Source organism: Spermophilus citellus, assembly GCF_964194105.1.
Source record: "Spermophilus citellus genome assembly, chromosome: 1".
NCBI classification, from domain to species: Eukaryota; Metazoa; Chordata; class Mammalia; order Rodentia; family Sciuridae; genus Spermophilus; species Spermophilus citellus.
The window spans coordinates 284,241,268-284,313,356 of NC_138182.1; the positions used below are offsets into that span (position 1 = coordinate 284,241,268).

Below are 72,089 nucleotides of genomic sequence, written 5' to 3' on the forward strand. Positions count from 1 at the left end.
CAGCCCCACCCAACTCCAGATTTGTTTGCTGTATGGTTCAAATCAAACAACACTACAGCAATGCTCTGCTTGGTTACTAGAAATTAAGTTTAAAATTCTTTTAACCTTGGAAGGGTATGGAGCACACGGGCAACTCCAGGCCTACTTATAATCAGCCCACAGCATGGAGCAGATCCTGACTAGTGAACTTGGGGTACCACATTGGTTGAAGTGCAGCAACCAGGAGTTCTCAGTGGCAGACGATGGCAGTGTGCCTGTTCTCCTTGAACTAAAATCACAGAATGCTGCTGAGATTAAAACATTAGATCCACCTGATACACTCACACAGGCAAAACCTCACAGCTGTGTCAGCAGACTGCTCCTCCATCTCCTACTTGCCTCCCATTCACAGTAAACCCAGCATCCTGAGGGATAAGCTCATCAAGGTCACTCCCACCCACTGATGCCTAACCCCACCCCCCCAACCCCGGGCCTGGAAGCTCCTGGCAAGGGCAAAATCCATCACCCAGCTTCCCCTAAACCTGCCTGCCTGCCTTGTTTCCTCCTCCACCCTCTCCCATACCACCTCAAATTCTAGGTCGGCCAAGGGAGGTTGTTTTTCTCCTAACGTGAATACACAAATATAGATCTGTAAACAGCCTCCATACGCTGCCAACTTCCAAACCTCTGCCCTGGTCCTTGGGCAGAACTTCACCTGTAAAGATTCCTTGTCACTGATGCCTGCATGTCTCAGGGCTCCTCTGTCAAATGGAAAGCATGGCATTTGTGACTTTAATTATCAAACCTGTACCCCTGTGCCCCACCCCAGGTGCCTGCCCAACTCACTAACCTGGGACTATTCCTAGACTCCCTCCTGCTCCTCACCCCCCACTTAATGGATATAGCATTGATTCCACCCACATGATAGGTTTTATTTATTTTTGGTTTTGTGGTGCTGGGGGTGGAACCCAGGGCCTCCTGTATGTGAGGCAAGTGCTCTACCTCTAAGCTACATTCCAGCCCTCCACCACAGGTTTACATCTACCTACCATTGATTGTCTACACTGCCATTGCTGCAGGTCCCCTTACAGGTCTTTCCGGTTCACTTCTCAGTCTTTGCACATCCCTTCATCTCAAAAAAGACTTGGTGAACTCCAACCTTACGTGACATCTCTGTTCAACTCTTCCGTGAAGCCTTGGGTTCCAAGCACTGTGAATGTGTTCCCGGCTGGGGGTCAGGTGTTCAAGTCCACAGTGACTGTTAGATTCCTGTCTAACACAAACTTATGGACATTTGTCCTGTGTTGTGGTCACAGCAACTGCCTTCTGGTACACAGTACATTTTTCACCTCAGAGGGCCAACCTCAACCATACACAGGGACACTCCTCCTGTGTGTTCAAGGCTGGCTTCCTCTTTCCAGGTCTTTTCAGCATCAACTCCTCAAAAAAACCTGCCTCGCACAGAAAAGAGAGAGGTTTTCCCGCTCTTCTCCACTGTGCGCTCCATGGTTTCTTAATATGGCACCTCACCAGATTCATGATGCTGTATTTATTGGGTGGTTCCTTAGAAATTTTATCTTCCCACAGATCATAGCTCTATGAGAACCTGTTTCTCAACTGCCCTGACCAGGTTCTCCCAGCCAGGCACCTGGCAGAGATGCCCAATGCACACTGGTGGAAAGCATGACCACACCAACAAACAACTTCCAGAGCTTCAAGTTATGTCTGTGTGCCGGGTTTCTGTTCTTGCGACTAAAAGGCTCAGGGGTCACTCTAGTTAAACTGGGCTAACTGGGCTGCACAAAATAACCACACAAGAGACACAAATACCTTTTTCTTTGGGGTTGCTGTGACGGCTCCTCTGACCTTATGGGTCCGCAGAAAGAGAGAGAGAGAGAGAGAGCATGTGCTGACCCCTTTTATTGAGGAGAAGCTATTCAAATGAGGCAAGAGGTCAGGTTTCAGGGGCTGAGTCTATCTTCATGATGTCCACTGTCAGCAGGTTGACTGACACCTGGGTAGGCCACACCCAAGGGCACAGTAAGAGGAGGGGACACACACAAGGCACTTCCATGGAAGATTCTATCCTAAACAGGGCAAGGGGTTATATTACAAAGGAACAGGTGAGCATAGCTTCACCCATGGGGCTGTAGCAAGACACACCCATTTCTGTGACTGAGCGCCTCAGCACCCAGCTGGGGAGTGTAACTCAGTCACCCATAAGGTTGGCCTCCCACATCTGTGATGCTTAGGAAAAGAGGCAGAAGGATTAGCAGAAGAGTTGTCAGATGAAGTTTTTTTTTAAAGGGCAGCAATTATAATTAAATTATAATTAAAAAACAAATCAAATCCTGAGAGCCATTCAGCACTTACCTGGCATCAACACGCTCAGTGAGTGCCCAGAACTAGCTCAGCACTGGCAGTGCAGTACCTGTGCAGGAGGCGAGGCTCCTAAGGGATGGCCGTTTCCTTCTGGCCTGGGTTACAGTATTTTCTTCATCTTTGGTAGAGAAATGCCAAGTGTCACACTTTAATAATCATAACAACAATGTGCATGGCTTACTTTTATTTTTTATTATAAAAAACACATACAAGAGTTTTAAGAAATGATGAATATAAGACAAATCAGAATCACGGTGAGTTATTAAACCCATTTTCTATATACAAATACTAAAATTCCGAAAGTGGAATATCATCCAATGTGAGACACATCATAGCACTGTCCGTATGTACACAGCACACAGAGCTCTGCTGCGGTCACCGCGGAGTCACTCATATACATGTTCTGATACAAAAACCTGCAGTGGAACATCTATGGTTCAGTTCCCTTCCTGATATATAGTTAAATATTCTTAAGAACCTTTAGAGATATGAAGAAGATGCAGTAAAGTAAATTTCTGCTGACAGCTCTCAATGTTTTACTGTGGTCAATTAAACACATCTTGAAAGAAACTTCTGTAGCCTATTTCCAGCTAAGAGAGCGGAAGACTCTTTTATTTCTTTTTTAGCCAATTTGTTTCTTCCTAGTCACTATATGAGCATAAAGCCCAAAATAGCCCAGGAACCAAATCTTGTTTTTATATTGTTAAATTCATTATAAAATGCCACTCAACTTTTAAAAGCCACTAAAAGGACACTTTCTGCAGCAAAAAAAGGGCTAGGTTCAAGTGTTTGTTGTTTGACCAAGACACAATTACACAATCCATGTCACATGATCACAACAGCCAAAGTGAAATGTATGTGGTTTAGGAAAGAACAATTACACAGCTGCCTGCTCTCCCTGCCCACGCTGGGGAGGGCTGCTGCCACTCTACCTACTTCACGTCTGGACCTCACGCTGTATTCCTAAAGCTGAGTAGTGTACGGACAGCGGATGTGTCAAGGCACTTCTCCAGCCACAGCGGCCCCTGCCTTCAGCTGAGCCCCTCCACACTCAGGGAGCCGACTTCTTCCAGGCAGCTGACGACTGCAGATGGGATGCTGCTGGAGGTCTGTCTCCGCCAAGCTTCTAGGATCTTGGAAATTTCTACTGGGTTGCTGGGACTCAAGTCACAAAGAGCATACACAGCTGCTAACTGTATTCCCCATGGTATATCTGAAGAGAAATTTTAAATCAATCATAAAGTAAGACAGTATCTGTTACTCAAAATTTTAATGTTGTAATCTACAGGAATGCTTTCAGATAAAGAATTCTTTCTGCCAGCAATGAAAATTAAATGCATAAGAAAGATCCCACAGTTAAAAAAAAAAAAAATCATTAAGAACTATCCACAATGAAAAGGAAAAACAACCTGACCCTAGCTCCTGGAACTCCTGGCACTGGCTGTGTCCTGAGGAGTGCCATGTGGGGGAAAGGGGAGAGACCCAGAACTTCTCTGCCCAGAGCAGTTCCAGAAAGCACTCACATTTAAGTTTAAGAAGACAAGACGCTCCTAACATCTGTCCAATATGAATCTATTCAATATCCACTTGTAGTGTTCCTAAATGGACTTTGGATGGGAAAAAATGCAATGAGATGAGACACTTTATATGCTGGATTACAGTGCAGGATTGTGGATCTTATCTAACTTACAAACCATAGTAGAATATTATAGTTCTCTTTTAGCAGTTTTACTTAGTTTATTTTACTTAAAACTTAATTTAGTTAGGGTTTATTTACATTAAGTTTAAATATTTTAGGAGTTAGTTAAAATTTATTATTAACTGTATTTCAGTCTTCTGTGAGTGACACATGACACATGTGTTGAGCGGCCCTTATCTGCAATGCTTGGGACCAGAAGTGCTTCAGACTGTTTTGGATTTTGAAATGTATGTATATAAATAATCGGATATCTCGGGAATAGGACTCAGGTCTAAATACAAGATTCATTTATGTTTCATACACACCTTACACACAAAGCCTGAAGGTAATCTTATACAATATTTTTAATAATTTTGTGCACGGAAATGTTTCATGGTTCTACACAAGTAGAAACTTATGGTATCATATCCTACATTTTTGGATTAAGGATGCTCAACTTGTATTTAAAAAACAACACAAACACACCACACATGCAAATGTTAATGTTTAAGATAATAGCAGAACTGATGCTTTTACTACCCACCCCCCTTCTCCACCCCCACACCTACAAATATTGAAAGAAGCACAGAGCATGGCACAGAGAATGGCCACGGCTCAAATTAAAATGCCATATGAGTGAAACATAAGCAGATTTTTTTTTTTTTTTAAAAAGGACTTTATATAAAGGAAGATATGTAATGCTGTTTAAAGAGACTGGCTCTGGAGTCATGCAAACCTGGGTGAACAGGGCTGCCAAGGCACCGCTCCTTACATAACTTACCTAAGAACATATCTTATGCTTCCCCCAGGCCTGGCATATGCAATAAGGGTGGTGCCATCCACCTCAGAGGGTGGGTGTGGCTGGAAGTGGATGCCACAAGATGGGGCAGTGCCATGCAGTAATCTGCCACAGCCCATGGCGGCTCTTTTCTCCTCATGGTCAGGGCTGCTTGGTTTCTAGGTTACACTAACCCAGCAACAGGACAAGTCTTCACTTATTGGCAAGGTGACCCTCTGGGGCTGTTCTGGGCTAGAATCCTTCTCGTCAGCACGATGAGGGTGTAAGGGAGGAATGAGGAATGCTCATGCAGAAGGAAAGCACCCCTCAGCAGCCACCCTGAAGTCAGGAGGGTGCTTCAGGGAGCCACCTTCAGGCTGCGCTCTACCAGCTCAGCACAGCAAACCTGCCTCTGAAAGCTCAAGACAAAGACCTACCATGTTAAGATCACCTTGTGTGTCATGCAGTATTTAAGATGTCACTTGTGCCTCTCTGATGAAAAGTTAACTACATTATTTTTTGATTGCACAATACTCAAAACAGAAACTAGATATATCACTTGTAACGGTTATTTTTAGTTAAGCTTTTCTCACAAGAGTAAGACATAAAATTATATGCTATGTAATATGTAAATGATAACAGAAATCCCAGCACAGCAATTGTTTGCAGGATTTCTAGCTTTCCAACCCTCTCTGATGCTAAGCACACAACAATGGTGGGTCCCTCACCATGCAGCAATGCTTTACATGTGACTTCAGCTGGTCAGGACATAGTTGAGCAGGAGGCCTTGCAGAGGTTCAAGGTTAAGACCCAGGGCTCAGACAGTGTGTCTGAGGCAGAAGCAGAGTGAGAAGAGAGCACTTTCTTAGGGGAACACTGCCCAACAGGGTCAGCTACTAAAAAGAACAAACTACACCATGGAACTCACATGCACAAGCAGCAACACTGAGCATCCATCTCATTTTCCCTATGTACAAGCACACAGCAAGGCACACAGTAGAGACTCAAAAAAAAAAAAAAAAAAAAAAAAGCTTAGACAGTAAGAGAGAAACTCAAGAGATATGAAAGCAATTTTGATATATAAGAGTTTTACCTTCATCCTGAGCATGTTGTATGAACATACCAATAACCGAACTAATATTTTTCACAGCAGTTGGAAATCCTTCCTTCAAACCCAATTGGCCCAAGCGACCTAGGGAAAACAAACAAGACAAAACACAGAGAGTCCTTGGTGAGATACTGATCATTCTTTGTATGAATTTTGATTTGTTCCTGTGATCTTAGTGCTCTCTGGCTAAGAACCCTGAACTAAAGTTAAAAGGGTGACTGCTCCTAAGTGAAAATGGGTGAACAGCAAGGCAGCAAGACTTCATGGAGCACATTGGTCTTCCAGGAGTGCCAACAACTGGTACAGTGCTTGCCTCACATGCACAAGGCTGTGGGTTCAATCCCCAGCACTACAACAACAACAACAACAAAAAAAAAAAAAAAAAAAAAGAAAGAAAGAAAGAAAGACCCAGAGATGTCAACAAAATGGCCAACTGTCTCTGCCTTTACCACAACAGGATGACAAAGTGCAGCTTCTCAGTCCAGCTACAACATAACAAATGGCATTTGACATAGTGCAGCGAATGTTTCAGCAGGTCACTTGTCAATGGCTGACTTCTATTAGGTTAACAGGTCAAATATAAGACTGTGGTCCCAGCCAAACACATGCTTTTGATCTAACTGCTGTTGTAATACAGAGAGGCAATTTCTTATCGAGGCTACAGAGTCCTGGGAGGCCTCAAAGTCAAAAGGATCCCACACAACGCTAGGAAACTCACTCTCTTCAGCACTGGGACAATGGTACAAAGACAACAGTAGATCAGTAACTGCGGCCAGCACAGGTCAGAAAAGAGGCACCTCGTTGATAGGGGCCATTTCTCATCACCAGCTGCTTGCAGCCAGAAGACCCATTTTCATTTAAGAAAAGCCCCGGTGAAGAGTCACCAGCACTCTCAACAGATCTAGACCAAAAAGTACACAATCTGAAGAAAAGCACACAGGGGTCTGCATACAGTGCAGCGAGGCAGCTTTCCCAGGCAATGACACCTTCACCCGAAAAATAACAGTGGGAAAATGCAGATGTGTTCTCGAACATGAACAAAGTGAGCTGTAACTTCAATGAAACTTTTCTTGTGTTGGATGACAGCACTTGGAGCCTTTGAGCATAATTAGAATTCTGGGACAACCTCTGTCAGTCACTTTCATATTACTTAAGAGAACAATGTTGATATGATATGTGTGGGTTTGGGGATTTTCTTTTTGTTTTTTTTATTGTTGACACCTGGAAGATGTGTACAAATCATTATCTTTCAAGTGATCAATGGAGGACACAGATCAATGGGCAAACTTGGCCAGTGGATGGTAGTGAAAGAGTATGAGAAATTCACTGCTGGGGTTTCAGACTGCATACTGCAACTAACCTGTAAATTTTAGCTTCAACAAGGGCAATACAACAAGACTCCCATATCGAGAAAAGAAAAGGGGAAAAAAAAAAGGAACTGCTATTTGTTGAATGTTATTGTAATATCAAAGAGGAACATCTAGAACCTAGAATTATCCAAACATTTGAAAAGCCTATTAAAATTATTCTTCCCATTCTTCCTTTTAATCAACTACTACCTACATGACTAAATTTACCTCATATAGGTAACCCGAATAGCAGATTGCAAGAGACTAAGTGCAGAGCAGACAATGAGAAAACGGCCACCTTCTAACAAAGCAGACAGAAAGGAGGTACAACCAGCAGTGCAGTCCAGCTTCTCTTGCTGGTGTCGGAAACATGGTATTTTAAAACAAAATTAAAATATCACTTATGTTAATGAGCTTATTACTTTTTACTTTAAATAAATAAATATCTTGAAAATTTCTCAGTTTAATTTCTAATATAGTAAGTACTGATAGATATAACCTGGAGTAACAAAAATTCTTTTGAGTTCTAAATAAACAGTGACTAAGAGTATGTAGGGGTCTTGAGACTGAAAGGCATGAAAACCAATGATCTAGGTCACAGGTCAAGCCAATCAATCAAGAAGAACAATATAATTTATGGAGTTCCTAGAAACCTCAATCCTTCCTTTATTCCAGTGGGTGTCCTATAATGCAAGTTTGTTCCAAGCCAAAATCCCCCCATCTCCTCCAGCAAGCAAGGACTTCATTTTCTTTTCACTGTTTCCCTTATCAGAGAAGATTCTGGAAGATATCTTGGATGTACCTCTATGAGAATACTATATTGAATGCTTGTTCAATGACTATGCCATCCCTCACTACTACCAATATTACACAGGTTGATTTGTGAATACAGTACGTGAACTACATTTCGATTTTGAATATAGAGAAACTGAGGCTATAATACCTAGGAAACTTACACCTAGAGGAACCATGTCTAGTGCTTGTTACATACACCTTGAGTCCTGCGATATACAGCAGATATTCAGTAAATATCCACTGATCTAAGAACATCTGGATAATTCCTAGTCCAAGATGAGAACCGCAAATGTCCATAATTTCTTATGCAGCCTTTTGATGAAGGTAAAAAGTTACGTACTTCAGAGATCACAAATTTCAAGTGGTTGTTATCACTTTTAAATAGCTTCTTGCAATTAGATCAAACTGCTACCTGCATGCTGGGGTACTTAATGTATAACTGATAGCAGAGAGAGGAACACGTGCCTAATGTAGCAATGGGATCATTCAGATACAGGATAAATGTTTTCAGATAATGATACCCCATCATGTTATAATGGCTCTCTTTCGTTCAATTTAATGTGCTCAAAAAATTGGTTTCATAAATGTCTAAATAAATAAAAAAATAGATAAAATCATAAGTCTGAGTGACTGTTTTGGGAAAAAGACCCAAGTATATGATGGCTTGACAAAGATGACAGGTGAATCTGCCAAACAGATGGGAAGAAAAGTCCCCCACAAAAGAGATGTGAAGGAATCCAAGGCCACTCAGCTACAGTAGCATACCAACAGAAGTGTGAAGCTAACCTCACTGTCAAAGACCACCTACTCCATAACATGACAAGGCCACTAGAGAAAAGCTAATGGCCTGCAGGGAGAGCAAATCTTCTGGTGAACTGAAGAATCACCGTGAGGACAAGACTTTGGCTCCAGTTATGCTAATGAAAGGGTGCACTGAGGAAATTCCAAAGGGCAGTTGAAAGACCTGAGAGGAGAATGAAGAGAAAGCATCCAGTCAGGGCTATTTCTGACATCTGACGGAGTGTATTCCTACAGGGTAGGTTCCAGTTAATGCAGGTGGGCCTTGTTATTCAGAATTCAATGAGCTCTCTGGGGGCAGAGACGTAGCATTGTGCAGCTTAAATTCCACTGAATCCAGTGCCAGGCAATTTTCTGCCATGGCTCTGCTAACTTTCCTGTGTAAACCTGGTCTAGGGCTTGACCTTCCTAGGTCTCATCTCTACCAAGAAACGAGGAGTGCTACGGTTAGAAGTGGTTCTGTCACTCTTCCAGGTCTCTGAGTCAAGAGCCACTCAGGTATTCCACAAGAAGGTCTTGGACACATTATTGTTAGAAAAGGCCAATCAAAGTGAACCCCAGTTAGTAATCACAGATGACAACTTTCTAATAGCAACGTTGATAACCTCAGTTCAACAGTAGATAACACTACACAAGCTTGTTTTATTTACCATGGATTAAGATTCATTAATTAGAACTTTGCACATTTGGAATTAAGAATAAAGGTAATTTTTTTTATTTTATGAATGCTTAATTTGTGACCTCAGCTGGCAATGTTATATCAAGGCCAACCAACTTAATTACTGATTAAATTCTTTAGTCATGGTCAGCCTTAGACCTGACGAGAAGTTTCAATAACAGAGTTTCTCAGCCAGCAGCCATTCCAGACAAGGGGGTGGGGAACAACTTTCCTTCTCAGGCCACAGCAGTTCTGAACTGCAGGCCTCAGCTGCCTTCTCCCTCTACCCTCATGACCAGCGATCTCACCATGCAGCAACAGCTTGGTTGCATGGGCCTTAGTGCCTAACATTGAAGCACCAAAACATGAGTGGGACAAAGCTCAGCACCATCCCTAGCCTCAGCCTGCCAGCACGCTGCAGATGAGCTGCACCCCGGCCTCCTCCATACCTATCCCCCGGCAAGCCTGCCAGCTCCACTGGCAGACCCAAGTGTCCAGACTCTGCTCCAAATTTCAATGTTGTCCTTTCTAACTATCCATCCTTAGAACTACATGTACATATTTAGTCTTATCATTTTATTATATGGATTTATCAGTTACTTATCAGTTATACACTGTTAATTATATATTATTCCCTATAATACAAATTGTAAAATATCAATTTTATAAATATACATATATTACACTAAATAATACCTATTAAATATGGCATAAATTATTTGGTGATCACTCAAAAACCAGACTATTAAAGATTTAAAGAACAAAGTAGCCTTAGTTTGACATAAGTACAAATTGTGTTTTCTTCATGTAGTTTGTATACTCACTCTTGGATAAACTATCAACAAATTCTTTTCAGTTCACATGGGCTACTTTTTATAGTACACATTTACATATTGTCTGTTTAAAAGTCTTGTGACATCTAAACCCGTGTATTGCTTTTTTTGAACCCAAGGGTACTTAACCCCTGAACCACATCAGCCCTTTTTACTTTTTGAGACAGGGTCTCGCAAAGTTGCAGAGGATGTCCTCAAACTTGTGATCCTCCAGACTCTGCCTCCCAAGCCACTGGGACTATGGGTGTGCACCACCACACCCAGCAACAGACTGCTATTACTGAGGCAACCGTCACTTCCAAGTCCACGCTACCAGAGGCTTCCATGAAAGGCACTGAAGACGCAGCTCTCCACAAGACCATCAGAAAGAGCCTGAGAATCAGCATCTTAGATACAGCTCCCAGGCCATCTGGACAACCAGACAAAGTTCACAGCCCCAGTGATGAAATCTGATTAAAGAGTTCTTATGCAAGTGACGAGAGGAGCTATCTGTGTGGCTCACCTTCCTGAACTAAAGGCAGAGGCTGCTTCTGCTGAGCACCAGACATGCCATGTTCAATCCCACTTCCCCTCTTAAATAAATACAGAATCACAACCATGGCAACAAGAACAGGAAAAGCCATATTTTAAAGCACGGCTACAAAAAATATAAATCTTTCAAAAATTCCATAGATACTTCCTCTGAGACAACATGTATTAACAGACTTAAAATCCCTCTCCTAATTTTTCAAATTCTCAAAAAAGATTTTACCATTTAGAAAGAGTTAGTCCACAGTATGAACATTTTTCCTGAATTCATAAAGAAATTGCCACTGGAATCAGAATTTCCAGAAACGCAGATGTCACTTGACGGTTGGATTTGTTAGCACTGGCCCTCCTGTGTTCCTTACTGCTTCACATCTAGGAATGGAAATCGTCGTTGAACCAAGGAATTCAGCAAAACTGTTTTGAGACTATGCCCAATTGAGCACATTTTATTCATTTCCACTTCTGGGCTGTTTATATTTTGATACAACTCTTCTGAATTCCTCTATTTTTTAGCAACCATTTGGTTCCCACATTCCCTTATTGGGTAACATATTTCCATCTAAATAGGTACCAGCAAGAAGTCTCTGCATCTGCATGTGCAGCACACATGGAAGATGAATGCATACCTGCTAATGTGGTGACCAAGGCAGCAGGGAGATCACAAGTCCTACTGAGTGTATAAAGCTTACTTTTGACATACTCTCAAAACAAACTTGATTTCAAATGTATTGTATTTTAGTTCTAATTAGCTAAGATCCAAATGTGAAAGTCACATGGACAGTCTTGAAGCATCTGAAGGGCCATGGTGCAGCAACCAGAGAACTTGGGTCTGTGTTCCTCTGGGTGATGAAGGAGACATGTGGCTGATACACCACATGTCAGCAGAGTCTTTTAATAATCACAAGAATTAGCCCCTGATAATTCTGCAGGGCTTGCTTGGACAAGTCTGTCACATTTGAAACAAAGAGGAAAAAAATAAAAAAATGTGGGCTCAAGGGAAGAAATATAACCAAATGGCCACTGGGGTCCTCTTCAGAGCTGAGGGTAAGGAGAAGCTAGATCTCATTTAAAATATTTTTAAATGGTGAATTTAATTTTGTATGCTCTTACTCTCTTGCTTATTAGGCAAATATAAAAAAACTGTGGTGGGTTGTGTGAAGACATTCTCATTTTAGACACCAAGTGAGACTACAGTGTAATTTATAGCAATTTATGAACCATAGTGTGTATGTGAATTAACATTAGAATCTAGAAGCAAGAGCTCAATTGTTTGCCAAGTGTACTAACATGAAGACTTAATCCCTGAGAAAGAGGGACACAACACTAGTGTACAAGGCAAGAGAATGACTAAGGAGGATTAATTTAAATATCAAACTGTTCTGAAGGTTGGTATGGTGAGATTTCAAAATCAATTATAATAGTAATACTTATTCTCCCATGAATAACAAGGAAAAAGAAAGCAATAAAACAGACAACTCACCAATCAGTCTGAGGATGGATGCTATGATAACGTCGGGAGTATATGCCACATTTGTGTGTCCTTTTCTATACTTTATCCACTTATCCATGACGGGCCACAGCTCCTTACTGGAAAACAGCAGCACAAAGGATCTGAGTCCATCATCACTTGAACAATAGCTGGTCTTACACATGATCCATACACCCGGAGGAAAGACGAGTTAAGTGTGGAGGGGCTGATATAGCGACCTGAGTGAGAACGATACTGAAGCTCACACCTTGTCTAACTCCTCAGGGTATCTGTGCCCACACTGGCTCATGAGGGGCTACAGCTACCCACCTGTGCCTGCAACCTTCTTCTGGTTTTTACCCTTGACAGCAATCTCAAAGTCACAGGACTAGGAGGTGGTGGAGTCTGGATTTTCACGTGGCCCCTCCAGCACTCAAGAAGCCTGAGTTCCAGGAGCCCATAGTTAACTGAGAGAATCACAAATAAGCCACAAGTGTGAAAATAGCCAAGCCCCAGGGAAAACTAATGCCAAACATCAAAGCACACTTTAGATGGATAAAGAAAACCTTCCACATACTGAAAATAGAGACAATTCCTTTCTTTTCAAAAGGTATTTACTTCTTACGTGGCATTCACAATGTATCACGGGAAAAATTAAGCAAGCAAAAGAAAAATGGAAAATAAAAAGCACTGCAAATAATCATAACTTGGATAATCATTACTCTTCTAATTCTGGCTTTTCTTTCTAGACACTTTTCTCTTACAAATGTTAACAATGTCCTGGGAGCCTCCATAATGCTTAGGGTCTGGAGTCACTCAATTAGAAGTCCTGAGGTGCCACACTATCCTCACTGCTGGTGGGACTGTGGACAGAGGGTTTTTCTGCCTCCTGGGCTCCCATGAAGAGTCAGGGAAAGGGGACCCGCACAGCCCTCATATCACACATGGGCACTGCACACACAGCTCTGTCACTTTCTCATTAACAACTAACTGTGAACTATTTTTCTCTGTCAACACACAAAAACCTATTTATAGCTATGTATTTTAACATAGCTGAATCTAATTCTACAGATGGACCAGGATTCAATCCCTATTGTTTAGCATTTAGCTGTCTCATCCTCCTTAGTGTCAGAGAAGCAACAACATCCTTGACATAGATGGGTTCTCACAGAAGTTACTTCAAATATTTCAAGGACATGGGTTATCAACCCTGTGGTGAATACTTTTTAATATTATAAACTCCCTTGATCCAGTCATTCTCAATCACGGTTCCACAAGAAAATTAAGGCCTAAAGGAAATTGTATGAGTGACAATTTGCTCCATTCTCAGAGATGGTATAGAGTTAGTGCTAGAATGATGGGCATGGAGAGAAAAACTAACTTATTAGATACAATGGACGCCTACAGCATCAGACTCAATTCTTTCCCAAATGAAAAGCTGCTACTTTTAATACTTCTGTTCTTTCTTTTTCCAAATTATCTGTGAGTTATGCAAATGATCATGACACTTTATTCAACACATATTTGCTGGGTGTCTCCCTTGTAATAGACACTATCTTATGTGTTCAGGATATACTAATGACCTAAACTACCCACTTCCTAAGAGTCATTTCTACTGGTGAGAAATAGTAACAAAAAGTAGTGAGAAGTACTGCAGAAAAATAAAGCAAAGGAACGTGATGTTCACAGATATTTTAAGGGTAATTTTATGAACTTTCATTGAAACAAAAATGTCTTTTGTAAACATTGCCTTATAACTACAATTTAGTATTCAACAGACAACTATACAATTAAAACAACCCATCTTTAAGTTGGCAAAATAGCTAACCTTATGATGTTATCATGTGTCCAAATCCATTTCTTATGACAGCAGAGCAAATCAATGGCAAATATATATTCCCAAATGTTATCACTTAAGTCTTCTCCAAACTTCTCACTGGACTGAAATTCTGTTTTTGGACTTAGCTGTATGGTCAAAAGTAGCTTAGAAACCATGATGCCAACATCTACAGGTGCATTCTAACAAATAAAAAAATAAATGAATTAAAAAAATAAAATGAGTCTCAAATATAGTAAACCTCAAATGTATGGTTAGTAATCTCAAACATTAAAACATGCAAATGCATACTTATTTAATCTTAAAAACAACTTTTTCAGTTGCATTTTGAATAAGAAACCATGTTTCTGTTAGTCATAATACTCAGCATAAAATGATTACAGAACAGTAGTTGATAAACCAGGATTAAAAAAAAAAAAAAAAAAAAAAAACATAAGGCAAGATGCAGAATTAAATCAAGTAGAAAGAGTTTAGCTGTAAGCCAGATAGGAATACAATTTTTCCTCAACTCAAATCAGAGAATAAAAGTTATAATATCCATTAATAATTTTTTTTAAAGGCCTTAAAAACATTTTAAAATTCTGTTCTTAGGATTCTGGAGTCCAGTTTGCCTGTTTCAGAAATCCACAAAATGGAATGTGACAATGCTGGACAATTATATCTGGCTTCCTTCACAGTTGTATATGGTGCTTTTTGATGTTTATCCATATTGCTGCATGTATTAGTACTCTGAACATTTCTTTTTATCACTGAATAGCAATTCATCATATGGATTTGCCACTAGTTGATGGTCTCCTAACCTGTTGATTGATAGACATCTGAATGTCTATCATAATACCCAGCTTTTGGGTATTATGAATGATATTTTTGTGAGTGTCAATGTGTATGTCTTTGTGGATATGAATTCCACTTCTCTTTAGCAAATACCTAGGAGGGGAACTGTTGGGCCCTTTTTAAAAATACACTTCACTCTATAAGAAGCTGTCTGTCTAGTTTCCAAAGCACTTTTATCATCTTTTGGCACTTCCACCAGCACTACATACAAGTTCTAATATAAAAATCATACATACATCATGCACACTTATATTCTCAATATAAGAAACCTGGGTTCAAAAAGTTTTGGTTTTGGAGCATTTTGGATTTAGATTTTTATACTCAAAGTATAAAGTCTATGCAAGTATTTCAAAATCCACAACACATGAAAGCTGAAACACTTCTGGTCACCAGCATTTTGAATCAGCGATACTCCTTCTAGAGGAGGATGCCTGTGTGACTGTGGGTGTCCCCTGGTGGGAGTCAGGAAGGAGGTTTCATCTTCACTTTCTTTTGCCTTAATTTGGGGATGGAACCCAAGGCCTTGTGCATAATACATAAGCAAGCTCTTACACTGAGCTAAACCCTAACATGGGAAGTCACCACTGTTAAATGACCCTCTGGAATGTGTGACAGTACCTTACGTCACATACATTGATTTGTCCAAATAGACTGTTGAAGAGGTGATTACAGACTTGCTTTTTTTTTGTACTGGGGACTGAACCCAGGGGCACTTAGCCACTGAGCCACATCCCAGCCCTTTTTAATTTTGAGACAGGGCCTCACTAAGTTGATGAGGCTGGTTTGGAACTCTTGATCTTCCTGACTCAGCTTCCCACCTCGCTGGGATTACAGGTGTGCACCTCCATACCCAGCCAGACTTGCTTTTTAATAGTCACCACCAGTATCCTTCTTGTTCCATTTTTATAAAAAATAAAAGCTTAAGGAACACTGACATCTAAAAGTACTTAAGAAGGAAAGCAAAATGTGTAAAATTCAACTCCAAACATAAGTCATTAGAGTCTTTAAAATATAAAAGTAACACATGCTCATTAAAAAGAGAAAGGCAGATAAAAATCCACCCCTTGCTGATTTTACTATCTCTGCTTACACTGTACTATTGTCAACTGAATTCCCATCAGATAAGATCTATGAACAAAAAAATGCCAATCTAAATACTACTTCAACACGTTAATAACCAAAGAAAAACAAAATTAATGAAAGGTAATTAAAAAAACCATGTATTCAGAACAAATACAAATTCCACTAAGAAAAATATTAAATTCAAAAAAGCCTAACAAGAAATTTAAGTATCAATTTTTCCACCTAAGCACCTATTGTAGAGCCAAATATTTTACAGCTCTTCCAAGACCTTTACCCATATATATATATATATATATATATATATATATATATATATATGAATTTCATCATTCATAAACAAACTATGTAATGTCATCTGTATTGGGGTATAAAACAATTGTTAAAGTAACACAATCTGCAGTTCTACAATTATTCCTGGCCTGTCTCGTGAACATTTAATGAATAAAATGCATAAGCTAAGGATAAAATGATATTTCAAAGGACCTAATATGTAGATGCCTATGAACTAATGAAAAACTACACACAAAGCCAGATAATAACACCTATGTAAAAGTTTACAGGTAAGGTATTATAAGAAATAAAACAGCTCACCTTTTCCCAATTGAGAAAGGCTCTCAAGCAGTTCAGAACCTCTCCCTTAGCACGTTGCCTGGCAACCAACTGCATGGCTGTACTCATCACGGAGGGAGAGAGAAATACATCATGCCACATGTTGGCAATAAACAAAGTCAACTTCTCAGACTCTGGAAAATCTACAAGAAAGAAAACAATACAATAAACCTCTGTGTCTGATCAAGTGAATAAATTACAACTCAAGAATAAATTTTACTTATTTCACTGGTGCCTGGTAACACTGCATCCAGAACTGAAGGGAATGCAAATGAATGGCTGAAAGCTCTGCTCTTGGGAGCTATAAACATCAACTCTTTTTTCCCCCTACATTAGTATCTTCTCTTTAGTTGTACTTTAAATATATTGCACAAAAGTATAGCATTGTATGAATAAGGAAAAATAAGCCAAAACTCCAAAACAAAGAAAATTCAGCAAGAATCCTCTCTCCAAATTCTCAGTCTCAGATTCTTCATTTGACAGTTGTCACTGCAGGGAAGTTAATGCATTCATACTGGCTGAGCTTACGTGCAAAACACAAAGTTTCTGATTTGAAGAGTTTTTCTTTTAATGAATTCTGAATGCCAGGATTTCTGCTGCAAATTCTTTCACATTCTGGTTCTCCTTTTAAATTAACTGAAGTATAGTTTATATACAATAAAGTACTCTCAATACACAGTTTGATGACTTTCAACAAATGAATAAGTCCATGCAACCATCACAGTCATAATGAATACTCACCATCCCCAAACTTCTAACTCCAACCCTGAGTCCTCTCACCCCCAGACTCCAAACCTCTGACCTACTTCTTGCTACTATAAGTCAGTATGCCTTTCCTCAAATGTTTACTGATGGACTAGTGTAATGTGTCCTCTTTTCCCATCATGTGGCTATGTGCATCAGTAGTCTGTTCCTGTCCCGCCAAGCAGTACTCAGTTGCTTGGGGGAGCACAATTTGTTTCCATTCACCTGCTATTAACACCGTTTCCGGTTATGGGCCATTATGAATCAAATCTAGTACAATATTTGTATTAGAGTCTATGTAAGGATATGTCTCTATTTTTGTTGTACTGTACCTAAGAATGAAATGCCTGGGTCATATAAGTGAATGTCAATTTTATTTCTTTAAAAAAAGTTTTCCAATGTGGTTATACAGATTTTTATACCGTTTGTCCTAAAGGCTCATCTTTTTCATTTCCTCTGTTCTTATCTATAAATTTTTTTTTTTAAAAAGTAGGTAGCTCAAGGCATAAACTCAATGCACTATTTTGATCTATTAATTAAGTCCTATGTTTATCTGATGGAATTTCTTCTTTTCACTGGACTTCACAGATTCTCTCTGCCTGGAATTCTCTCCACATATATACCTCTTCTATATCTTCATACCTCAAATTCAAAAGTCACAAAGACCAAGAAGACTTCCCTGACTCCAGGTGCAGTGGCACACACTGAAAATCCCAGTGGCTCTGGGGTTGAAAGTTCAAAGACAGCCTTAACAACTCATCAAGGACTTAAGCAACTTAGCTAGACTCTGTCTTAAAAAGGCGGGGGGGGGGGGTGCGCTAGAGATGTGGCTCGATGTTTAAGCACTCCTGGGTTCAATCCCTGGTACAAAAAAATTTCCCTGACTCCTCAGACTATGAAATCCATCTTCCAAAGTATAATTCATTCATTCAACAGACGGTTAATGACTGCTAACAATGCATTATCTGGGGGTAAGGACAGTGTGTAAATGAGACAAACAAATTCTGTCCTTTCAGAATATACATTCTAGTGGGGGAGAGATGGCAAACGAAAAGATGTATGAGACACTGATTAAGTGACATGAAGGCAAAAAGAGGAGAATAAGAGAAAATGACGAAGGAAGGATGTGAAGTATAAGTAAGCCCTAGTGAAGTTGAGGGAAACAAAGAGAAATCTTTGAAAACAAAAGACTGGTGAGAATGAATTTGCTGTGGCTAAGGAAGAACAAGAAAGCCACATGGACTTGGCTGAGCCCACGTCCCTCTCCTCTCTACCACCTGTCACTGCTAAACCCAAAGAGTGTTCATGTGATGCCACTTGGTCTTTCAGTCCCACTGGACAGTCACACCCGCATCTGATTTTGGTCACCGCAGAACTCTTGGCAAGCACCTAATCATGTTTGAACAAATGAGTGAAAGAGTTAATGCAGAAATAAAGCAGGCAGAATTTAAAGACTTTCTGATGCACTAATAAGTTCCATTTGCGTATCTGTTCCCTATTTAAAAACACTGATGACGTGATACAAGGAAGAAGGACTCCTGATGTGATTCCTGAGTAGGAGCTAAAGAAATAGTAGTGAAGGGAAAAGATAATCTCAAAACAACCCTCGGCCTCAGAGGCCTTTTCATCTCTCTCTGACACACTTCTTTCATTAGCTTAAGAATTCATCCTACATGTGCTACCCTTTTCAGTTAATGGCATTAAAGTGTGGTTTGCCATTTTAAAAGTGTTCCCATATTTCATGTAATTTTATCTCGTCCTAAAGCAGCAACAAAGAAATAAAATAAATATACAGTAATTGAGAGAAACTCTAATTATACACAAGTGGAAGTGTTATGTGCTGACACAAGTAAATTTAAGTATTTTTCTCTACAGAAAACCAGGTGCAGTTAGGTATAGCTAAAGCTATTTGCCCTTTAATAAATGCACAAAACATAACATTACCTTAAAACATATGTGTCAGACAACTGAAAAGCATAGATCTACGTACAAGGTAACAGAGCAACAGCATTCTTCTCACACAAAATCGTTACCATCTAAACATACCTTCCTTCAGCAGACTATAGCAGAACAAGCGAGCTCTTTCCAGGTCTCCCAGTTGCCGGCAGATGCCCACATACACTCTGCACAGGGCATGGATGTAACTGTGGTCCCTTGATGTCTTCTGAACTTTTAGTTCTGAGAGAATAGAGTGAAGCAAGCAGTCTGCCAAATGCTGAAGTGGAAAAAAATAAATAAAAAGGCAATGCACATATAGTATTTATATTTAGTCTACCTAAAATAGCAAAAAATAGCATAATTTAGTATCTATTGGAAAAATAAAACTGGAAAAAATCGAAGTTGCACAATACTAATAGAGTTAACAAACGATAACAACTTCCCAATATGGAAAGCCCCAAGTTCGGCACAGGGGTAAAAAATCCCCTTGCTTGTCTGCTGCCTATGATAGGTAACACTACAGATGCCAGATTGCAAGTATAAACATTACTGGCTGTCTAGTTTCACTTCTACAACTCAAATCATAATTTCCTAATGCGTGCTCAAACAATCTGTGTGCATGCATGTGCGTATGAAGCCCTGTGTTCTAAACTCTCACAGACCCTACATGTTTAGATCTAAAAATACTGGGTGGTATTTTTCTTGATTAGAAAGAACAGCAGCATGAAAGGACAATTTGAAAACTCATTCACTTGAAAAGAAACACCCTTTCAAAGCTACTTGCAGTGCTCTTTATGCTCTCTGAAAGTAAGCAATCAAAACCAAATCAACAAAGTACTTATGCCTCGGGAACTCCGAGGATGTGCACATAACCACTGAGCCCTGGAGGTCACCTACAAGAGGTATCACTGGATAGTTAGAAAACATGCAAGTACTGAAGTTCTAACAATTTGTGTGTGTAAATCTGCACAATCCCTTTCCTCTCCTTTTAAAACAAAGCATTTGCTCCTGTCTGATTTGTGACATCCATTACTGAAGAGCCTTTCTGTAAAACTCTCAAGCACTTAAAAGTGTATATACTGGTATTCAATGAAAAGAAAGGATCTATTGAGTGATAATTTGATGCACTGAAGGAAATCACTTTAAGCCTTTAAAAATGACAAGATCAAGTTGAAATATGCAATTTTTGTCCTGACAGATTCTTCTCCTCTAAAATTTTAAGTTGTTTAATTAATACAAATTATCAAACCTCCAGTGTCTTATTTCAAATTTATAAAATGTTGACAGAAGTAAAAATTTGTCTTAACAATTACATACATAATTCTTAACCTGTGAAATTGTGCTCAGGGTCATCTGCACCTCTTTGTCACAGGAGACATCTGCCTTGAGGACCTGCAATTCATAAAGCACTTAGAGAAAGCAGACACATACCTTTTTTGCTGTGCTAAACTCATACACAACTTCTTTCTCCTGGTCTCGCATTACAGGCTTTTTGGAGATGTTTCCCACGTACACATGACTACGAATTACAGGTAGCAGGTCAAAAGAAGACTCAGCAACTTTCTTGAGAGCATGAGCTATGGCTGTGCCTTGCAAGTCCACAGCTTCTTCTGTGCTGACAGAGAACCGTGACACTGGACTGCCAGCCGGGACAGAACTCTCCTCCTCTGACATGACAACTCCAGCCTGAGGGAGGCTTCCTGGGAGGCTCTTGTGCACTTCTTCTGCAGGGGCTCCCCTGGTGTCTGGTTCCGGGGACTCACTGTCCAGGCGCAATCTCTTTGCACTCTTTAGTGTGGAAGCCGACAGTGCTCTTTTCCCACCTGACTCCTGCCGAGTCCCCCTCTCTCTTGACCTACCTTGGCTAGCATCACTGGCAGAGCTGCCCCCTGTTTTGATGAAAGCAGTCGATTTTGAAGTGATGGCTTTGAAGCCAATCAGAGCACTGAGGGGCCCTGGTGAGGCCTTACTGTCTGCAGAGGAACCTCGGGAAAGCTGGATGTTCCCCTTGAGGATGTTGAGGGTCCGGGCCCTGGCAGATAACTCTGGGTACATGGTATCAAGGATTTTGACAGAATTCTCTTGAGCCCCTCCCCCAGCAGTGTGACCAGGAGCGCCAGGTGGGAGTCTGCCGGGCACAGGAAGTGCATGCTTTGGTGTGGCTGCACAGAACTGCAAAGGAGAGGACACTATCCTGCCACTGGTTGTTGCAGCAGATGGAGATGGAGAGGGCCCTGGAGAAGCCCGCTGGGGGTCTTCCGGCCATGGAGACATCATAGGAGGCACTGGAGTTTCACATGAGGGAGAAATCTGGCCAGCAGGAGAGGCTGGCGGGGAAGGACTAGAACTTGATATCAGAGGAGAAAGTGGCTGTGAAGTCCTTGGAGGTGTTGCTATCAAAGGAGCGAGCAGAGGAGGCAGAGGAGGACCCACCTCTTGCCGTATCTTGCTCAAAGTGTCGGGAGAACAATCTGTGGGAGTAGAGGTATCTGCATTTGCTAGAATGGGCTGAGTTTGACTTCTTTGAGTTTTGGTGTTACCTCTTTCCCCCAAAGGCAACTGAGGAACCTCACTCTGATGAGTTTCACCTTTACCTGATGCCAAAGTCTTTACTGGTTTGTTTGACTGATCTTTGTTTGACATCTTTGATCGATTCTTATTTTTACCAGATGGCTCTAGTTTTGAGTTATAATATGTGTGATCAGACGCAACATTTTGAGTCTCAAATGTTTGATCGTATATTTGAGAACTAATCCATATGCTGGGCTTAACAGGTCTGTTCCGCAAGCGACTTTTATCAAAGTTGGTACTCTGACCACTGTTTGAAACATCCTCTTGAGCACCTGAAAGATTACTGCCACAAGGAGGCTCCTGAAAGGGAGGGCCCATGTGACTGGTCTCTGGAGACTTCTCCATAGAAGTCCCTGAAACAAACCCAGCTTCTAGCCCTCTCTGATCCTGAGAAACAGCTACGTCCCCAGGAGCATCACACAGTATAACCTGGTCCACATCTGGTGAGACAGACACACCGCTGATGATTGTCCAATTGTCCCCCTTTTCAATGACAAGATTCTGATCCTTATTTATAAGTACATTGATAACTTCTGAGGTCACTGTGGATATCTGACATTGAAACGTTGCCTCTGCCTCCCCACCAGAACTGTGCTCTGTGCTTGGCTGCATTGTGGAGTCAGGACACAGGGTCAACGGCCCCCCCTGTTCTGGCAGGCCCTGCTCTCCAATGTCAGGGGGCTTGGCTGCATCCTCAGGTGTGTCCCCAGGATGAGATCCATCACTCACGGGAGAGTCACTTCTGTGCCCAATGGTGGTAAGTGGGAGCAGTTCAGGGGTGTGGGATGTGGAACCAACTGCTGCCTGAGATGGGGCTTTTTCTTTCAATTCTTCAGTTGTCAGGCTATCAGGGATATTTACAAGAATTAAATTACCAGTTTCTTTACCATTACAGTCCTCAGAGTTTGTCTGCAGTTCTTGCCCAATCTTGGTGAGAACCTCAGATAGTGTTTCCAAAGAACACTGAGCAAGTTGACTTGGATCTTTTAAAGAACAGTTATCTTCTTCAGATTCAACCCACTCTTCAGAGGTCTCAAGTGTTTCTTCTTCACAGGATTGCTCCCTACATTTTTCCTCGGAGATTCCACTTTGCTTTAACTCTTTGTTCATTTCTTTGTTTGGGGTTCCTTTACTAGAACATTCTGAAACAGAATTCCCTGAACTAAAATCCTTTAGCTGACAACTTTCAAGAAACATTACAACTTCTGATGTAGAAAGTCTGTCTATGTCAGTGAAAGTACTTATGTTAAAATCTTGCAGAGCTGAGGTCAGATAAGCGACCTCTAGGGAAGGTCTCGCCTCAGTTGCTCCAGCCCCTGGATCTCCCAAATCTTCCCCTGGATCACTGGTGGCACTCTGTTGTCCACTCCCCAGCATGGACTCAGTCTCATGCTCACCCTCACTGCAGCTGAAGGCCTCACTCCCCTCCACCTCGGTCTCCTCCTCTCCTCCCTCCCGGATGCCTGTGTAGCAGTATGAGGTGCCAGGAAGACTGCTTGGGGAGATAACTGGTGTCTCCTCATCTTTTCTGCAAGACGCTGAAGAAAAAGCAGCATCTGTGGTGACAATGCATTCAGGAACGGTGCCACTAGGCATTCCAGATGCCAACTTTGAAAGCTCAGGAACATTCTGTAGTGTGCAAGAAGGGCTTGCAGCAGTCAGGGCCTCAGTGACAGGTCTTGCTATAACTTCACCGGGCACTTCAATGGGACAACTTCCTGACACCCTTGCTTCAGCTGGAGGCAGCTCACTGCCCTCCACCCCACATGGGTCTGAATTTGTGGTGTGAGGAGATGGCCTGGACTCCCTTACCTCTCCCTGCACTGAGTCTTCCCTCACAGGGTCTTGGCTTTGGATGAGGATGTTTTCAGATGAGAAAGACAACTTACTATTTGAGGAACAATCAAAATTTCCTGCCAGTAAAGATCCACTTGGAGAACTGGAATCTAGTTTTCTACAAGAGGCAGAAATTTCTGGTGAAGTGCTTTTCACAGTAGCCACTCCCTGGAGGTCTGATGTCACCTTGTCCCCTTTTCCACATTTCACTGCAGAAGAACCATCATCAGCTTCATTACCACAGTTTTCTGCTGCTGAGGTGGGCTCATTCCCAGGAAGTCTCACATGTTCCAAGTGAGCACTTTCAATCTTTTCAGGTCTTATCTGCTTTGTGATAACTGACACTTGATTAGACAGTAATGAAGCAGTGGCCTTGAATTCTACTGGACAGTGATCTTCTCTGGGAGATTCAAGCATGGCTGATGAGTCTCTATTCTGTAATGCTGACACTGGCTTTTCTAACTGCTGATTAGTCTTTTGTTCATGTTCCGAGGAAGCTCTCAGACTCTCTTCACCAACTCTCCTTAATAAATCACTCTGGTGCCAGGAAGTGCTTTTAACAAGACTAGAACCACTCCTAACTGAGCCAACCCAAGGAGCTACTAGTGAAATCAAATCTGATTTACGGAGTGTGAGCTCAATTCTTGGATCTTGAGTTTCACACTGCCCATCTTTTGTGACCTTCCTAAACACTGACTGAGAAAGTGAGTAGACTTCGGGCATGCTTTTCATGATATTTGTATGTTCTCTCTCCCTGCTCTTCTGTTCATCAAAATTAGATGCTCCCAATTCAGGGCTCAAAGCACCCAAGCTATTCTTCTTCAGGTTGCTTTCTCTTACAGAACACTCTGGTGGCTCAGACTGCAGAAGTAAGGTGTTTAAAGTTTTAGTTGGTAACTTTTGTTCTGAATGATGAAGTTCAGTAGGGATTACTTGAGTTGGAATATCTGCTTCATTAACGTACTTTAATCGTGAAGACTGGGGATGACTGCGAACAGACACTGGTACCGAGGTAGAAGAGGAACGAAAATTGGCTTTAGCATCAAGCCCTGCCAGACTCATCATATCTCCTGGATCATCCTCCTTAGGTTTAGGTGACTCTCCCACAGTGGACCCTTGCACATCTTCTCTTTCCTTTGCCAATTCTTTAGATAGTCTCTGAAAATGGCCAGAACTTGCTACACAGTCTGACTCAGAAGTAACTTCATCAGGAAGGGTCCACTTAGTGAATTGTGATTTGGGTGAGCCTATCACTTTGGATGAAAGAGTTTTTCCTTCAGATCCAGTGATTTCACTTAATGGCCTCTTGCCAATGGGAGAATAACACAACCCTGACTTCCCAGTGGTCACCTCCTTCTCTTGGGCTAAGCTGCCCGACAGCTTCTCAACCCAGAGACCCCTAGTGGGCTTATGAGATGTCTTCTCTGACTGAACCAATTCCCTAATCTCTACCTGTCTTTTGGCCTCATCTAAAATGTCTCTTTTTCTATCACTCATGAATTCAGATGAAACTGTCCAGTGCTTTTCCCGAGCTAAAGAGGATGTAGTTGTTGAAGGTTCTCTCAGTGTTGTTGTTAAAGTCTCAAATCCAACAGCTGTCACTTTATTTACTGCCAATTTATTTAGAGCCTGGATAGCTTCATGTGATTTGGACTTCTCCTCCCAGATACTATTCTCTTTACTTTTTCTAGATAAGCCAAAATAATCCTGTGATTCAGTTGTATCATCTTCTGAAAGAGAGTCAGCAGAATTTTGTAGCTGGGCCGAGTCATTATCGCTGGAATCTGTATACTCTCCAAAGTACGTTTCCTTAAAACAACATGAATTACACTAGTTAAACTCTCATTCAACAGACTAAACATGACTATCAAATCAATTAAATGTACTTAAAAAAAAAATCACATGCTTCCCAAAGAATTCCCCACCCCCAACCAAAGAATTCTTAAAAATCAGCTTGGGAAGTGCTGTCTGGGCTCTGGATCTCTGAGAGTGGGTTGACAGCTTCTGCCATGACACTATCCACCATCTACTTAAAGAAGCCTGCCCCATTCCCAGAAACTCCCACCCTATTTTCATGGCTCTCCCACAGCAAACACCCTCCCAAGCCCCACTTCACACAGGGCCCAGGGTTCTGTGTGTTCTTTTAACATTCTTATTTTCAAACTCTTAAGTGCTCATCTTCAGACAAAAAGGGTGCTTGGACACTGAGATGGAGGGCCTCTGGCTCCACAGCCCTCCATCTCATCTCCCTATCAGGCATCAAACTCACTCCCAGTGACTCTCCCTACACGCCAAGCCTCACTACTGCTCCTGCCACACAGCTCCTCCCAGAGCTCCTCGCCAGCTGTTCTCCCTCCCCATCCTGTCCATCTAGATGTCTCCCACCTGTGTTAACCACCTCAACCCTAGGACATCAAACACCTGACTTCTACTGATAAGGGAAAGATGGACTGAAGACACCATAGCTGAAACAAACTTGCTCTTCTGGAAGCATCTTTCCCTGATTTGAATTCAGATCATCTAGTCTCCTGGCTTTCCACCAGGGCCAGCCACAATTTTTATTCTCCTTTCCTTGCTTCTCCTCCTCTTTCTGCTTGCCTATGGAATATTCCTTAGGATTCTGACTGGGTCTCCACCTCTTCCCTTCCACACTCTCTTCTCCATGCCATCAAGGGCCAGGTGGGTCCACTACACTCAAATGCTCACAGGTCCTAAGTGTCTAACTCATTCTTTAAAAAGTTTGGTGTGGGCTCCTATTTCCAGAAGCACTTGTGACCCCTCCCCAACAGCCGGTAAGAGCTCTGTCCTCTCAGGCAGGGTGTGCTCAAAGAACTGTAGAGCTCAGCCCAGTGGGGCAGGTGCCTGCTCCTTTACTGGTCCCACCTCCACCTGACAGACAGGTGCTGCATCTTGATGCTCTGTACTGCCAAGGCCTGGCCTAGTGTCTGGAATATAACAGACATGCCAGAATTTTCCTTCAGGAAGCCACCCATTTATCTGCTCCTCAAGCTAGAAGGTATGAAAATGTGCTTCATCAAGACTGACTTCCTAGGAAACTTACTAAGAAGCCATCACAAAGCATTCTATAAACACACAAAAAGTTGATGAACTCCACTGAAAGAGGGAAACTGCACAGGCCTGTGGGCATGGATGCTACACTGGGTTTTCCAACCACTGTGAACTCCATGCTGTCAAGGTCATGCTTTATTCATTCCAAATCTATGTGCCATGCACTAGCAATGAAAATACACACATAAGACACAATCATTCAACAAAAAACTTATAATTTAGTTGTGATTAAAGATAAAAACTTATAATTTAGTTGTGATTAAAGATAAATTACAAATGTAACCCTAATACACACTTAAAAAGAGTCATGCTGATCTATGCTAATGCAAAGGGCACTGGTTTGCCTTGACTTCTCCTTGTTACTTTTTAACAAAGTATGCTAAAATATGAAGTCTCGCCTAAATCAAATTTCGAGTATCACAGCCACATTAGGAGAGAGAACACACCCAGGAGAAATTCAAATTTAAAGAGCAAACTTACAGGTGCGAGTGAAGAAGGTAAGGAGCTTAGTGGGTGTGGTGACATCAGAGGGGGTGAGGGCACTGGAGACAGGAGAGGAGGAGGGAGTTTGAAGAAGTCAATTGCAGCTTGAAGGTCTTCATCGAAAAACTGCCTGTGGTCAGATAAGTGAGTCTGGTCACCATCATCACCAGTTGGCACTGAGACCTGAGTATTCCCATCCTCATCAGAAACATGGTCAATACTGTGGTTTGCTCTGCCAGGCCTCTCTTTATTCACACTTCTACATGAAGCAAAGTCACCCTCCATTTCCACAGACAGTTTTGTGAGACATGTCTGCACATCTGAGGCCCTGAGAGGACCGCCTTGTGCTGGAGGTAGTGTGCCATCTTCCTCAGATGTTCCAGATGTATCTTCTTTGGCAGGTTTTTCTGGGGGGTGAGGATTTAAAATGTCAAGGAAATTTAAAACAAAACAAAACCTTATCCTAATAGTTCAAAAGTGCCTGCAATGGTTACTTCAAGTAAGTAGAAATACTTTTTAGTAGGGAATCAATTTATAAACATTATCCTATAAAAAGTGAGAGAGGAAGATGAATGGATGGACAGATGAGACAAACCCATCCAGCCACCACAGGGCCACAGCAGGGTAATGGCCACACTAACCTACAAAGGCTTTTATGAAGCTTGGCAATCATACCAGTGGAATCTGGCAGATAAATAATTCTGTGCATACAGGTTGGGTCAGACACTATTTTCTCTTTTTGAAAAGTGATCTAAAGTCAACCCACATCAAGGCTACTCATGCCACAAATGAGACCTCACTAGTGCACATGAATGCTTTGTGATAATGCATCTGAAAAGTTTCTGTAAAACGACAACCCTTTTTGGTATACGGATTCTGATGAACTTCAGTTGTACTAATTATTAGAAAAGACATATGTGTCCCAGGAAATCATTACAAATCACTACGTTATATCCATAAACTGTACAAGTGTTTTACAGAGGATTCAGAGCTCTTTGGAGAAGAGGCTAATTATAGGACTGGGAAGAGAAAATAAAGCTGAGACTGAAACACCTTACAGTGCCAGAAAGCAAGTACTTTAAATATGATGGAGTATGTCTGAAGCACACAGGAGTCACTCTGGACCAATTCCAAATGACCAAAGCTGGACCAATTTAAGCAATAATTAAGGACAATATGAATAGATTGAATATGAATAGGACAATATGAATTCTATGCATAGAACAATTACCTATGACTATATGGAAATATAGGTTATAAAGCAAATAAATGGAGAAGAAACAGTTCTTTTTTACGAAAGAATTCTAAATAATAAATGCAGAAGAAATGAGAGAAATAAAAAATCATCTAGTAAACACCAAAGTAGTAATTATAGCAGGCAAATCCATTACTTAGGGTAAATTATGTGGATGACAGTTTAATAATCCATGTCCACATCACCTATCTCCATGATGTTTCCCTGAGTAGAGGGAAACATCACTATCGTGGTGTCCACACCACAAATACACACCATCAGTCCACCATGAGAGAACACCAGACACACAGAAGGGATAGGCTTTCTAAGAAAACATGCTCTCCAAAAGTGTCAAAGGAAAAGGAGAGGAATGGTCAAGATGTAGAATATTAAAGGAAGATGACTGCTAAAGGCAATATGGGGGTCTGGGCTGGATCCTGGAGGGAAAGGGGAAATAGTGGGGAAACTTGTGAAATTCACACGAGGTCTACAGTTAACAGGATTGATTGTATCACATGTTCCAGTTTTGATGACTGGCAATGAAAATATTAAAATTGGGAAAATGAGTAAGGAGTCTAAGGGAATCCTTCACATTATTTTTGTAACTGTTCCATGTGAAAAGAAAAATTAAAAAAAAAAAGATAGTCTATGGTATATTAAGGTTCCAAAGATGCCATGCTTTCTATTCTCCCTTAGAAAAGTTCAGATAAGCAATAGAACTTAGCCCTAAAATTGTGATTTTAAATGAAAGCATCAGATTAAATGTTCACATACACTACTCACTGGTATAGAAGGATGAAAAAAATCTACAGGCTGCTTCTGCTTGAACAGATGAATTCTTAACTGTAGAAACTAATTTAGAAATTGCAGGTACCATTTGATTATTATCAATGTTACTATCTAGAAAGTGAACTGAGGGAAATATCTATTTAGAAAAACCCACTGAATATGTCTGTGTCAACACCTGACAAGTTATGAATCCAGCACAACCAAGAACCAACATTTGCCCATTATTGATCTTCTGAGGGAACCCTGCCTTCAGAAGCCTGTAGGAAAATTAGGTACATGTGCTTCTACTGATTTAGATCTTTAATGATCTATCAATTTATAGCAGCTTATTAAGAACTGTAATGCAAATAATAATAATAATAATAGAGCTCATGTATAATGGCATAATTTGGAGTGAACATACTTTATATACACAGTTACGAAAAATGGTGTTGAGAATGGATAATTATGATTGTAATGCATTCCACTATTGTCATGTATGTAAGAAATTTAAAAAAAAAAAAAGAAGTGAGTAAAATGACAAGAAGTAAGAAGCACTAGAATGTTACACAAGTCTGCTATCTTTTTCCCTTCCACTAAGCGTGTCTAACATCAAATTCCAGATCTGAAATCCCGAGAAGACACGTGCAAATATGACAGAATGTCTCCATGTCGTCTTACTGAAAATCAAGGAATTCAGTTAGCAGAACTGCTGAAGTATACAAAACATAAGTTAAACTGCTGGTGAACTAACTGAACATATGAAATAATTTTTAAAAAGCTGTGCATCCTTCAGTCTTCCACAGGTACCGGCCAAATATGCCATTGTTTTTTTATCCTTCCAGTTTCTGATGTTCTCTAATGAGACCTGTTATTAAAAAATTAAAAGCTAAATGAACTGACTTAAGATTAGAAGGCACACTGAAGGGAAAGAAGTTTGGTACAATAAGAACTGGCCACTATAGTTGCTTTCATTCCTCTAACGTTAGATCCAGGAGACATTAAAAATTACAGGCCACATTGCCCATGGTAATCTTTCTACTTTCACATATGAAGCTGCTTCCATAGCTTCTCTCTCACCTGGGACACGTCTGCTGCTTTCATTGGGTAGTCGGTGTGCTGTATTTATACAGAGCCAGAGTTCCTTCAGGAGCAGTTTCACTTTTCCTGTGAAAAAGAATAAAGCATTAAAACTATCTTATTTAGCTTAAACATGCCTGTGTGAAATCAGGAAGAAAACTAGGTATCCAAATATCTTCCTCAAACTCAACCATTGTGCACAACTCAGTTAATTATGGTTGGAAAGGTATACAGTGCTTTAGCTAGAAATTAACTAGCACGGATTTCTTTGTTTATTTTTGGTGCAGGGTTCGGGGGACACTCAAAAGCCCCAATTTACTTGGTCAAAGGCTTCATCACTTCTATATACACCCTGGACAGATGAGTCCTGGGACCACACATGGTCTCCTGAGTGCAATTAAATGGGGAAGGGACGCCTAGTTAATGGGTACAGTATAGGGGACCAGGGCTCTATATGTTCCACAAGAATAACAGAGAAGCATCCCTCAGTTAGATGAGGCTATCAGCAAGGTCATCAGCTGACCATGCTGAAATTCACCTGGGTGATGCATGGGTCTAGAAAATCCAAGGATGGACTTGAGGGGAAGTGAGCTGGAGGCAAGATGTGTGGATATGAACGTATCAACAGGGAGAAGCACATGGCTTCATAAAGACTGGAGTATTTATACATTTTCTTAGGATCTAGATTCTCAGTATGATTAAGAAATGCTGATTCAAGTTGAAAGGCTAAGGAAGTAACCAAGACAGTGTTGATGAAATTCATAAGAATATTACACTAGGGTTTTGAAGCTTTTTAAAATCGTTATGTATACAAATTCCAAAAATATCTTCCCAACCAAAACGTATTTAAGAACATATAAATATGAATATCTTATGGTGAAATGTGCATAAAAAACAACCCAAATTAGTAAAAATTCAATGAAAACTAGCTTTAACTATGAGGTAATTTCAGGCCATCTCAGAGTTCAATTATAATTTCCTTAAGTTTAAGTTTCTAAATTAACCTTAAATATCTATTGAAATTAGTAACATCTTCAATCCAGTTCAAGAGGACATAAGAGACTAACCTTTTAAACCAAAATATCTCCAGAAAAATAAACCAAAGATTTTTAAATGAGGTTAGTTTTATTTGAGATCAAATTGTGTCATTCCAAAAATGAAGCCTCCAGAAAGGCAACCAGGACAAACGTGGAAGTCTCGGTGACAACAGCTGACCATTTCCAACCTCTCAGAAGCCAAATCAACTGTCTGGTGACCCCTGTGTGAGGTACATTCACTTGAGTTCTAAAACCCTGTGATTGAATAGCTTATCTACATTGTAATTTAACCTACCCAAAAGCCTGCTTCCAAATATTGTAATCCCCTTTGCTTAAATGACCTGACCAGGATCCCTGCTTATTACGTATACCCAAAGCAGCAAACAAGGAACCTTAAAAAAAAAGAAAAAAAGTTACTTTTCCATTCCTGTGGAGGCTAATAAACAGAGCTATGCCCATTCTAATGAGCACACATTTACTTCTAATCTGACCATAAAAAGCTATCTATTCCCAGTAAAACAGTCTTCAGTGAGGCTTCATTACTTAGTTGTGCAGATAAAAATCTCATTAAATCGAATGTACACTTGTCTTAAGATGCTTCTACTATCAAAATCTAAGGCATTTATAAGAGTGTTTCTGGACTTTCCCACTCCATTGCTTTGTCAGTTTCTGTGTCAATACCACACTTCTTTAATCATGATAAATTCATAATTACACTGCTACAGTATGATTCTTGCTCAGGTCTTTTCTTTTAAAAAATGTTATTCTGAACATCTATTCCTCCGGACAAACCTTCACCATCTGTTCTTTTCCACAGAATGCTGTAATGGGATTTCTAGTGAGATTAGTATAAATACATTGAAGAAAGTATCACATCATTATGCCTGGAGTTTTCTCATCCAGAAACATAATGCTGATTCATGTGTTCATTCTTCCTTCACGCCTCTTCAGGAAGTCTGTACAGTTTTCGTCCCAGAGGCACCACACATTGCTGTAAGTCCTCTCCTAGGCATGTGGTGGTCCAGTCACCGTTTAAGAAAGGGTTGTTTTGATTCCACTTGGTGCACTGTGAATGTCCCTTGTACAAGTCACAACTTGATCAAGCTTCTATTACTACTTTTCCAGCTGAGTGCTCTGGGTATTCTACATGCTCATATGATCTGAAATAATGGCAATTTGACTCTTGCTTAGGAGTATCTGAAGAATTTACTCTGTTTATTTTTTATTGGGGGGGGGTTACCAGAAATTGAACTCAGAGGCATTCAACCACTGAGTCACATCCCAGCCCAATTTTTATTTTATTTAGAGACAGGGTCTCACAGAGTTGCCTTAGTGCCTCACCATTGCTGAGGCTAGCTTGAAACTACTAATCCTGCCTCAGCCTCCAGCACTGCATGCACCATGGTGCGGGGCTTACTGTTTATTTTGCCATGCTGATTAGGGCCTCTAGTACAAAAAGAAGGGAGGAACAAAAAGGATCCTTGCCTTGTTTCTGACAGTAAGGACTATGCTTTCAATGCTTACCTTTGTCAAATTCAAACTTTTTTCCTATTATAGACCGATTTTTCTCTTAATTAGAAGCGAATACTGAATTGAGATGAACATAATACTTTGAATCAGTTACCATATTCCTGAAATAACTCCTTAGATCATAATTTGTATTCTAAGTAACTCACGGCTTTGATGCCTGAAATTTTTATTTAATATTTTTGCAGTTATGTTATCAAGTAACACAGTTCTGAGTCTTGAGGATATGTGTTCATGTTAATGGGACAGGCACATTCCATATTTTCTAAGTTCTAAAACAATAAATTAATGATAAAGACACTTGTTTTCACTCAAGGCTTTGGAGAGCTCAACCAATAAACCATCTGGAACTACAATGGTCTAACACTTCAATTATTTTTAAAAATTTCTTCTGGATTATTTTCTGTTCAAGTTTGAATCAATTTGAGAGCACATTTTCCTAGAAAAAGAAAATCTGTTTTTCACATTGGGATATGAAACTATGAATGAAGAACTAAACTGTACTTTCGCAGCTTTCCAAGTCCTGGTGCCATGGGTTTTCCTCTTGCTCACACTTGATATAGGTTCTTGTTTCTCCAGTAATGATCCAGTTAGTTTCAATAGTTCCAAATCAATTGCTGCACTTTTTTTTTCATTAACTTATAGGAATGGGGTCTTGTTAATATCTCATTAAATTATGGAGTTATTTTGCTGTGTATTAGCCAATTTAAAATGTTTGAGAAGTATACTAAAGAACTGTGCAGTCTGCAGAGTCATATTTAATTATAGTCATAATTCCATCTCCTGTCTGCTCTCACCTGTTTCTGAGAAACATACTAAAACTGATCATGATGACAAACAATGTGGCTATTCCTCCTAGAATTCCCAAAAGCTCTTTTACTGATAGTTTCATGCTCTTAGGTATATACAGTGTCCACTTAAATGAGTTGTGTTAATCAACTTAAACATTCCCTTTTAATCCATGTAAATGTGTTTCTAAGCTTGAAATATTTTCTTATGTTGCTGCTTTCCTGAGAGCACTGCTTGGAAGACATTTTCCTGCCACTCTGTATTCAAACTTTTTGTTTCATTTATCTTAGATACATATCCTACAAACATGTCAGAGGTGGAATTTATATTAAAAAATCATTTTCTACACTTGGGAGGCCCCAACAGAATGAACATAAAAATATTTTCTGTTCAGTGACTTTCTCTTCTGTTACTTCTTGATCTCTTTCCCTCCTTATGGTTCTGTGATCCCCTCTGAAAACTTCTAAGAGATGAATACTAAGACATCTGGCTTTATCCTTCAATTTCTTATATTTTTCTAACACCCTGTGTACTACATCCTTAGAGACATCTTGGATCTAATCTCTAGGTTCACTAATTCAATCATCTATCCATTCAACATTAGCCTATTTAGCAGATTTATTTCGGCAATCATATTTTTAATTTCCATGATCCACAGAGGGAGCCTGTGGATATGTTCTTAGATTTTCTCTAAGAATTCTAATTCAGTTTTTAATCTTTTCTTCTCACTCATGATTTAGTATTATTTCCTTAGTCTTCTGGCACCTTTCTTCCTTGTCCCTCCCTTTCTTTTTGTCAAGGTTTTAGAAAAGGGTGTAGGCAGAACACCTTTAGGAGTGTATTCCTTTATGTACATTTGTAGTCCTGATCTTCTAGCAGTAAGTGCAGGTTCTTGTTTCATGACCCTGCCTTTGGGGACAGAGGTGAGTGAATGCAATTGTGCGGGTTACACGGAGTGCATTACCATCTTATTTACTAGGAACAGGAGTGACTAATGCTCAAAGCAGCCACAACTACTCAAAGTTCTAATATCCACAGACCTCAGGCATGTCTTATGGTGCAGCTACCATTTCAGCAATCTGTACCTGGGGCACAGTCTGTGGGCAAAGGCCAGAAACAGGTTTGAAATGAGAAGGCTGTCATACCTTTACCCTTTTATCAATGACTTGCAAATGCTAAGGACCTGCTCCTACCTCTATTTCTACCCTAGCAATCAAGGAAAATTCTAGGCTTCTGCAGTGAAACTTGCTTTTTGCAGCCTGCAACTGTCACCATCTGCTTTCCATCTTCCTCATCAATTTACCCTATTGATGGTAAACTTTTTAACTATCCAGGCAAACTACTTTTCATTTAGGTCATTTTTGTTGGAATTTGAAAAGAAGTCAAGGCAAAGTGCCACTCAAGAAGCCTTTTTTAAAGTGATGCCAACTCAATATTTCTTAGAGTTTAATTTGCTAATTTCTTCCAGCAGTCAAATATTCAATATTAATAGAGAAAAGTGCTAAGGATTCAGTTAAGAAGAAAGAAAGAAATACATCAAAGTTCACAACTGACTTCATTAATTTATTCACCGGGAAACAAATACAATGTACAATAGACAATATCCCTGCCCTCATTATTAGAGAGGATCAAAACAAAACATAAAATAACTTTGAGAGAGCAATAAGCTCTTTGAAAAAAAATAAGATGAAAGGTAGGATAGAAAACTGAAAGGAGTGGGTAGAAGGACCATGTTTGAATAGAAAGGCCTAACACAGATCTGTGAGTCCAGAAGGAAATATGATTAAATTCAACAGCTGATTGTTGGCTGGGAAAGCACAATGCAATGCTCTGGATCTTTGATTGCTCTCAGCAATACCCATCACTCCATCTCACACTCCACACACAGAGCAAAAGCACAAGAGATTCCATATATGTGATACCAGTGCCCAGGCAACTGGAAAGTATGAACAGCTAATGGCCTTAAACCAAGGAAAACGTGAACTTGTTCTCTAAGGTAAAAGAAAATTAAAGAAAAGGGAAAAAGGGATAAAAGTGAATTCTTAAGAGACACTGGTTACTTATACATAAAAATTTAAAGGTCTTCAATTATTTCCACTTAGAGGCTTTTAATAAAAAAATCCACATTAGTATGATGAAAATGACTACATTTAATTAATAAACGTTAATTTCAACCTCACAAAGAACTTACAAAAGTAGAAATTCAAATTCATAACCTCCACTTTTTAAAAGGAGAAAAAAGGGAAGTAAATGGCAAAGAGCCAAGTAGTAAACAGAGGTATTAAGATGAAAACTCCCAATTTCTCACTCTCAATTGTCATTATGCCTTCTCATCTAGAAATGAGGCACTCAGTACAAATGTGTAGTGACATATCTGGATTTCCCTTGCAACAATTCCATGGCTATCACTATTTTACTTTTCTTCCTTAAACTCTTGTGTTTTCAGTAAATATACAATAGGGCTTTGACACTATGGTTTTTCTGCCTGACTTTAACAATGTTTTTATGTTTGGCACCTAGGATATTTAAAAAATTAATCTGATAAGTTGCAAACTAGTTGGAACCTAATTATTATTCATACCTATAAATTGTAATCTAATGAATACCTAATTATTGAAAACTGTGGAAACTGTACATATTAAATACTTTTCCTTTCCCAAACAACATTCTTCATTGCATCCCTTAATCACTGTATTTTTTTAGAAGATAAAAAATTGGTTAGAAATATATATTGACTAATGCCAACCCCAAATACATGGCTTCTTCTAACATGAAATATATACTAATCCTGGATATTTTTACAGCTGTATGTTAGAGCTACATGGAATCTTCCAAATCACTAATACTAGGACACAAAATTGAAGCAAAAATTACAGTATACTCACTTTTATCTATGCTTCCATATGAATCACTTGAAATTTGTGTTCCAATATGTCTCAATTCTAAAAAGATGTGGGGAAAAATAATTTTAAAATATTGCATATCAATATAGAAATTTTAAGTAAGTATTAACTGAATACTCACCCTTCTCATTTTTCTGTTTGGAAAATTCGTCAAGTCTTTCCTGTGAAAATAAAATACTAACAGTGTTTATGCTGGATGAGTAGTGCAAATATGGTGGATCAAATGTACAACAGGTATAACTTAACAAGCAACGTGCCTATAGTCCCTAGGTGGCTTCTGCCTGACTGTCAGATCTGTTACAACAGTCACCCACACAGGCCCCGAAACCAGGAATTTTCAAGTTTGAACACACTGTTTTATATAGTACCTGTGTCTTCTTAAATTCTTTTTCAAGTATTTTCTTTTCATTTCTTAGTTGTTTGAAGTCTTGAGTTTGCTTGACAGCAGCTTCTGTATTTTAAAATTATAATAAAGAAACAGAAAAATAATTTACTACCTTTACTGCTAGAGTTAATGGATTACTCAAAATCTGATCTAGTATGAGTTTTTCTCATTTCTTAAAGTATTCAAATACTTTACCGGTCAGGGCTAATAGAGGAACTTTTCTTTCTTTAACTATTTATAAGATTATAAAATTGATGCAGGGCTTAAGAATCCTTTCCAAACCCTTCTGGGCAGGGCCACAATCTAATGCATAAGGGGAGATGCCATGGTACCTTGTACTCTTTTCTTTTCAATAATTAGCAGTGATGTTTTGAGATTTTAGAACTGTGATCTTAGAATTAATTAATACTATTCTCTTTATCTGGTGAAGAAGAAAAGGGGGAAGCTTTCATGATATTTACTGGAGATAGTTATTCTTTTCTGGAATTTCCTCCCCCACACACATTATTTTATTGCTGCAAGATACTCATACATAATTGGGAAACTTATTATTAGATATTCACATATGCACACAATACAATTATATAATTTGGCTAATATCACTTCCTCGAATTGCCTTTAACAAGCTAACTAATCCTAATTCCAAATATCTTTGTTAGAGATCTACTCTTTAAGAATATTTAGAGTTCTCTGCATCTTTACCAAATCCTTCATTCTGAAATAACAAATACTCCACACTATTAACAATCTGACCAGTACTGATTTTATACAGATATACTCACACACAATTGCTAAAAAAAGCAAAATCCCCTAAAACAACAAAGTAACAATATGCTAACAAGCTTGAGTATTTCTTTCCTCAATAATCTTTATTATGTTTTATTATTTACTAGGGGAAAGTGTTTTTCTACATGAAAAACACTGCATTTTGCTTCATAGCTATATATGGAGTCTCAAAGGCATCTCATGTTTCTCAAAATATTTCCTTAGACACTTATCTCCACACACCACCAAGAAAAAGACAAGACTTAGAACACAGCAGTGTCCTTCCTGCCAACTGTCAATGTTTGTGCAATAGTCAAATCTAAGGAACAGGTCACCAAGACATTTATAGAATAAGTCTAAAACATTTGTCTTAATCTAGATAAATTAATGACTGGGACTACTAAATTTAAACTATTACTTCACACTCTAAGTGAAAATGCACCATCATTGAAGCAGGGCACAATCACTATAATGTCAGAAACCCACAGCAGATAAGACGGTTACTAGAGCCACACTGGAACTGAAGGAAGACCACACGCATGGATGGAAACAGCAGAAACTGTCTGTCTCTACTGTGCATTAGGTCCATGTCCCACCGCACAATGCAGGGAGGAAAAGCCAACAAAAAGATCTTGAGTTTCACTCCCACTGACTTCTGAAGGGTTATCAGCTGAAACATGAAGACCTAAGAAACTGCACTCTGCACTTTCTTTGTGAAGTAGAAGCACCTAACAATTGTGGAGTGTGTGGAGATTTAAAATGATTTAAATTTACCAGATTTAAACTGGACAATCGTAATGAAGAGGATTTCATGGAAATCTCCCTACATGTATCATAAATGCATGAGTTTCTTGATATTAAAAGCAGTATCTGTTCTTATATCATGGGGGGAAAATAAGAAAGTCCATAGGATTCAACTTTCAAAATTAAATCATTTCATTAGTTGCTACTTTTTACAACAAAAAGTGCAGGGTGCTATTATTTTGAGTATAATACCCTTTCAGGGACTGCCACATTCCATCTCCAACTTCTGATATGGTTACTAGGAGGAACAGACCCTTGCTCTCAACCAGGGATGACCCAGAGATGTACCGTCCAAGTCTACAGCAACTCAACCATTTGATCGAGTACTTCAACCTATTACCAGGGATCTGAAATAGCCAGCAAGGGTTTCCACTAGCCAGGTAACAATAGTGCCATTTACCTTCCAGCTTCTTCACCTTAGCTTCGAGTTTCTTCTTCCTAATAATAAAATACTATAAGTTAGAAAGTGAAAAATAATATGACAGAAACAAAACCTCACAATTTATGAAAAATATTTTTTAAATTACTGAGCTTTGCCTAACAGACTATTTCAGTCACAACTAGCATTAAGTTATCAATAACTGAAATTACCATAAATTTTTCTGATAGAATAAACCTAAGAAAGAATGGTATTCCATTTAATGTATAGTAGTTCTAAAATGGATTTTTTTTTTTTAAATCTGTCTTTTCCATATGAAAAACAAGTTGTGGACCTACTCAGGCTCTGCCCCTAGAGGAAGTGAGATCATCTAGAAGCTGAGCTGACAGCACATCCAGACGGGCTCCAATGGTCAGCACTGGTCAATATTACTCTCGGGGAGCATGTGCAGTTAACTGTGTGTACACAGCAACCTGACAGAAGGCAGAGGCTGGAGACCCTCTCCAGTTCTAAGATGGATTCCTAAGAGCCAAAAAGGAAGGGTAACCCCCTGAGAAAGAGTCTCTGAGTCACTGCTGAATCACATCTACACAGTAAACCACTGTCTACACAGTTCACACGACTGTTTTGTGTGGTACTGAATGTCAAAATAATCAAGGGAATTTTTTTAAATTTTTTTTTTTTTTAGTTGTTGATGGACCTTTATTTTATTTATTTGTATGTGGTGCTGACAATGAACCCAGTGCCTCGCACATGCAAGGCAAGCCTCTACCACTTAGCCACGACCCCAGCCCACAGGGGATGTTTTTAACAGCACTTTTCATTAATGGTAATAAAGATGTCTATTCTGTTTGAAACTCATTGAAATATCAGCACAAAGAAAGAAGTCAATAGACACACGGACACACATGCATGTGTACAGAATAAAAAACTTTTATGTACTTCTTTTTGCAGCACTTTAACACAGGACCTTCTAATCTTCCTTATAATTGCTCAAAGTAGATACAATTCCCAGTTTACAAAGGTGGAAATCAAGGTTGAGAGACTAACTAGTTCAAGACCACACAGCTAATCATGGCCAAAAAATCCAAAGACTGAGAAAAGAGAAATATTATTGATTTATGGAATATCTACTTTCAAATATGAAAACCCCATTTCTATAGTAATTTTAAAACTACTCACTGTGCATCACTTTTCAAGCATTCCTCTTTTACACGAGCATATTCCTGGTGAGTGTCCTGATATAACTTTAGAGAACTCTAAAGAAACAAACAAAAACTGTCCAAATAAAAGTAGCTGACAATAGGTCTTAACTTGTTTTGATCTTGAGAAGTCAAACTGTCATCCTTTCACAGTATGAAATTAACCAAAAGAATAGATATATTCAGCAGGAAACCAAATATAATTCATTGAATATTTTAATGAGTTTAATCAGATTATTAATACATATAATTGGTAATACACTCATATAAAAGCTACAAAACAAAATAATAACTTATTTTAAGACAATTCCAAATCCTTTAATAACTGGTTTAAATATCAAATAGCTAATATTCTTGTCTCAAACAATAAAATTCAATATACTTTGAAGAAATTTAGAGCTCAGTAAGTATTAGTTATAGTACTACTGTGGAAAAAATACAAAACAAATCACTATACTTAATGATTACTGGGAAAAATGTGTGAACTCTTAATATATATATATACCCTGACAGCCCTATGGACTGGGAAAGACTCTGTAATTGAGGGTGACATTTATATACATAGATATATATCTATATATCTATATATATCTATATATCTATATCTATATCTATCTATCTATCTATCTATCTATCTATCTATATATATATATATATATATATATATATTTCTCTATCTCACCAGCTCCAGAGGCCTTTTTCAAATGAGTCTGAGGGCTTGAGGGGAATTTATTTTTTTAAAGTCACAGAAAGTAATTAAAGAGTTTTATTATTGAGGTCTGATTCCAAGGTTCCCTCTCAGATATAGATTTTATAATCACAGATAGACATAATTGAACACTGCAACTGTTTCTGTTCAACTTTCACTGCATAGTTGAATGAAGAATTTTTACAAAAAAACAGTAAATAAATATGTATCATTCAAGTACATAAGATTTCAGATAGCTACATGTCTCTAGTGAAATAGCACCATGTAAGAAAGACCAGAAGGCAGAAATACTCTCACCCAAGAGCCATGGGTTGGAAAGGGGAGAATACTCCAGGGTGGTAACAATCTGTCTCATGTAAACCATATGACTTTCGGGATTTCCAGTGATTTTATCTGTAGTAGCCATGAACTCTTTTTTAAGGTTCTTGTAAAAGGTAAATTTATACAGAAAATTATCCTAAGTTTAAGGTATTAAAAAAAAAAAAAGTTTTCCAGGAAACTGGGTTTTGAAAAGGAAAATAAACTCCATGAAAGGATAACCTTATCAGAGTTTTATATCTAAAATAGGTGTTTTTTTTTCCAAGACTTCAAATCATTGCATAAATAGTATCAGACTGTTTCAAACAGGAAGTACCTTCTAACCTCAACACTTACCTATGAGAGCATATGAATATTAGTGAAGTACTCTCACTTTATGCACTGCTCACAGACAATGAGAAACCACAAAGTACCAAACATAACTACAAGAACAGAAATCTAAAATCAGGACGAAACCAAGCTACCCAGGTAATAGTGGTAAAAGGATGTATAGACATTGCTTAGTAAATTGATTAGTTCATGAACCATGAGAGCGAGTTCTCTATAGGACATCTTCACTCATACTAAAACAGAGACCCTGAGTCCTACCCTGGGCTGTCCAGCACTACTGGATGAAATCAAATTCTCTCCCACTTTCTCAGTCACACACAATGATTTAAGTGTAAATTTTTGCACATTATTTCACATTTAGGGAAAAAATTGAATTAGCGTAGGACACATTAAAAAAAACCATAAAAACACTCAGTTGTCAGTTTTCTCTAGTGGAGTCCTCAAAAAGCATAAGGAACTAACACAGTATTGTAGAGCTAGTAATCACCGTGAAGCCATTAATCAATCGGCTCAGTGTCTCTAAGGACAGTGATATATTAACTTTTATTGGCTTTGATAACACTTTAAAAGTGCCCTTTTACCAATTATAGTGACAGAATTAACGTACTGACAATAGGCCTTTATAGGAAATGATAGTAGTTACCTTTTTCTCTTCTAGCTCTGCTTTTAAAGATCCTAGTTCTTCCTGACACTTCTGCAGAGGAGAAATTTTCTGCAGCATCTGCTCCACTTGGTGATGTAAAGTACTATTTTCTCTAAAAATGAACAATGAATAATGTCATTACACAAGAGAATCTGCAGTGAATTGCTGAACACCTATACTGATGATCTGAGATTTCTAACTTGGAACCAAAAAAAAGAAAAGAATCTTTTTAAATACATTTCTACCATTTATACCTACTTACACTAATATGATCTTCATATTGCTTAATTTCTTAGAAATAACAGTCTATTTTTGTTAAAAGTGCATCAAAAAGCAACTTGGGAAACAAGTACAAGTAGACCTCCCTGGAAGTCTCTTCTCTCTGCTAGAGAATGTGTTCAAGAACTGTCTGCAAACATGGCACTTCCAATCTTGAATGCATCCCTATTTATTCAAATTAAGTGACAGGCTATTTTGGAATTTGGGTTAAAACTACATCTTCTTCTTCTTCTAAATGACAAATGTAAACAGAACATGAAATATTGCTGAAGTTTTAAGTAGGCCTGTTTTAGATTGTGTAAAATAACACTAGATAAACAACCATGTTAAAAAGCGCAATTCATGTGGACAACAGTAATTTGAGAATAAGCTTCATCTCAGTTGCAATGTAGTCAGCAAAAGTCAATGAAAAGATGAAACACCAGGCTGCAACTTAAGACCTAAGTAAATTCATTCAAATGATGTGGCAGAAAAATGCAAATCTTTTATTATGAGCAATAAAGCAACATACTATCCTAGGATCAATCCTAGGTATGTTTTGTTAGATTCTGTTTAAAATCTGGCCTACAAATACCTATTCAAAATCAAACACTCAAACAAGTGGGATCACCAACTATGAAAAGAGGTTGGCTTACCTTCTTGCAAACTGCAGCTGTAAAACTTATTAAAGAAAACTCTGAGAATTTTATCATCTGATACTCACCCCATAAAACTCATTTTACAATTATCTTTAATAATCTATAGTCAATGAACATACAAGAAAGATCATAAACCCCAGAAAATAACATCTAAGTTTCTACTTGTAACACAGTAATGTCTTTTTACTGAGTTATTCCTATTTACCAAAATACCTATTTCTCTAAAAAAACAGCCCTGTGAAGACTTGATTGGTTAGAGTTAAATTACAAGAATAAAGACCAAGCATTAACCAGTAAATAGAAAATACTTTGATATTCCATATATATCTGAATTCCCAATAACCTGCCCTTCATTTCTTGAGTAACTCAGAGAATAATGGCAACAGAAAAGAGTTACATAATTCACAAAAATCACATAACTACCCTTAATGAGTAATTAGAAAAGAAATACAAAGAGAACGTAAAATCCACAAAAGCTACAGAGAGATTATAAAATCTACATGGGTCTTCATTTTTACAATTCAGACAATTTGATAACCTCAATTTCATTTGCCAGTAAATATGCTTAGACAGCAAAGAATAATTCCTTGAAGTTTCACTTCCTAGCAACTCCCATGTTTACTTACAGCTTGGCATAGCATGTGTATATTTGTAAAAACACGTCTGCAGCTCCTGCAACTTAAGGTTCTCAAGGCTGAGAAGTACACTTTACTACTCTTCCTAAATTATAGCGGTCTTTGAAAAATTTTTTTTAAAAAAAAGTCATGAAAACAATGTATTTCCTGTCCTTTGGAAAGAAGCAATGATAGACAATAAAATGGTCAGAATTAAACAAAAAAATAACGCACTGAATAATGCTGATTTTATCAGAGCCCTCTTATTGAAAAATATAACTTTCTAATCTTGAGGGGGAAAAAAAGAGAAAATCTGTTGCTATGTGAGTAGCAAAAGACGCAAATTATAGAAAAAGCCATAATAAATGTGTGACTGGGTTTTTAAGTTGTAAAGCAAACTACTGCATTTTTAAGGTATAACAAATAAACATTTGTGGCAAATTCCAAGTGTATGTTTTAAAAAATCAGTATCTGAAGCTCAGGCTGAAGTTGAATATCACATCACACAACACACTTCTGAAAGTCTTACCTATTTATAAAGAATCATGCTGATAATTCTTATTTAAACACTTTTGTAGACAAATTTTAGGTAAGTCAGTAATTTCCAGATTACCCACAACCTCAAAAAGTTTATAGCATTTCTCCAAAAGTGATACAATGGATACTATTATGGTCTGCATATAGGGTGTCCCTATATTATTATATCCTGTATTAGGTGAGGTAGCAATATTTAGAAGTGAAATGATTTCTTTAGGGGAGCCTTAACCTCACCACTGGACAGATACATTAACCCCTTCTTCCCCACTTCCCCTCTGGGTTTCCAGGCTGGCAAGCTGAGCAACTTCCCTCCACCACACTCCTGGGTCATATTGTTCTTCTCACCTCCAGCCCAGACCATGGGCTGAAAATTTTGAAGCCATGAGCCCAAATTAAACTTATCCTCCTCTAAGTTGCTCTAGTCAAGTATTTTGGTCACAGCAACAAAAAACTGACTAACATACACACATATGAAGCTGCTCATCTATTTTTCTATTTAGCAATCTAGAAGTAGTTATGATAATTGTTTCTGTACTACTCTTAAAATCAAACATATTACTCTTGTGATTTTTATGCATTTGTAATTAAACAAATTAAGTTTCACAAAATGAAGCATATGAGAAATTTTTCAGTGACTTCCAATTTTTAATGTAAAAATTCAAACACTAAAACTAAATCTAAATACTAATACCTTGCTCTAATTATACAAATTAGATATCATGATATGAATACAAATAAATAATTGGAGATCAAAATTACATTCAGTATGCCAAAAATAATACTGAAGTAGGCCTCAAGTTGCTGTCAAAATAACTTGAGATTCAATTGTTGGGACAGCAGAAATCTGTTCCAACGTGGAAAATAAAGTTGAAGTATCATGATCTCTATGGGCACATATATGTTTGTTTTCATGGGAGAATTTTTATGGGAGAGACTTAAATCAAGGCAAGAGTTATCACCAAAGATGTGGAAAGATCAGTAATACAGACCTTTCTCTGTCTGCTAAGAAAATATTTAAACAGAGCTAACTAAATCATAGGTGTTTTGTAAATATTTATTGAACAAACTGACTCTAAGCCCAAGAATTTCCTTGTGAATATAAAAATCATATTATTTCTATATGGTTTTTGATATACACACTAATTCTCTATTAATCACAAAATAATTAAACAAGTTTTTTCCAACATTTTGAATGTTCTCGAGTATACTTTTTGCAGATTCAAAAGGAATATTCAGAAAGTAATTCTAAGTGTCAAAACATGTCCTAAGATGCTACATTCTCAGTAAAAATGGTATTACAAAGCTTATAATACCTTAAAAAAATCAGAGTAATAGAAACAAAACAGACTGCTAAATCTCCTTGTCTTAGAACTTTAAGTATGCATTAAAACTAAAAGGACTAGCTGTCAATTATGCCCATCAGAAACACTTTTTATTTGAGCCTATAAACTCTGCCTTCCAAAAGATAACTATTAAAAAGATCAGTCTTCATATCTCTATTATATATAAATAAATCTAAACATTCAAAAGAAATAAACAGTAAAAGGATATCATCACATTTCTTCTGGTATTCTGTTAGCAAATTACTGTAACAAAGAAAAGAATTAGGTTATTCTTTTTATTTAGAAAATACACTATGTTAAAATCATGTTGCAAATCATACAAAGCAGCCTCTCCTCTGGGTTTCCAGACACAATGTATGCTAATGTGTTACCTTAAATACCTCAAAAGCATTGCACTAACATGAGCTTTTAATTAAAAATCACTTTGATCAAAGTAGCATTGTGGCCTAAATTTCATAAGACTATTATAGCATTAAAAAAGTAAATCTGAAATCATGGCTATAAAATACTGTGAGGAAAATTTTACATTCAGCATAAAGCTAAAATGATTTTGAAAATACAAAACAGCTTTTAAAAAATTCCAATCCAGCGAAAGTAACTTCCTACTTACCCAGGAGCTTTGTTTAAAAGACCTGTGAGCCACTAAATAAAGGTTCAAGTTGCTGAGAGAACTCACAGAAATGTTACCAGAATGAGTACCTTGTAGCCTAACCCTCAGGGCCCCAAACCTCCATGTACTTCAGTTTGTCAGGCTTACAAAATTCTGCCAAATGTATGCAAATATACTTACTCTGTATTAATAATTTTTTGTTTCAAGGTAATCAATGCGTCAACATATTCATTTAAGTTCTGAAAGAAAAAAGCTACAGTTAGCTACTTAGGTTTCTATCACACTCAACTACTTTAAACATCTATGATATTTATGAGAAAATACAAATGTTTGGTTTAATATTACATAAACATATAAATGCGAGCCTAGTATTTATATTATGTAAACACACGTTTCCAGCCCATGCTGTCCCTCAAACATCTTTATCAAAACACTAACACTCTTTTAACAAAAAAAGTAGTTGTAAAGAAGCTTTAACAGTGTGCACAGCATCACAGTTCAATAAATATTAACTGATCATCATTCTTCACCCTACATGGTTTATGAAAGGATTTAAGACTACCCAAAAAGATGTACAATTTTTAAAAAGTAAAAAATTACAAAAAGTAACATGGGAGAGATAAGTTGGAATATTACAATGGATCCAAGAGTAAGTGAAAACTTATTTCATAAGGATCCACATTAGAACATACAGACCAGTAACAAATATGGCTCTAAGTTACTGCTATAAACTTGAAAAAATGTTACCCTGTTCAAATGAACACCTGGATAACAACTTATTCTAGAACACAATCATGTTAACTTTTCCCTATTCCACACAAGAAATAATCCCATAGTATTTTCTTAGCTTTCCAAGTGGTTGCAGCACATGTAAGCACACTTGGATGCCCTCAATTTACCAAGTCTCTATAAAGGACATTTAGTACTTTCAAGTCTTTCCTAATAGCATGTAGTAGATTTCCTTGTTCATTTCTTTATGAGACTCTTCTACTTTTTTTTAGGATGAAGTCCAAACAGTGTATTGCTAAGACAGACTCTAGCAATGTTTAACAGCAGGCAACCCTCCAGAGGTGAGCCATCCCCACCCATTGTTTCTGTTTCCAGCAGCCTTACCAGCTCTCTACCTGAGTGACAACTGTGATTTTTGTGGCAGTAATGAAAATTTTCTTGTATGTTTTATACAAATAGTTACAACATCTACAACAATGGTCTTATCCCTCCTTTAACTCATGCTTATGCCTTATTTGCTTGCCCTCATCTTCCTGAACTCACTAAAGCCTCAGCACAAAGCCAAATAGTGAGTAGTAGGGAAGAATACTATGTATACATCCTTGTCTTAAATTAGAATTAAGTTTGCTATAATCCAGGTTTTTCATTGATATACTTTGATCATGTCATGAGAACTTCTACAGACAGTTTGCTAAAAGATTTTACCATGTCTGAATATTAAACTTTAGCAAATAAATATACAGGTATCTATTTAGTTTAAATGTGTACATTTTTCTCCTTTCACTTATTAATTGCAGTGGATTAATTACAATAGTTTCTAACATTGAAGTAGTCTTGCATTTCCCAGGATAAAAGCAACAGAATACTATACTGACTCCAACTATCTTGATAGATTCAATGTGCCATTGTACTAGTTAGGTTGTTTTTGTCAAATATGTTCAAGAGTGATATGTCTATACTTTTTTACACTATGTCTCATATTCCTAATAATATTATACATAACTCATAAAATTATTTAAATACCTCTTCCTTATTCAAAAAGTGTGAGAAGGAGATAAAGCATGAGTACTTCTCATGCATGAAAAATATTTTGCTAAGTGGAGAACAGTTAGTCACCATCTGTTAGCTGTTGAATGCCCCACTCCCAAAAGACATACTGAAGTCCTGCCCACCTCAGAATGACCTAATCTGGAAATAAGGTCTTGGCAGATCCAATCAGGTCACCATCAAAGTACACTGGATTAAGGTGGGCTCTTAATTAGAGCTTTTTGTTAAACATTGAATCCCAATCACCAACTCTCCAACAAGCCTCAGGAAACAACTCCTCCACAATCCAGCAGCAAGCTTGCTTTTAAGAGGAGGTCTCCAGATTGGGGATGTGGCTCAAGCAGTAGCGAGCTCGCCTGGCATGCGTGCGACCCGGGTTCGATCCTCAACACCACATACAAAGACGTTGTGTCCGCCAAAATAAATAAATAAATAAATTATTAAAAAAAAAAAAAAAAAGAGGAGGTCTCTGGGACACCATGAATGCTTGGGGCAGAGGTACCATACCAAAAGCAGAGGGATTATGTAAACCTAAGCATAGTGATCTGAGATTGGCCACCAGTTTATCACTAGTAAGCTCTAGAACAGAGGCAAACAGTCCTCTGTCCTCCAGGTAGAAGGGGGCACTTTCCCTCAGAAAAGATCTGCAGGTATTAACACTAGCTATTCTTCCATCAACAAATGGCCAGGCCACTATCCTGCAAAACTGTGCAGGGTCCAAAAGCCTCACACACTCAATTTATAGCTAGCCTATTAGGAACCATTCATGAATAATTGAGGACTCCTGAACACAAATCAAAAGGCTACAATATGAAAGAGGGAGACCAAAACAAGAAAAAGCAGCTTGAAGTAAACAAAAACTGGACAGAAAACTTTATAGTTATTTATTAATACAACCTGATATTCATGAAATTATAAGTTACTTTTAAAGAACATTGAGAACTCTTAGAAACTGGGGAGGAGCTCTTAAATTCAAACATGAAAACCCATAATATGGCTAAAATTTTTAAAAGGATAACAGTGTTGGTAAAGATGTGGAGAAACTGGAACTTTCAAACATTGCTGGTGGGAATGTAAAATAGTTTAGCTGCTGTGGGAAACCCTTTGGCAGTACTCCACATTAAACAATTACCACAGGATCTAGCAATCATTCTCCAAGATACACACCCAAGGGAACTGAAAACATAGTCCATATCAGACTTATACACTAACATTTATACCAGCATCATTCACACTAGTCAAAATGTGAACATAAACTTAATGTCCATCAAGAGATGAATGGATAAACAAATGTTATACACAGATAGTCATATAATAAAATCCTGTTTGACAATGAAAAACTGGGATGATTCTTTAAAACATTATGCTAAGTGAAAAAAGCAAGTCACAAAAGGCCACTCATTCTAAGATTCCATTTATAATGATTGTCCATTACAGACAAATACACAGAGACAGAAAGTATACTGGTGGCTGCCAGGAGCTGAAGGAAGGAAGGAGGCAAGGGACACCAGTTGGTAGGATTTCTTTTAGAGAGCAGATGAAAACATTCTACAATTAGTGGTGATGACTGCACAATTCTGTAAATATACTTAAAACCATTCACTGCTAACATTAAAGAGTAAATCTTATGATAATTTGTATTTTGACAACACTGTCATCACTGAATTAAAACCAGGAAAGCAAAAATTAAAGACTCAAAAAGCTTTGACCATAAAATTGAAAAGGTCCCAGAATATAAAGCAAAAACAAAGAGAAAGAAGAAAGAAAAAGAAAAATAATTAACCAGTGTCATAAAGGTGGTCCCATAGGCCCAACAATAAGAGTTACAGACAGAGGGCTGGGGATGTGGCTCAAGCAGTAGCGCGCTCGCCTGGCATGCGTGCGGCCCGGGTTCGATCCTCAGCACCACATACCAACAAAGATGTTGTGTCCGCCGAAAAAATAAATAAATAAAGATTAAAAATTCTCTCTCTCTCTCACTCTCTCTCCTCTCTCACTCTCTTTAAAAAAAATAAAAAATAAAGTGTTTCTAGCTTTAAAAAAAAAAAAAAAAAAAAAAAAAGAGTTACAGACAGAAAATGAAAAAAAGTCAGAGAAAAACCAAAGCCAGGTGTCTCCAAATTGAAAAGGTTAGGCATATGGATTCAAATAAGATCCAAACCACGAAATGTCAACACCGAATGTCAAGACATTAGAGACAAGGCAATGAGCCTCTAAGAATCCCAAAGAAAAGTGAAGCATGTCCCACACCAGGAATCTAGAATTGGAAGGGCTTCAGCCTTCACAACAACACTGGAACCAGAGGCCTAGAAAGTGAGCCCACATTTTTGAAGGAAAATTTAAAATGCTGTACAATAAATATTGGGCATTTGAATAGTCTCCACAAATTTGCTTCAGGGAAGTACTGAAAGATGTGAACATGCTCCACCAAAAGAATGGAAGAAGCCAAGGGAAAGGCTAGCTCATGCAAGAGATGGAGATGAAGAGAAGCCCTGGGAAGGCGGCTGTGCCCCAGATTAGAGCAGGAAAGAAGTTTCTCCTTGGGAAGAAAATGCCAGTGGACACAAAAGCATTAAACGGTATTCACACAAGACTAGCTCAGAACTGCATGTGCATGTAGTTATTTTGAGTGATGCATATAAATTATTATTATTTTGAACAGAAGTGACTCTGCCTCGCCCCCGCCCCCCAACATTCTCTTTTGAATTCTTCACTATTCTATCTCATCTTCGCCACCTTGCTTCCAGATGCCATTCAGTAATGTCAGTCCTAGGCTAGGAACATCAAAGAAAGGTCTGGCCCTAGAATCACACACACATGGATTCAAATTCCTCTTTCACAACCACTTTCTGGCTGAGTGACCTTAGACAAATTTATTTAACCTCTCCCTGACTCAGTACTAACTCCAATTTTGCAGATGGAGAACCTGAAATGCAGAAGTTAAATGGTTGGCATGCTATCAGGATTGAAAGGGATGGGCCATTAAAAATATTCAATCTAGTCCCTGGAGCAAAATAAGCATGCATTAATATTTTCAAGATAAAAAGTTGAACTAAGGATGTATTTATTAGAGAAAACAAGAAACCATGCAAAAAAAGTAATACTGTACACCAGCAGAGCTTCCCTCTGCATTAATGTGCAGTCATAAAAATGTCACAACCAAATACTGATATGAAACCTAAGTATGCTGAGAGAATGGAGAGCGGGATATGTGCAGGCATGGCAGAGGGTGGAGTAGTGAAAAAGCTCCACCCTCACCTTCCAAAGTCAGAAATTCAACAGATATGCCTAAAACTGAAAGAAAGAAAGAAAAAAAAAAAAAAAGAAGTAGCAATACAACCGTACTACTAAGAAAGCTCATCATAAAACATACATAGTGCAAGCAACTGAGAATAGTGTCTCCTGGAAAGGAGGGATGCATGGAGCTGGGGCTACAGGCTATCTTAAAGAATCCTGTGCATCTAGTTGTCTTTCTAAACTACAGTCATGTATAACTCTCATAAAAATAAAAACACCACAAAATAGCACTCTTGTGTCGGGAGAAGGACTTCTTGTTACTATTCTCCAGCATTCTAATCTCTAACATTATTTCCTAAGACCTGGTTGCATGTCTGTATGAACTCAGTCGATAATTCAATATCCTAATAAGGTACCTCTTTTTCCTCCCCTCTTCTAATCAGATTCAAATGTCATTTATGTTGGTTAAAACAATACAGTGAGCCTTAGACCCCTGGGAATGTAGCAGGTTAATCCTGGGTGGAGGGCATGCAGGTTCCCTCCTCACTCATCCATGCAACTGGAACCCACTATTGCCCACGTTCTATGGAAGGAGATAAAGGTCCAAATACTCCTCTCTTCTAGGAAACAGGAAGGTGCTGGGTCTGATTACTGTTTTTCTCTCAGCACTCCTATTCTCTTCTGAAGCTCCTACACTTTGAGGATGCCTTACCCAAAATGCTTGGGATCAGAAGTGTTTCAGATTTCAAGTTTTTCTGATTTTAGAATATTTGCATAGACTTTACAGGGTGAGCATTCCTAATGCAAAAATCCAAAATATGAAATGCTCCAAAACCCTAGATTTCAGATTCTGAGTTTTGCAATGCTCAACACATATTATGTTGTCTACAGGAAAGTTCAGAATTATTCCTAATTGTCTTCTTTTTCTGATAACTAGTTAATGTTTTGCCTTTCTTTGCCTTGTGGGTGGTTTCCTCAAGTTATAAAACTTACTGAAACAATTTCCAGAGCATTTCATTCTCTTTCTCAAAAAAAAAAAAAAAAAAAATCTGTATTTGCTCCTTTTCTTTAGCAGACTGTTTTAATCTCAAGCAACGCAATACCCTCCTATATGTCACTGTGGGTACTGCTGCAGTAACCCCTTCTTCCCTCGGTAAAGTGAAAGCGATGCAGTGGCTGAACATAGGGTGAGGAGGGGTTGGCAGGACAGCCCTGGAGAGGAGCAAGTCAGCAGAAGCTGAGCAGGTACACAGGAGAGATGGCCAGTAATGCTGGAAAAACAGTTACACTAGGCAAAAAATTAACATATGTAGATAATGAGTAAATATGTAAATGAAAATGGGATAGGAAGGTTGCTTGAAAAATGTGTAAATAAGCTTGAAAAATGTGTAAACAGAGTTAGCCCTCTATATCCATAAGTTCTGATCCGTGCATTCAACCAACCACAGAAAATATCTGGGGGGAAAAAAATGCATCTGTACTGAACATGTGCAGACTTTCCCCTTACCATTATTCCCTAAATAATACAGTACAACAATGATTTACATTATATTAGGCATCATAAATAATCTAGAGGTGATTCAAACAATACAAGAGGATGTGTGCATGTGAAATGCAAATACTGTGCTTTTATGTAAGGGATGTGAGCATAGGATTCTGGTATTCAGAGGGGTCTAGGAACCAACCCCTACATGAACCAAGGGACAACAATACAGTGAGGACAGTGGCGTTTCTGCCTCAGCATTAATGACATTTTAGGCTGAAGACATGCTTGCAGATCCCCCCACATCCAGAAGTGGGCCACAGCAGCCCCCTGGTATCAAAGTGGGTGTGCAGCTGAATTAACACATAGGCTTGAGAGCCCTCTCCTTTAGAAAGGCCTGCACACAAGGTGCGTCCTGACTGACATTTGGAAGCTTGGATTTCTGAAAGGTTCCCTCCCACTATTCACCAAACTAATCACCATGGTTCACTGTGCCTAAACTGTGCAATGTGATTTATGTTAAACACCTGCATTCCTTCTGGGAGTCTGGAATTTAGAATGTGCCTACATGATCAGTCCCTGACAAAAACCTTGGCCACCGAGTTTCTAACAAGCCTCCCTGTTAACACTTTTATACATGTTGTCCCTTGACTCTGCTAGGAGAGTCAAGGGACAACTCCCCATACTTCACCCCCCACCCCATACCCTTTCCTTTTACTAAATTCTGCTCTGTCTCCTTTCCGTACAATAATCCATATTCATGAGTCTAACTATATAAGGACTCCTATGAGTTCTGCTAGCAAATCATTGAAACTGGGCATGGTCTCAGGCCTTGCCAATGTCCCCTGAGTAATGCAAGGCTCTACTATTTAACTATGACAAGCATGAAAGACAAAGACTAAACGAAGGATGGTAAAGAGCCATGACAATGAAATATAGCATTCCTGACAGGAGTATCAACCAGAAAGGAAAAAGCTACTCGTGAACCAGTAATCAAAATCTGAATGGGCCAATGGATGGAATGGGACTGCTGCACTGATGCTAATGTCAAGGGGCAGAGGCTGTAAGCTGAAGTATTCATCTTTTGAGGAAATATGCCAATCACCCTTGGCTCCATGCTCATCTATCACGCACTACTTTCTCCCCTTCAAGCTTTTGATTGAACAAGTTTTTGCACAACTTGTTCCTTCTGCCACAAGATTCTCCCTCCATCTTTTCCTTCTTGGTCAACTACAAATCATCTTCCAGACCTCAATTTGAATTCACTTCCTCTAATGAGGCCTTCAGAATTCACATAAGCCCAAAGAGTTGGCCCTCTTCTGTGTTCCCACCAAAACTTACACCATACTTATAAGTGAGGTTGCTTTGGTCTCAACTATAACCTCAAATAGAGTAAAGCCTCAAATTGGTTCTCCTCAAGATTGCATTTCATTACACATGCCAGGGGTAAAGACATCAATAGTGGATAAATAAATGAATTATAATTTCATAAGTATTCCTTGCCATAGAATGAATTGTAAATCAATATATCTGGAGAAAATATGTTTCAAGTTCCAAATAATGAAGTTCAAACTTCTGGAAATTATCAATGGGAGTCCAGCAACAAGTTTATATATAAGATCAGTTCTGTCCCTTGAACAAAACACCTAGCTCACTAAATTTCATTTAGTTCAATGAGCTGAACATATTCAAACTCTCATCTGGATTCCCAAGAAAGTCCAATTGCTTTGTTTTGCAGTGAAGTAGGGCAAAAAGGGCCTCTCCTCCACCAAAATAAAGTGACTTATGCCAGTTGAGCAGCCTGACTTAAAATCACCTAACTTAAGACTTGTGTAATTTAGCCAGGCAGTGAAGCACATCTGTAATCCCAGCAATTCAAGAGGCTGAAGCAGAAGGATAGCAAGTTCCAGGTCAACCACAGCAATGTAGCAAAACCCCGTCTCAAAACTTAAAAAAAAAAAAAAAAAAAAAAAAAGAGTTAGGGTGTAGGTCAGTAGTAGTGAGCCCCCGAGTTCAATCTCTAGTACCACCAGAAAAAGAAAAACAGACTTGCTTAATTTACATATCACTGTATTGGTTTTTATGACTGCAACCCACATGGACATTGGGCTCCAGATCAGTGACAAACCATTATAATCAATGAGGTGAGAAAACAAAGATGAGGTGATTTATGAGACTGAAGGAAAAAAAAGGGATGTATAAAATACAGTCAAGCTATACACTTATGAATCAAGCAATGACCTGAGCAAACGCAGTAACTGTATCTGTTGAACTTCTAAAGAAAATAAGGAAAGGATGGATTAAGACATGAAAGATTTTTTTTTGTGCAGCAAACAACTGCTCAACTCAGAAGAGACTTGTTAACTTAATGTTATGGGTCAGAACACAGCCACAACACTGATATGGGTTCCTCCTATAGAAGTATCCTGTATTTTGCTTGTAAACGTTCTGCAAGATAAAGAAGTTTCAATGTATTAAAACACTTAAAGAGCAGGATATATTCTCTCTGCATCTTTAGTTTCTCATGCAAAAGTTTAATCCAAGTACTTGCTGTAACATACAACAAATCAGAAATGTCTCCTAAAAGCTGATTATCCACCTACCAATTAACCAAATACAATTCCTTCTTCTCAGTTGTCATTCTTTTCCATCTCAATTCCCTCTATAACACTATTTAATTCTCTTTATCTGTTTCTCCTTTCTCATCATTCCATGCCCACCTCATCAAAAGCTATTTAGCAGCCAGCTGGGTGGGTTTTTTTCCTCTCCACTGACTCCAGGGGCTTTGTTTTGTTATTGTTGTTGTTTTTGTTTTTTTAAGTGACAGAACATACTCCCCCATTCTCCCATCTCCACTCCACCTACAAATTGTTTACAATGAACTCAGTGCCCAACTAGCATGCTCTCTATTTCCTTGTTAGTGTACAGGGTACCTCTGCTCTACAAACAACAAATCACCATCCTGATGTTATTTCAAAACTTCATTCCCACATTTCCAATATCCCTTCCATCTTGGTTTCTTCTACCACAGTTCTCATGTCACTTAAGATTTTAATTTCTGAACCTTCCATTCTTCTGATATAAGAGGTATTTTCATCCTACTTTCTCATATTCAGAACCTTTTTCTTCTCTTATTCCTAGAACCCCTCAATTAACTCAGGCTTTTATTATTACCACTATGCATTAGTAAAATACTTTACCTTACTTACTGCACCCCTCCCATTCATTCTGCACATCACTCTCTGTATTTCTACTACAAGCCCTGCTTTGGTGTGATAACCAGGCAAAAACCTCCTCCACTCCATAATGCTGACAGAAATCAGACAAAACTTCAAGGTGGTCGTCACTCAATTTTTTCTATGCTCTGCCAGGAAACTCATTTTCCAGCCCCACTTTACAACATTAAAGACTAATTCCAGAGACATCATTCACAACTAATCACTCTTTTTCCCTAAAAAGGTATTCCAATTCCAAGCAACAGAAAACCCAAATGTAGTAGAGTGTCCTGATCTAAAGAGGTCTGCAAACTAAGGCTTTCCCTTTGTTTTTTAAAGTTTCAATGCAACACAGTCACATCTATTCTTTTATATGTTGTCTATGGCTGCTTCTGCACCTTTAGGCAGAGTTGAGCAATTGTGAACTAGTCACAGCATAATAATTTATGATTTTCCCCCTTAGAGAAAAAGTTTACACCTGTCTAGACCTAGATACCTACCAGGACTCTCCTATTGCTGTTTTGAGAACCAACAGTGGCATGGAAGGAAGGAAGGAGACTCCTTAAGAGACTAATCAGTAAACTCCAGGTCACAGATGAGAGTGGTGACCATCATGGGGAAGCAATGAAGATGGTGAAAAGTGGATGGATGATGACCCGGGAGCACCAGCTGATGGACTAGATTCAGGCTGAGAGGGGAAAGAGGGGCACCAAAAAGGAAATCCAGCTTCTGGCCTGAGCATCCTGAAGAACACAGCTGCTACTTTAAATAAGATAGGGGCTACTGGGGATGAACAGGAGCTGGAAGATCAGATCCATGACGGAAGAGCATAGCTCACATCAATTATCCTCCTGTGCAAACACCTCCAGTAACTCACTACCTTATTCAGAGAAGCCCAAACCCTTACAATGCTCTATCTGACCCACACAATCGGGCCCTTCCCTTCCTCCCTTTCTGACCCCATCAGCCTCTGACATTCAGACAAGTGCAGCCTCACTGGCCTTCTTGCTCTTCCCAAGCTTACCAGGCAAGCTTGTGCTCCAAGACTCCCACCTAAGGCTTCCACTCAGACGCTTTTCTATCTAGGTATCAACAAACCTCATTTTCTCACCTCTTTGCTCAAATATAACATTCTAAGGCTCCCTAAAGTCTCTGCCCCCCTTTTGGCTCACTTATTCACTCCCCTTTTCAATTTTATTAATCACCAATGTATTTACTTTCTAACCTAACTTTTACTTGTCCTGCCCCCATCCCTCAGTGGTTCAGCATGTCTTTTAAATGAGACTCTGACAGCAGTTAGGAAGGACGCTGGAAATTACTTGGGCTATTTCTGTTACTTCCATGACCAGAAGCCAGATTTTTGCAACTCAACATAGAAACAGTCCATGGCCGCTGTTAAAACTTCATGCCTTTAATTTACTACAATGAAAACTAACACGTTACTGACTTAATTGATAACATGATTAACTTCGACAACTAAGATAGGTATGACAAACCACGTATGGGCTGAAATATGTCTCTCGAAACGTTGTCTAATATCCAGACAAGCCCACGTCACCAAAGATCTGCTTCCAAGCAACAAAATCTTGGAAGGGGTCAGAACAAAGGTCTTCTCCGAGACGTAAATTCCCTCCGCATTTCACCTGTCATTCACCCACCAAAGCCCGCCCTGGGGAACCCTGAGGCTGGGTAGGCCCTCCACACCCGCACTCCGCCCCCTCCACCCACGGAGCCCAGTCAGTGAGTCCTGGGTTGCAGGTGTGAACAAAGCAAAGCAAACGGTACCCAAAACATTCGAGAAGGGGAGCGGGAAGAGGGCCTCGGGGCAGCTCCCGCTGCGGACCCGGAGAGCCCCTGACACACAGCCCGCGCCCTCCGCCCCGGGGAGGCGACGCACCTGCTGCAAGGAGGCACAGCCCTGACACCGCGAGAGGTCCGCCGCCGTCCCGGGCGCCGCCGAGTGGGTCTCGCCCGGCATCATGGTGCTGCCGCCGGGCCCGGTGGGCACGCACGCCTCAGGGACCCGCGGCCTCGGCCCTGTCCTGCCTCTGCTGATGCCGCCCGGGCCGCCGCCTGCCAGGCCGCTTCCCGCCGGGTCCGGGCGGGTCCATCCGTGCACAGAGGTTCCCGTGGAGCTGCCTAAGGGCTCTCCGAACCAGAGCCGCCTCAGGCACTGGAGAGAAACGCTACCCGGCGCGGCCCCTGAGCGCGACGCGGCCCAGCCAGGACCCCGCCCCGCCCTGGCCCGCCCCGCCCCCTCCGCGGCGCGGGGCTGTCCGACTTGCTGCCTGAGTAAAATCGGGGGCGGACCCGCGCAATGCGGCGCCGAAGATCTCCACAATGCCAAAGCCAAGGAGAGAAGAGGCCTAAGAGACGCACTCCTTCCACTGTTAAACGTCAAACCCTTATTGTCAGCATGTCGCGTGACAGGCTTCCCATTGACACCTAAAGTCTGCGGCCACGGAGGAGGTGACCCGCCGATGACGTAACTCCGGGCGCCCGCTGTCGCGGAAGGACCTGGGTCCAGGAGGAGAAAGTGCGCGATTTGTAACCTGGAACTCCATGCAGTCCCTCAGCCCAGGGAGCGGGAATGAGGACTACAGCGTGCCCCAGGCGGAGGCTCCGCGCATCCTGTGGCCATACCCGGTGCTCCTCAGCATTCAGGACGCAGCCTTCGCCTCCAGTGGCTGCTCCCCTTGGCACGCAGTCATCCCCTCGTGCTCCGGCCTCTCCGCCACGTCCCGGACGGCGCAGCTCCCGACGCCCAAGCTGCAGCTTTCCAGGCCCCAGCTCTGGGTCGCCACCGCTAGGGGCCATGCGCATCGGCGGTCCGGTCTTCCTGGGCGACCCTTTTCGTCCCAACCACTCCCATGTCTTGTTTCTGTTACCTCTAAAGAGAGGTAAAAGCAGGACAAATCCTAACCCTGGCCGCAAGTACTAGGTGAATTCAGGCCCTGACCCTCTCGTCCAACCGAGGTTTCCCATCTAAGCTTTTTAGTCTTGAATCACAGCCTGTTGTCATCAGTATCTTTGCTCGGAAACCTGTGGCCTCTCATCTTCTGGTTACAAAGTTCAAATTTCTTATTTACCCTTGAGTGTGTTAAATGCACATGATGCCGCTCTGGTGCAGATTGGGAACGATCCTTGTTCCCCAGTATGGAAGAGAAAACTACGGAGAGACACCGAGGAAAGCGGCGGAGAGCAAGTTTATTGAAGAAAGTGGTAGAGGCAAATTCCGAAGAGATGTGGGGCCTTGGAGCTGAACATTCGTAGGAAGGGGTGCGACTTTCTTTTTTTTCTTTTTTTTTTTAATTAGTTGTTCAAGACAATACAATGATCTTGATATATCCTACATTTGATTCAAATAGGGTATGAATTCTCATGTTTCTTCGTGTACAGATTGCAGGATCACATTGGTTATACATCCATGTGTATACATACAGCAATCCTAGTGTCGGTTGTATTCTGCTGCACTCCCTATTCCCCCCTCCCCTCCCATCCCTATTGTCTACCCACACTACTGTGACACTTATCTCTGTCTTTTTTTCCCCTTCTCTTCCCTTCCCCCTCACACCATGTATATGTTGCTTTCTTACAGATCCTAGAAACCCCTTTAATTCTCCATATATGTGACTGGGAGCAGGGGCGCAGAGGTACATTGTTGGCAATCCAGAGTTCCTGGAGGAGCCCAATTGTATGGAAGCTAACAAGCAGTTGTTCTCTGATTACCAGTGGTCATCCTTTCTCAGCCTCCATCATTCATGATCGTTGGTCCTTCCTCAGTTTGCTGAGGAATGTGCAGGCTTAGGCCTGCAGGCCAAGTAGGGCTGCAGGTGAATTGCTTTTTGACCAATTGCTTTTTTACTCACAGCAAAAACCACTACACAGAAAACGTGGAGATCAGGTGGGCCCATTTTATAGAATTATTCTCTTAACCTCGAGTTTTCTACATGCTCATCTGTCTGTCCCCTAACACATCCAGACCTCACCAATCTAGTTGGAAAAGGCAGGTGAAAACACCCCTTCCAAATAAGGCAGCTGTCATACTGCTGGTTATTGGTGTTGAGTCCTGCTTCCCCACATGTTGAAGTTTGAACATTAGAGAAGCATGCAGAGGCAAGCATATGAAGCAGGGTTTATTTAAAAAGGGGTAACATAGACTTCTCCCACGAAGGAGAAGGGGGCCATACCCCTGGTAACATGGTATTCCCAGAAGTGAGGTATTCTGCCCTTTTTATATGTCCTAGGCTTCCTTTGTTCTGCTTTTCCCCCTTATATTTCTCCTTCCTGTGTACAGTGCTCCATGGGATGACCAAAAAGTGGAAAATAGGTGAGTTGTAGGGAGAAGGGCAGGATGGAGTAGACAAATTAACAACCTTCTAGCTCCCTGTAGAGAGGGGAAATTCCTGGGACAGGTTACCTTGGCAACAGGTTGGAGCAGGGGCAGGTTCTTGATAAGATCCCTCAGGGGACAGTCTCCAACTTCCCAGACTCACTCAAAATTGTCCTCCTTGACCGACCTGACTCGATTTACCTATCTACACTGACTGCCTTCTATTTCTGGCTTCAGCTGTAGGTTTCTGTTATTCTCCAAATCTCATATCCCTGCCCTTGCTTGCACACTCTGACCTCCACCAGTGGGGCAGTGCAAGAACCAGATGTATGGCAATAGCTAGATTTCCTGTCAGTGAAACCCAAGCAAGACAGGCCTGCACCTAACTGAAGTAGTGCCGGGTTAGGCACAGATGTTTCAAGGTTAGGACTCTCCTTCTAGCCAGGTGGGCAGAAAACAGGAGTAGGATTCAAAGAGGCAAGGAGAATTATGCAGATAGCGTAAGAGAAGCCACTGTACCTTGAAGACAGACCATGTGACTCTGGAGAAAGATGACATTTATCTTCAGCTTTCCCAAATACGTATTGTTTCCAAAGTACCTGGAGGAGGACCCAGCGTCCCTCTTCACTGTTTACTCACAGCAAAAACCACTACACACTTACTGAAGCAGACCACCCTACCCCTGATGAAAAACTTAAGCACCCCTAAGATTAAGGGAATGAAATAGAAGGGAATGTGACAACCAAACTAGTTCAACTTTACAGGATTTGCAGACATGGTAGAGACTTAGGACTTAAGTGAAATGGTCAAGTCTCCAAGACTAAAAGTTAATATTATCCTGGAGATGGGAGATTGGGAAGTCAGCTCAATATATGAGACCATGTGATCAGCAGACATGCCAAAAATGGGAGTGAATCAAAAAGTTCTGTCAACTTGGTCCCAATGGGATGGGACAATGATCTGCACTTTGGAAATAATATTGGAGAGTCCCAAATGATAAGGAGAATAAATTCCAGATGGCAAGAAGTAAATGCATGTGTAGAATAGTCACTGAAGCTGCGTGCAGGGGTGCACACCTGTAATCCCAGAAGTTTCAGAGGTGGAGGAAGACAGATCGCAAGTTCAAAGCCAGTCTCTGCAATTTAGCAAGGCACTGCAACTTAGTCAAATTCACAGCAACTTAGCAAGACCCTGTCTCAGAACTTTTAAAAAGAGGAGATGTGGCTCAGTGGTTAAGTACCTCTGGTTCAAACCCTAGTATCCAAAAAAAGAATATCTGACATTACTCTTGGTCAGCTGTACCTTAGCATAGCAAAGCACACCCCAGGTGGAGACTAAGATGATAATGAGATGTGGCATGTGTGTGGAAGCCTGATGAAGAACGATGTGAGCACACCACAATCCCTCCTGTACATGTGATGACCTCAGAGCCTGGGATCTTGCTAGCCTGCATGCTGTAAATGCTGCACTCCTTTGTCCTTTGCTCATACCAGCTAGATACTCTGTCAGTGTGGTCTCCCTCCTGGCTCAAGCAGAAGTCCCCTGTAAACAAAATAAAGGCTTGCCTGTTCTAGACCCTTGTCTTGGCCTAGTTTTGTTTCCATGGTCTATAGACTCAAGGATCCAGATTTGATACCTTTAACATTGTGAGAAATAAGCTATTCGCTGCTGCCTTCCTGCTGTGGAATACTTCCCTGTGTTCCCCCCTTGCTTGGAGTATGGAAATCTTCCCTGGCCTTCCAGATTGTACGTTTTACCTCTGCAAACCCAAGAACACCCACCTCTGTTTTTGACCCTTAGCATTGAACAATTTTCCTAACACTAGATTTTTTACCTAGATGATGATAATTTTTATGCCTTAGAGGTGAATCTAATTGTTAAATGTCAAAATATGCTGCACGTTGTGGGCCCTAAATAAATGTCAAACTGAGTCAAATTCACTGCAACTAATTGAAGTTTTTAAAAAAAGTATTTGTCTTCAAAAATTAAAGTGCATTTTTTTAACCTTTCTCAAAGCCAGTTCTCAAAGCATTAAAAAAAAAAAAAGTTCCTGTTTGTGAAAGACTAGGGTCTACAAACTGCTACTTGGTAAATATGTTAGGTTTTGCAGGTCACCCAGGTATGTGAAACCTATTTGTTTTGTTTTTTATGAAACTTGCTTAAAATGTAAAATTCATTCCTAGATGCAAGCTTTGTGTTGAAAACTGGTGTGATTATAGATTATGGAAATTGGTGTAATCCATTAATTAAATAATGCTTAAAATCACATTTTTCCTTTTCACATGATAGTCCACACCTTTTCCATCCTTGTGATGGAAACAATTATCTACACTGCAGAAAACAGTGAGCAATGGCTCTGGAGGCATACCTGTATTCAAATTCTCAAACAAGTGACTTACTGTTTCCTCACAGAGGAGTACCTAGCTATGTAAGTTGAGCGTGACAAGGGCAGGGCTGAGTCCATAGCATTTGCTATGCAGAGAGTAGGTATTAATAAATTGTTGATGGCATTATCCACCTTGGAAAGTAGATAAATATATCCTACTATGGTTTGGATATAATTTGTCTCCTGCAAACTCTTATTGGAATTTAGTCTCCATTGTGTGCCATTAAGAGATGGGAAACAGTTCAACTATGGTGTCTAGAGGTAGGACTTTTGGACATGGTTAGGATTAGATTAGAGCAGCAGGCTTTAGATGAAAGGGGGGAGGGAGGAAAGGAGAGAAGTGGAGAGAGAAAGAGAATATGAAAATGAACATGAATACACAAGAGACCAGAGGAGACATGCTTGTGTTTGCATTCTTTGGCTCTTGTCTTGTGATGTCCTGCCTCACGACTCTGCCAGTATTAAGGGCATCACCAAATGGATCCCCATAGTCTGTTCTCCAGATCCATAATGAAACCTCTTTCCTTTAAAGTTTATCCAGTCTGTGGTATTGTGTTATTAGAAAACAGGCTAAAACACAATTGATACCCAGAGTGGGGATTTTGCAGGTAACACATACCTTAAAACAAATATGGAAGTGGTTTTGGAACTGTCTGACAAGCAGAGATTGGAGGAGTGCAGAGAAACTGGCTGAAAACGCTGGAATGCTGTAAGCAGAGGATTGGATGTGAACCTGCTGAGGGCTTAGAAGAGACCAGGAGGCTAAGGAAAGGACTGGCCATCCTTGTTACACTGTTGCAGATAACTTGTCTGCCTTCTGATCACGCCCTACAAAGTGAAGGACCAGTTCACTTGGCAGAGCATTCATGGTGGCATGGGTTTTGTTGGCCACTTTTAGTCAGATTTACAGTGAGACTCATGAGCAAAAATAAACAAACAGGTAAATAAATGAAAGATTTGGAAAACCTGCAACCTGGCTAGGGAGAGAGTGGAAAAGTGTGCTTTGGAGAACTAGAGGACAATGCAGCCAACAACAGGTGGTGTGGCAGAACCACTGAGTGTACCCCTCTCATTACAGGCTCCTGTAACTCTGAGGAAGAATTGTTTCAGAGACCAAGACTGAACTGGGTTCACTGCTCAAAGGCACCTCAGGATTTGTTTTTCTGCTTTCAGCCAACAAAGCACTCCACAGCAACGGCAAACATGGATCACGCAGGCTCAGAAGGGGCTGGCATGGGTGGGAGATCTCAACACCCACATGAAGCCAGTTCTGCAGGCATGCAGAATGCAAAAGCACTGGCTCAAGGGAGCTACAATGAGATCTCGGAGCCAAGCCTTGGAGCCAGGCAGGAATTTGCTACAGGATCTGCAGGATCAGAATCCCTGTAGAGAGCTCCCAGTGGCACATGCCTAGTGAAGCCAAATTGGGGGTCCCTGCAAGGTGAAACAGCTCCCAGGAATAGCTGCAGGCAACAGGCAGAGGAAGCCTGAGAATGGAACCCTGGCCTGTGAGCAGCACCACTGTGGGGTGGTGCTCCCTGATATCTGGAGCCCACTCTGTCAGGGCACCTGTGTGCTGGGCATGGGGCTGTAGGATTTACAGTCCACCCAGCTGGGTTTACGCCTTGCTTTCAGCAGACTACTCTTTCAAACGTCCCTGTTTCTACCTCTGGATGGGAATTTTATCCTATCCCTGTCTTGCCATTGTACCTTGGAACTTTGTAACTTTAAACTTTTTATAGGGGCTATTATCTACAAGAGTTTACCTTAAGTTTCAAATGAGACTTAGTGCTTTTGAATTAGTACTGGAACGAGTTAGGATTTGGGACTATTTGGATGGAATGGCTGTATATTATATGTGAGAAGGGCATGATTTCCAGAATACTAGGGTAGAATCATAGGGTTTGAATATGGTTTGTCCCCTCCAAACCTAGGTTGTAGTTTAGTTCCATTGCAAACTAGTAAGAGGGTAGAATCTTAATCTCACTATGGTTTAGATGTGGGGCCTGTGAGAGGTGATTGGGAGTAGACAAAATTGTCAGATGAAGCCCCATGATGAACATCTGTGGCTTTGGAAGGCCAGGGAGGAGGAGGAGGAGAGATGCTCCTCTCTTCCCAGGATGCCCTGCACTGTCTCAGGACTCTGCCAGCAAGAAGGCCATCACCAGCTGTGCCCATGGCCTTGGACCTCCAGAACCAAAAACCCAAATTCATTTCTTCTTTAAAAATCACGCAGTTGCTGGGTATTGTGTTATTAGAAACAGAAAACAGCCTAAGACATATCCTCAACTTACTCATAGGAAGAATAGATGTTGTTTAAAAAAACAAAAAACTAACAAACAAAACTTTTTGTCAAACTTCCAAGAAGCCTGGTGCTGTGCTGTCAAAGCATGCCAAGGCCTGCAGGGATGTCTGAAGACCAGTCTTTGGTCTTTCCTGTGCCCATCGAGATGCTTTGATATGTGGAGCACCCACCTGCCACAGTCTCTGTCACCTGCTCCCTCGATGCCTCCTGATGCTTAGTGCTCCACAAACCAAGGCTTTGAATTTAAGATAATTTAGAGGCAACCAGTGATTTACTTTAGTAACATGTTTTTCCACGAAGATGGCTAATAGATTTGGTATAGAAAATAAGGAAAACAAGATGGAAAGCTATTTTTCTTTGATGTTCTTATATTTTTCTTTATGAAAAGAGCAATTCTTTAAATGTTGCATTTACCCATAGGAAAAGTGAACTATAACATTTTTCTTTATTTTGAAAACCCTTAACACATTTTATATAATAGACTTCAAATACATTATCTGATTAGTGACATTATCTGATTGGATTGTGTCTTATGAGGTAATGTTAACATGTGACCACCAGATGTCTGTCTCTCCCTGTGTGATTTAGACATAAATGGAATTTCCTACCATTCTTAAGACACACCCCCTCTTAGGGTAGAGATGTATCCTCTGGGATATCCTAGGATGGATTGCTGCTTTTCCAGGCTCAGTCCGCCCTGCTTGGTCCTAAGTGACTTTGCTCTACTTTTCCTTCCTGTCTGCGGTTATGGAAGTGATGTTTGGAGCTGTCCCCTTGGAGCAGAAATTGCCGAAGTCTTTCCCTGAAAGTGACATGAAGACAGAGGGTAAACACATTGCTTCTTCCTGAAACACTAATTATATTCAGAAACCCAGGTGGAGGACACTTCTGTTTTAAAGCAGTCCTGGTTTGGAATAGAAGGCAAAACTGGCAAGATTGTTAAAGATAAACCAAAACTTTAAAGCGCGTTCACATTGCCCTGCAAGGGAAGCGGGGTCCAGTCTGCCTTTAGGGGTTTCCTCCACATTGAAGACTGTAAAAGCTTGTCCCACGAGAAGTGCCCTGCGGCCTCAGGTGGAGAAGGAAGGTGGTGCTCAGAGGTGTCACGGCTGAGGGGGAGGAGGCTGTGGAGGAGATCCCAGTGTAGGAGTAAAGTGCCAAGACGTGCCCACCCTTCCCGAGAAGATAGTAGGAGAAGGAGGGATATGTCTCCCTTCACCTGTGGCCAGTGAGGGGACATGGAGGGAAGCACTCCCAGCTGGACGTGTGCTAGAGCAGTCCCAGGGACCTGTGGGGTGCCCATAAGGGGTCGCGGGAGGTGCCTGTGGGCAGTGGATACTTATGTACAGGGAGCCACATTTTCTCCAGCACTGGAGCAGCAAGGAAGGGTTCTGTGTGGTAGACAGAGTGGGCCTCGAAGTGGGAGCTGCGCATGGACCCAAGAGGAAAACCAAGAGGGAGAATAGAAGGCTGTGGGGCTTCTCCTGGTTGCCCAGGGCCAAGGGCATGTGACAGAGAAGCCAGAAGTAAAACTGCTTCTCCATCCCCTGTCCCAAGAACCATAGGTGAATATCTGCAGCTTTGACTTCTCCTTACCCACAAGGCACCAGTAGTCTACCGTGCCGATGCCAGCAACTTACCAAAGATGACAGCTTCTTGGACATCCAAGAATGTCCCTGCCGTTTTGAACCTGACATGCAATTAAGTTCAACTAGCTAAACATCAGCAGAAGGGACCTGGCCCACGGCATTCTCCTGTGCTCTTTGTCATTTTCTGCTGACTGGGAGAGATGAACCCCAGGGCCCTAAGTGGGTGACTAAGCTGCCATCTCCCCACCCCAAACTTTACCTTTTATTCTCTGCCTATGATGCTGGGCCAGGGGGTTGTGTAGCTGCCTCACCTGCCAGGGTCCTATCTGGCTGTTTCAGCAGACCACAACAGGGTGACCAGAAGAGGCAGGTGGAGGGGCCACACCTGCTACTCCATCCTGGTGACTTCTGGTCCTGCCAGCATCCCTGTGAAGCCAGATTTACAGATAGGTATATAGTTAGGTAAATCGGGTCTAATATCAAGTAAGATAAATAAAATGGAGGCCATTATTGAGAATGGAGTCCAGGAAACCAGATCAGCACTTGGGGATATTAAAATGTTAATTAAAATGTTAATGTCCCCAAGGCCCAGAATCCATTCTAAAGAACTGTTAATGAAACAGTGCCCAGCAAACAGGGAAGTGCTAAACCGCCCCAGGCCCTTCCTGCCCAGATTACTCCTCCAGCCCACCTATCCCCACCTTTTGGGCCTTCCCACCTGCATTCCATCACTGCAAGATAACGGGAAACAAAGGACAGGAGGGTGGGAAAGCTGAAAGACCTTAGCTATAAAAAAGGGAAGACCTGGCCCTTCCAAGGATTCCGCCTTTTGGGTCCTCTTCTTCCTCCAGGGAGAAGTCTTCTCTGCTGTCCTTTAATAAAGTTTCTACTTTCCACTCTACACTTGCCTCAGTGTGCTTCTCTGGTGTTATACTTCAGCACTCAGGTAAGCAAGGACTTGTCACTGGTAGCACCTGCATCCTCACTTTTGCACAAGGGCAGCAGTAGTTCTGCATGCAGCCGCCTGTGGATCCTGTCTGCAGGTTCTCTACAACTGTGAGAACTAGCCGCACAGCATCGCCTGCAAGGTTGGGGCGCAGTGAGGTGGGACACCGTGAGGGCAGGCTCCAGCTCCACAGGGCCCTGCCTCCTAGTAGATATATGAATTGGAGATCTGCGCTGCCTTCTCCTAGATGCCGCATCGTTCTTTCCTTCATCCTTTGCTTCATCCAGCCTGGGTGCAGTGGCAGCAGCTGCTTCCTGCAAGATATCTTTTGTGACATCTTATGATTTGGGGCTCTTGGCTGAACCCTTGAGATGCTGATAGACAGGAGGACTCTTCATGGCTGTGGGAGGGGACATGCCTCCCCGACAGCTCTCTGGGCTTGGTAGTGAAGCCAGATTTAAAATTAGGTAGTCAGTGTAGTTAAGTAAATCGGGTCTAATATCGAGAAAATGGAGGCCATGAGAATGAATTCCCGGAAAAGTTGAGCAACTCTTGAAATGTTAATGAAGTCCAGGAAACAGCCCCCAGCAGATTTGAAGACAGCCCATCCCAAAGAAATGTTAATAAACAGCCTCAGCAGATTTGAAGATCGCCCATCCCAAAGAAGTGTTAATGAACAGCAAACTTGAAGATGCTGCCTCAGAAGTCCTTCCTGCCCAGATTACTTCTTGGGCCCACCTCGGGCCTTCCCACCTACATTCCATCACTGAAAGAAACTATAAAATGGAGAGACAACCGCACTTCCAAGGATTCCATCTCTTGGGTCCCCTTCTTCCTCCAGGAGAAGGGAGAAGTCTTTTCTGCTGTCCTTTAATAAACTTCTAATTTTCCACTCTGACCTTGCTTCCACTCTGGTGTTATTCTTCAACATTGGGGAAGCAAGGACTCGTCACCGGTCAAAAAGCAGTAACAGTAGGTTGGAGCAAGTCCAGAACCTGCAACACCATGAAGGCTCTGTGAACACCACTGCCTTTTCCTCCTGATCCCCTCCTCCCAGCCCAACCCCAGGGGAACACAAGCCAGCTGCTGAGGATGGGCACTGTGGGGCAAAAACAAGCCTGCTGGTCCCTACCCTGGCCCACTCTTCCCACCCAGTTCAGTGGGTGGTGGGCTGGAGAAGCTTTAACTTGAAGCTAGGAGAAAGGTGATCCACAAACTGGGTGAGACTTGATGATGTGTCAGGACTTTAAAGGCCAGGTCCATGCCAAAGGTTTTGTAAGGGTCCGGCGAAGCGTCGGAGAAAGAGACCACACGAGACTAACTTCATGCAAAGGCAAGGGGGATTTTATTAGGGGGACCCGTTCCAACGCGTTGGGGCTCTGTGCTCACTCAAGAAGGGAGAGCAGCCCAGAGCCCAGAGCAGAGGTCAAGCAGAGCTTAAGTACACTTTTTGGAGAGGGTGGGGGGCTTTACATACATCAGAACAAACCATCATGAGGCGCGGGGAAATTGAACAACAATTCTAATACATGATTAGTCCATTCATTGGCGGGAACAGTTTGGGCAGGGGTGATTGGTCACTTCTAAGTGGGGTACACATTCAAACTGATTGGTTCTGGGGCCTATATGCTTACGTGCCATGCTACCTGGAACCCTTAGCTATTAAACAACCAGGGAATCAATGGAGATATTTACTGGGCAGCTCTCGCATTGTTCTAACAACTTCACAAAGATTACAGGTTCCGGGGGATGGCAGGAAAATGGTAACAATAGACTATTTAAATTCTAACAATGGTCTTTTACTTTTTAGCCCAGGCCTTGTAATCTAAAAGCTTTACATTGCCCTAATCTTTTACACTTTAACTTTAACTTTAACTCAAGATTTTGCAGCTTAGAAATTTTACCTTTACAGTTTCAGCTAGGGTAAAAGAACGTCTGTCAGTCAAATCCCACATAGACTGCTGTTCCAAAATCCATGAACAGAGAGCTTTATCATCTGGCCCTGCTCAGCACTACCTTCTGAGTTACAAGGCTGGGCACACATGGCCACCCCTCTTCCCTCTGACACCCTTTCAAGGCACCTCTCAGTGGGCAACTGTCATGTGTATGGGTTTCCTGGCTCTAGTTCTTCACATGTGCTACTCCAGGCAGCCACTCAGAGGGACGGGACCAAGCAAACAGGTGGCACTCCTCACCACTCCAGATGCTAAGCCCACCAGCTCCCTTCTACTGGGAAAGCTCCTAGGAATCATTTTGCTTGTCTTTGTTTAATCATTCTGTCTCCATGTTGTTCTTCCTCCTTCCTCCCTCATCCCTCCCCACACCTGGAGTCACCACATCCTGTTGTGCTGTCTCCACGATGGTCCACCTCTCCCTCCACATCTCCTACTGTCACTGCCATACCAGGGTCTCAAGCTCCCCGGGGTTGCTGCCCACTTGTGCCACCGTTTGCCCTCTGCTCTTTACCACTGTGAGCATCATCTGAGACAGAGAGGTGTAGAGAGTTCAGATTCCAGTGCCATGACTCCCCTAGATCAAACTGCCTCCAGTTGGGTGCAATCTGGGCTGGGCTTGCTGCACGCACTCCCTTCCATCCTCCATACTTTCTGTGGCTGATTGATCCTATTATTCAGGTCTCAGCCCAATGACACCTGCCCAGGCCCTCCAAGCCTGCAACCCCTGATTACCCTCTCATGCTCTTTGGATCACATTACAAGAAACAAACACAAGACATCTGAATGTGTGAAGTGATCTGAGCTCTGACTTTCCATCTGTCCCGTCTTGCAGGCAGAATAGGGACTCATCTGCCTTGCCCTTTCCTGTAGCTCAGAGCCCAGAGGACAGCCTGGCATGGTGCGCATGCACAACGTCAAGCCAACGAATGAACGATGGGACTCTGTGGGCAACTCTGGGGAGCCAGAGTTAATTTACAGTAACTGGGAAGCAGAGTGGCTGAGTGGCTTGCCTTGTGCACACAGGGAGACAGTGGCAAGCTAGGACTTCAACTCGAGTCTCAGGGGAGGCAGGATCACTGCCCAACTCTGATTCCATCTGTGTCACACCTTAATATATGATTCCTTGCTGTCTCTCGAAACCACAGTGCTTTCACACGGTGGGCTTGTAAAAAGTACTTAATGACCGGGGAAGAAATGTTTCTTCCTAATGTGTCTCGGGGTTACAGCCATGTGGCCATGGTGGCTTTGCACCTTCCACTCCTTGTGCAGGAATGCATTCTTCTCTGGTCTGTCTTCTTCCACACTGGCCTAAAACGTCCCCTCCTCTCTGACCATATTTTCTGTGGCCAACGGATCCTCAGTCTGATGACTTGCCATGCTCTCAGTTCCATCAACCCTGTCCCCACCTGCCCATCTTCACATGTATCTGGGACCCAGGTCTGTCCAGTGGGATCTGCTGGTACCTACACATTATGCTGCAGTTGTCCATTAGTGTGGTCAGCTTCTCAGATCAGCTAAGTGGTCACCATGTTTCATTCACCTCTTTTCATGGCAGCAAATGTGCATTGAATGAAAAGTGTGTACCAGGCACTGTTGTGGGCATCCTCAACATCCTCAATGCCTTCTAGCATTTTCCACCTGGATCCCAGCTTCTACTCTGTAGAACAGTTACTCCAGCACCTATCTGTGCTCTCTAGGGCAAGGAAGTGACAGCACATGAATCCCGTTCTCTCAGTGGATTCTCCAGGATCCTGTCCTTGGCTCCTGGACCCACCCCAAACTTCTTTCTGCGCAGCAGGGCAGCCTGGACTCTCTGTGGCCTCTCCAGCTCTAAATACGTGCACTGCCAGCCCAGCTCACTTCTAGACCCTTCCAGCTCCAGGACTAGTGTGCAATTTGTGAAGCCCACTGGGAAATGAAAATGCCAGTCTCCTCGTAAAACATCATGAAGTATTGTGAGATGCCAAAAGTGAAGCCTCGCGTTGCAGGACCCTTGCGAGTCTGGGTGGTTCTTAGCACAGACAGCAGGCCCAGCAAGCATCACTGCCAGTGACTCCTGACCAGTCCTACTCCCTGTACCCACGTGGTGCCATTACCTCCAAAGCAGAGTCACGGGGCTGGCTCATCATCCCTTTCAAACATGAGAAGCTACCCCCACTGGCCAGCCCAGAGCCATCACTGCCTGACTTTTCACCTTGCCAACCTGTGATGCCAGGCATCACATCTCTTCTGTCTGTCTGTCTAGTTCTTGATGAGTCTAGTCACACAGAGCCATGTTATATATTACTCCTTTTTCTTAGGGACCTGATTTTAAAACTCCAAGGAGCCCTAAGGTAACTTCAGGATGACTCTTCAGTTCCAAGGGATTGAGGGAGCTACTCCCTCAGGACTCCGCACCTTTTGATCCCTGTATTTCATTCGAAGAGAATTATCTGTTCAAACTTTACCAAAAGGTCTCATAAAGTGACATTCTCATGAAGGTGGATTTTTACCATCACCTTTTTATGGTTACTAAATGCAAGGAAGATGGATCCTATTCAGTGGTTGGTACAAAACAACCCCTTAGTGTCTTTGCTCCCTTCTGAGTAAATATTTTCCTGGATTTGTGAGCC

At 40.7% G+C, this 72,089-nt stretch overlaps 1 protein-coding gene across 2 annotated transcripts; it reads right to left on the minus strand.

The window, feature by feature from the left end:
• Positions 1-2,530: 2,530 nt before the first annotated feature.
• On the minus strand, positions 2,531-58,190 carry ICE1 (interactor of little elongation complex ELL subunit 1). Of its 2 annotated transcripts, XM_081304046.1 has the most exons (19): positions 57,861-58,190; positions 46,433-46,491; positions 45,857-45,885; positions 43,146-43,170; positions 42,232-42,343; positions 40,212-40,288; positions 39,051-39,088; positions 37,065-37,147; positions 36,818-36,857; positions 36,679-36,735; positions 30,441-30,527; positions 27,356-27,765; positions 20,831-25,615; positions 19,508-19,676; positions 16,700-16,860; positions 14,183-14,373; positions 12,367-12,473; positions 5,911-6,009; positions 2,531-3,574 (listed from the first exon to the last, which is right to left on the minus strand). In XM_081304046.1, the coding sequence occupies exons 1-19, from the start codon at positions 57,942-57,944 to the stop codon at positions 3,393-3,395; spliced, it is 6,795 nt and encodes a 2,264-aa protein (XP_081160172.1). In that variant the 5' UTR covers positions 57,945-58,190; the 3' UTR covers positions 2,531-3,392. The 2 variants fall into 2 exon arrangements, with proteins under 2 accessions (XP_081160172.1, XP_081160173.1); XM_081304047.1 differs by lacking the exons at positions 36,679-36,735; positions 36,818-36,857; positions 37,065-37,147; ... (5 more) ...; positions 46,433-46,491; positions 57,861-58,190 and adding an exon at positions 31,773-31,843.
• Positions 58,191-72,089: the final 13,899 nt, after the last annotated feature.

Bases quoted from the DNA above. Each gene is read 5' to 3' on its own strand.
- ICE1 (XM_081304046.1), bottom strand. From the start codon at position 57,944: ATGATGCCGGGCGAGACCCACTCGGCGGCGCCCGGGACGGCGGCGGAC. The intron at 37,148-39,050 runs GTAAATGGCACT...TTTAAAATACAG, and splicing joins TAAGGTGAAGAAGCTGGAAG to AAGCTGCTGTCAAGCAAACT. The intron at 30,528-36,678 runs GTGAGTATACTG...TCTTTTTCACAG, and splicing joins ATATGGAAGCATAGATAAAA to GAAAAGTGAAACTGCTCCTG.